This window comes from Xiphophorus couchianus, chromosome 17 (assembly GCF_001444195.1).
Source record: "Xiphophorus couchianus chromosome 17, X_couchianus-1.0, whole genome shotgun sequence".
Classification (NCBI taxonomy): domain Eukaryota; kingdom Metazoa; phylum Chordata; class Actinopteri; order Cyprinodontiformes; family Poeciliidae; genus Xiphophorus; species Xiphophorus couchianus.
In genome coordinates this window covers 15,353,653-15,414,600 of record NC_040244.1, presented here as the reverse complement: position 1 = coordinate 15,414,600, position 60,948 = coordinate 15,353,653, and the positions used below count along the sequence as shown (strand labels likewise).

Below are 60,948 nucleotides of genomic sequence, written 5' to 3'. Positions count from 1 at the left end.
GTATTTTTAGCTTAACAGCTAGCATCTAGTTCTTTTGGCTAGCTAGCCGCTAACCATCTATAGCTAAGTGTTAGACTTCAGCATTCCAACTATTAGATGTACGCCTGGTATATCACACCTGAAATTAATAGTTGGATTGCCTCGTCAGAATCGTAAGAGACCGACCCGGGAGGACTGGAGTTGGACCCCTGCGGTGGATGCCATAATAACGAGAAGTAAATATTTTGTTGTTTATTAAATTCATCTCATTCTGAATACGTGGGTCAGTTAATTTCACAAATACATGACAGTCTAAAAAGTATAAACAACAAACATATCAAAATGATTGCCAGCTTCCTGACATTTCATGAATGTTTAGGTCAAGCAATAGATAAGAATATGTACAGGGTCACAAAAAATGGAAGTGTTCTAAAGAGTGCATTCCACTGATACATTACAACACAGTAGTTTTGAGGCATCATATAAGATTAAGGCTACAGAATGAAATAGTGCATGTCTACTAAAGCACACCATTGATATTAGTGATTTGATTGCAAAGAATAAAAATAGAGAAATCAGAAAATACTTTAAACATTATAAAATATACATCGACTGAGCATCGTGTGCTGGTCATAGAGGCGGCCTAAGGCACAAGGGGGCTGAGCTGCTGCTTGGACCTCCAGGCCAGCAGAGGGCCCCCAAGAATATCAGTGTTACGTTTTTTTCAAAAAATTAAATTTTTCTAAATAAATCCCTACCAGTTGTAATCACACAGAGGAAATGATAATAATCTGATTGCTAAATTCATAGTTGTTAGAAAATCCACTTTACTTTTACATAGCCAATGTCAGAACATTTACACTGAAACCTTGAGGCCTCAATATAGCAAAAATGTCTATTCCAACTCTTGAATAGGTGTTTGTTCAACAAAAACACAATTTTGTCACACAGCAGCAGTCTTCAGTCAGAGGCCTGTTCAGAGTCACTGCAGGACTGACTGCTACTGGAGACCCTTCCTTACCCTCTGCATCACCATCCACTATGACTCTTTGAAGATACTTGGATGATATGAGTATCGAGAACATTTCGTTTCACTTTGGGAATTGAATTTGGCACAGATGATTTAAAGGGCCAGTGATTTTTAAAAAATTCAATCATGTTGTTTGCGTTCATCTTTCTCCATGCACACTTGAACTTACGTGTTTAGCGCACATTAATAACAAAACCAGACTAAAACAGAAGTTTATTTTTCTAAAATTGTGGTGAAACAAGGCAGTGGAGGCATCATGCTGTGGGGAAGCTCGTAACTGCTGCTTTTATGCAGGAGTTACATTTCATGCACACTGTACCTGCAGGTCAGTGAGATAACAGCTTACTTCCTCTTTTCAATGCAATAAATATGACGTGAAAAACTTGAGAGCTGAGAAAATAATTTTGTTCCCTTCATAAAAAAAACTAACAACAACAAAAAAAATCCATGAAATTTATTTATTAGAGGGGGTCCAAATCAAATTCTGCTCAGGGCCCCATATGATCTTGGGCTGTCTCTGGCTGGCCGGACGGCTTAGCAGCATCAAAGTTTCTTTTATATCACTAATATCATACAGTTCGAGATCCTAAGTTTGAGCATTGCATAAAACTGTCTACTATTTGTCACACACAAACAATCAAACTTAAAATATTTTCCTATAAGAAGATAATACAGTTCTAATCGGTAGTTATGGTTTTGATTTGAGTATTTTGTTGAGACTGGGGGAAGAAGAGACATTTTTCATGTTTAGCTAATACATCAGGGCAGGTATATTAGCTTTAACCTATATATTTACATATATTTAAGGATGTTATCCATCTTTAATCGAAACAAGTGTAAACTATTTAGATATTGTTAAAGTTCTCATGGCTCAACTTACCCCGTATGTGAGGTAAACCGGTAAAACAAGCATTGGTGCGGGGTAAGTAAAGCCGTAGTTGTTGTACACAATTCAACGGATACAACAGATAACGTGCTGTTTAGTGAAAAAAAAAAAAAGAAGAAAAGAAAAGAAAGAAAAAAAGATTTAAAAAAAGAAGACAGCGTGCTTTCTTGGGGACTGAACATTAAATTTTGGAGCAAAAAAAAAAAAAGGCAGTTTGAATCCTTGTTTCAAATTTGCGGTTGGGTTGTAGCATCTCAACAAGCAACAAGCAAGTTCAAAAGCTGGCACTTGAACTTGGACTGAAATTATCTTTGATTTATGACCTTATATTGTTGCTCAACTGATGTATAAAACAAAATTAAAAATATTTGTTTTAGCATAAACACATTTTTTTTATGAAACTTATGATAGACTAAATTCACTTTCAGGTGGGAGAAACGGTTTTTGTTCCCGCTCATTACGGCGCTGCGGCTCCACTCTGGAGAGATTCGAGTCATTTTAACGTTGCAAGGTAAAGGGAAATAAAGATGTAATCACTTTCCCCTTGAGGGAAAGTCATAAACGATGAATTCCTCCTATTTGGTCACATGATCAATGTTTTTTTATTTTTTTATTTTTTTACAGTTTCCTAGAAACAACTGGTAATTCAACTTACCCTTTGGCTCAAATTACCCCAGTCTCCTCTATTGCTTTTAGAGATTTAACATCCATCAGAATATGCTGAATAAATCTTAGCTGAAGATAACATATTTACAGACAATTTGTCCTGTTTGTTTAAATAAAGTAGACAAGATGGCAGATTCCAGGCTTCAAAACAGCATTTGACAAGCGTGAGGGTGATATCACAGTTCATTTTTAAATACAGGCTGCTCGTTCTTCCTTCCTCTTTTTTCCTACAAATTCTACATCACGGCTCAAGAGGGGTTGTTCATTGGCTGCATCTCCTCTGTTTCCTGAGGGGGAATCGGCCTTTTTCTCCTAAGGCAGGAAAACAAAAAAAGGGACATTTTGTCAGCATGAATCCTTGAGGTCTCTGTTTAATACCAGTGCTTACTTTCCAGCTTACCTTCGATGTAGTACGAAGATGATGCCACTCATGGAAACCAATAGGATCACCACAGATAAAGTGGCGGCAATTGTTCTGGTGTCTGCTGCTAATGGGAAACGGAGAGAAACAAGCATACTCAGCTAAAACACTCGTTCTGTCATCCTTACTGTCAGAAATGTTTGTAGTGGAAAAATTATCATGTTGATTTTCGCAACATAATGGATTCCGAAGTATAGAATTCTTTACATTAAAAACATTTATTTAAACCATGCCCCCCGATAAAGATGTGGAACAAGCCTTAAAGTAAACTGCAGCACCATAAAGTTGCAGGCAATTTTTCAGAAATCGTCAAACGCGTTTGCGTGCATTTATTCTGTGTGAAGAAAAGCTTCTGTTTTGAGTTGATCAAAGTTTGTGGGAGTTCCTGTTGAGCAATCTCCAGTCGTTTGTTTCCAATAGTGATCAACAATGACCTAACGTTAAGTGTTATGTCAGACACAGGCCACCCAGCTGGATTAGAGCTCATCCTGCCACCACACATGGCTCGCTGTTCGGGAATCAAGACAAGACGCAGCAACCACGTCTCCACAGCAATTAGATGAAAGGTTTGAGAAAGCACAGTGAACATTTGAAAGAGAGCAGAAGTTTTTAGTTCAAGCATTACAAGTTTTGAGAAGAACGACATGAAGTCCTGCTTTCAAACGGAAAATGCAAACACAAGTATTAAAAGTTTTGAGCACAAAAGACATGAAGCCCTGCCACTTGGTTCTGAGGAATGTGGAAATCCCATTAGATTTTAACTCAATTATTCCACTCTGATGTAGGCGTCTCCAGTTTGTACTTTGCACAGATGTTTCTGTACAATATAGCATCTACTTCAGTTCCTTCTCCATTGTTAAGTCTCCCTCTAGTCGATTAATATCTGGTCTGTGGTGGACGCTCTGATGATGTCATTTTAGGTGAGTACTCTTGGGCAGTTAGTTTCTCCGACATCTCAGTATTTGTTTGTTGTTGGTTGCCCCCTCCAATTGATGCTGTATGGTTTCTTCCACCACAATTGGTAAAAAGTTTGTATCTAAAGGTTTGACTGTGGAACTATCAAGCTTACCGTCTCACCAACTTGTCTTGTTCGTGGATTGAAAATGGTGGTTTGCGGGGGTGCTGTGGTGGCACAGGGGTTAAGCACAACCCACATATGGAGGCCTTAGTCCTTGACCCGACTGTTACAAGTTCAATTCCTGACCTGGCGACCTTTACCGCATGTCTTTCCCCTCTCTCTTTCCTTTCAATTCACTATCAAATAAAGGCCACTAGAGCCAATAAAACCTTTTAAAAAAGAAAATGGTGGTTTGCAAATACACAGGGAGGATCCACACAGGATCTGCAAATGGAAACAAATCTGGCCTGAACTGGTGAAATCCACGCCTGTGAAGAACAGGCGTAGGCAATGGCATTCCATGTAGTCCTTTCCTGCTGGTATCTTACACCTGGTAAGGGAGTGAGATGATGTATTATTTCTGATGCCTCTTTGCACAGCCTGCAACTGGGATCTTGCCTGTTATGGTAAATTTAAGTTTCTATTGCTCTGGTGCTCAAGATCTGCTCATGTCTTCTGTCCAACCCTCTCCAGCCATTGGTAGGATTTGGTCATATTGGCCACTTCAGCTGTCTGTTGGGGGTACGTCCCATGAAGGGGTTTATCCTCCCGTGATGGTTCTTTCATCTCCTTCTCTTCCAGTTTCTATCGTCAGACTGCTTCATCCCTTGGAGCCATCTTCCTGATGTACTCTTGACGCTTGGATGTTTAATCTCTGATGCTCATGAGACCTCTGCCTCCTTCTGTGTGCTTACAGCTTGAGGATACTGGATTTGGGGTGAAATCCACCATGAATGGTAAGAAGCTTGTGTGCTTGATCAATTTATTACCCTAGCAGGGTATCTGATTAGGCACAGCTGTTGACTTCCCAGACTTTCTTCTTGCCATTGAGCAGAATCCCCAAAACGTGCCTTACTCATTGCAGGTATTTGGCTGTTACTGCTTTCCTTGTGGTTGCCTTTTGCCTGTGGTATTCCAAGGCATAATTTTCCTCAACATTTACTATTCTCCTTTCTGGGGGTGCAATACTCTCTCTGTGGATTATCTGACCCTCTTTTTTAGTCACCATGTGGCCACATTTCTCCAGCCCAAATAATATCCTGATGTCCCTGCTGTATGCAGGTGGTGTGAACCAGTGAATCAATGTCTCGCTCACTCTTAGAATACAGCGCAACTCAATCCATGTCGGGGAGGTGCCTGAAAGTTGGCCTATTTCTGAGTTGGTATCCATAGCCAGTCTTGCTGATTATTTAGCTGATGGGGTTCAGGTCTATGTACACCACCGGTGGGAGACAGACCTTCTCCTTGGTATTTTCCACATTTGATGGAGATATGGACAAATGACCCAGATTCATTTATTTTAAGGCTGTTTACACATCTTTACTAAAGGTGTCAATAACTGTAGCCAGCATCGAGCTAGATTCTTCCAGGAAGTTAGGATATAAAATTACCTGTGAAAGTTTCTGTGTGGGTTTCTTTCATAGAGCTGTTTCCGTTGCTATGGTTACTTGGTGAGTATGTGGACCTCCGAGTTTTATAGGAAACCACTGTGGTTGTGCTTTTAGTTTCTACACACAAAAAGATTATTTTGCCACATTAATTATGAAAAAATGTCACATCTGAAAATAAAAGAAACCATGAAACCAACATATTCTTTCATGCAGAGTTGTATTCTAAACCTACACATCTTTGTCAGGACTCAGAATTCATACTTTTAATAAACTTTAAATGTAAGTCGTACGGCATCATATAAAGCCGTTTGTTAGGGCTTGGGACTCTAGAAATCCAGACCTTCTCGATTATACATATCCATGCCATTTACGAATCGGGAGAGAAAGGAAACAAAACAAAAAAAAATCTTTTTCGTCCTCACTTTGAACATTTTCAATTTATATACAACAGTAAGGAACACTGTACAAAAAGAAATGCTCAGGTCTATCAAAATGACTCTAAAAATGGAAACCAAGAATCTTAAATAGAGTGGATATGCGATTGTGGCATGACAACCTAACTAACCAGAAGATAAGAACTAACACCAACTAATACTAACCTAAATGTACAGAACAGGATGACTACTGAGAATACACTCATACTGAGATGTCAAGACTTTAATTTTGTCTGTTTTTTATTTTTAAACAGTCAGACGCCTCATTATCTAATAGAGTTTGGAACGAAACATCAACGGTGTATTAGGGCCACAATACAGATGTTGGCCCTAATTAGTCAAGAAACTAATAAAGATCGGGGATCGACCAGCAAACTGCTACCGGTGGCTAACTGTTTTATTGTAGGTGTTTGTGTCTTATGGTTCATGTTTTCATTTATAATGGTAAAAATAATACATAAAATTCTTATGCCGCTTTTTGGTCCATGCTTATGTATCTGAACAGCCCTTTGGTCACTTTGGGTGCTCTTCAAATAAAGATTGATTGATTGATTGATTGATTGATTGATTGATTGATTGATTGGATAAAAGCAGCTGTTAGGATTCCATGCTTCTTACCTGATGTACTTTGCTCCTCCATGTTAGCTGAGCTTGTAGTTTCAGTAGTAGAGCTTCTTCCAGTCGGATGGCTGGTGGAAGTTCCTGCAAAATAGAAAAAGAAGCTACCATCTTTTTTTCTTTTTTTTTTAGCAAAACCAACTCTCTTCCTGCTGTCATTTAAGTATTTCTGTTTGCGTCTTTTAACACCAACAGTAAAAAATAAAAATAAAAAAAATTGCAAAAACGAATCACAATGAGACCTGGAGCATCTTCAGACGATGGTTTTACTCACTCATCAACTGTTTTTTTTTTTTTACAACCAGTTACGTAATTTCTAAGAATTTGATGAGTAGGACATAGTGTGGCTGAGTATTTCCTCTTTTCAGACCCATTTGAGGGTTTCTAACATGAACGGGATGCTTCAGATCACACCACAGATTTTCTCTGCAGCTGATCCCAGACTGGTAGATGTCGGTGGCTTTGCTTCTCATATCTTTTGGAACCTTCAGATCAAATATGCTGTCTTGGTGTTGTTGGGGACTCAGATTCAGAGATGATACGGGAAAAGCAAAGTGGGAAAAACACAGTTAAATGAGCAGACTGCATCCGGAAATCTAAATGAAAGATAACAGAGGATCTGACAAGGAATAACTGAACTGGCGTGTATTTATACCGGGGACGATGATTATAGGACGACACACGGGTGAATGAATGAGCGAATGGGAAACAGTTATTGAAGACCAGGAAAATGAGGCACTGAGGTAAAAGTAACACTAACCTAAAACACAGGAATAAAATAAAATATGAAATGAAATGAAAAAAAGTAAAAACAAAGTAAAGTCAACTATGATGATTTGAAGGCTCTCATGTTGTCAGACTGGTTCTCGTTCTGTGATGTTTTTGATGCTACAGGTTTGTCAGTTATGATGCCTGGAGAAAAATGAATCAAAAACACCAAAAATTGTTTCTCTTACCCATAATTCATGACTTGACAATGGGATTAATTATGTTTCCATATAGGACCAGGTAGATTCTTCTTCCACATAACAAATGAAAAAGTCGGTGGAAATTGAATTTTGAATTTACACATTTACTCATCTCTTCTTTATTGTACATTTTGTTTCATAATCTGGAATATTTAAGTCTAACAAATTGAAGAAAAAAAAAAGAAACTAGAAAAAATGTGTAAAGGGAAAAATGCTTCTTTTTTTTTTGCTGGCACTGGACGTTGGTTATATTGGTTGGAGTAAATGTAGATTCAACAGGCCCAGTTACAGAACTCGCAAGATTTTATGCTAAGTCTGTGCACAGTTAATGGAAATTCATAGTTACGTTTACCAGTTCCTCAGTTTTAGAAGAACATGCGCAAATTACATAACAGTCACAGCAACTCAAGCTAACAAGCACTGATCAACTGGAACCTTCACCACATGAACACGGTTTCATCTGAACAACTTCATCAGACTCACTGAAACCAGCTCTGTCAAAAATGTGTTTCATTTTTAATCAAGAGGAGCTCAGGAAAACACTTCAAAGGTGTTTTCCTGATGGAACATGAGACATGAAAACTTGTTAACAAGGTTAATCTTGTTAAGTTTTCATGTTCCTGAAAACATCAGGAAAACATGTTTTGTTAACTTGTTAACCTTAACAAGTTAAGGTTAACTTGTTAAGGTTAACACTTGTTAAAGTTAACAAGTGTTAACCTTAACAAAACTTGTTAAGGTCAGTGCTGCAGGCTGAAATTACAACATTTAGAAACTTTATTTGCGTGATGGTATGTTGCCCACATACCAACCTGTTTCAGCCTGTCACCTAAAAACATGTAGTACTGCCCTCTAGGTGAAATAACAAATATGTGTTTATGCACATACTTGAACCTACATATCGATAAAAGTACCACAGCAGAACACGTGGTGGTATGAAAACGTTTCGCTCTCTTTAGCAGGCTCGTGTCTTGTTATGTCTGCTGCTTTATCAGAACAAGCAGCAGCAAAAAGTCATAAGACTTGTCACAACTGAAAAAATATTCAACTTTTGACTTAATTCAATTCAGTTCAAAAGTACTTTTTACCAAAGGAAAACTAAATGTTGTAACTAATGCAGTCATGCCTAGAGATACTGTTACAATCTAAAATTTCTTTCATGTGTTAATTTCAAGCGAGGAATTTAGGCAAATATAAAACTTGAGAACTGTAGAAGTAAAGCCTGAGCAATATTGATCCTACACTGGCTGTAAAACATTTGGTTTATAGAAGCCTAAAAAAACCTACTTTATGTTTAAAGTTATGGAATAGTAATGTGATCAAGGATATGGGTTTAGAGGTTGATATATAATCAAAATGTACTTGTAAAGCAATTCTCCTCGGATTTGCAGCAAAAACCAAAAATAATGTTCATGTTCTTTCAGTTGCACACATTGATCCTACCTGGCCGGTTTGTTGCCGCAGTCGTGATGCTTGAACCGTCTGAAACAGAATAAATGAATAGTTCGTCCATCAACTTCGGAGCTTATTAGTTAATGCAGCAGGGCATAAAAATAATAATAATTTTTAAAAAAGCAAGAGGAAGAAAAAGCAAGATGAAACCCAAACACTAAATGTCACTGTATGCAGATGATAAACAAATATTCCTACAAACGTCCAAATTTTAACATTATTATTATTATAATACAGAAAACTAATCCAACAGCAATCTAACAGATGCAAGCTAAACAAAATATAGAAAACACAACCCATTCATATTTTAGGTAAAAGTCTAAATGTAACTTTCCAACTTCAGAGCTTCTTTTGCTTCCTTTAAATGCTTCAAGTCCTCTGAATCAACACTCTTTAATATGTCTGTCATGGTGTGTGGCTGTTTTATTAGCTTCTTTTATGGCATATTTAAGAAATGACTTGCGTTTTAACCACGTTAATGAAATGTGTGGTCTCTAATCCTTACTGAAGAGGTAGATTAAACACACCACTTGCCTGGTGATTCAATCTAACTCATTATACGAAGGCAATAAAACAGATTCTCATAGAACATCCGACATGTTTTTCCATTCAGAGCTTCATACTTCCAGACTAAAACGTCTAGATTTGTTCATCAGCATTCTGAACATCTGAGTAGAAAACACAAAACCTTGTTTTGTTTATTTATTCATTTTTTTCCTATGTTCAGCAACTTATGAAATAACACAAGGTCAAGTTGTCTTCTGACTCGGCAGCGTGGCGAAGGAGTCGTCCACTGATGTTTTGGTCATCTCAACAAACACAGATCAGCCCTTTCTCAAAATTCTACAACAGACTTTTCCAATCTAGATTCTTTAAAAGACTTTGAGAAAAACAGGAAGTTCAACAACTTGTTTGGTATTCAACCAGGTCCTGTTTAAGAACCACAGATCCGGTCTAAGAAACTGCTACAAGGAGGAATAGAAGGTTTAAAAGCTCTGAAGTAACTCTAAATGAGTATGCCTTTATCTGGGGGTGTTCAGTTCTTTTTTGAGAATCTTTTTATCTTCTAATAATATCCAAACTTAGAAAATAAACGCTAAACTTCATCATTCTTTTCGACCCTGTTCTAACACACCGTTTACCCTCTGGTATTAACGTTACTGTATAATTCAAGCTGGTGCAGGCAACAGAATGATGAACATTCTGCAATGACAGTCTTTTCGATGACAGTGTGAGAGAGCAATAAATCAATATCAATATATTAAACTGCTTTGGTAGCACAGTGCACCTACATTTACAATGATTTAGCAAACAGAAATAGTCTGCTTGAGGGAATCCGCAACACGTGTTGCAATGAGCTTACATTTAAAATGCATAAAAAGAACCTTTCATTTTTAACTAAAATAAAATAAAACAGCATTTTTCCAGAAAAAAAAAAAAAGTTTCATACCTGGAATGTGTGGCGGCGTTGGAGTTGAGTCTGGATGAGCTGAAACAATGAAAGTGAGTTAATTAATGTCCAGGTCCAAAGGGAAGAGGTCAGGGGGCTGGAAGAGGGATTCTGTTGAGCATTTATTAGCAGTTAATGTCTTACCTGTAGATTGATTCGTTTGATTCAACATAAGTTTCGATCATGTGAAGCAAACGGCTAGTCCAAGAGGGTCCTAGACAAAGGCCGGCTAACGGGGTCCGATCTCAGAAACATCCCAGTTTTTTGTTTTTATGAACCTTTAAAACAGTAAATCAATAACTTGATGCCATCTGCTGGGTTTCCTTAAATAGAACACGTTTTAAACTAATTTGCATAATGAACTAAAATTAACACACTGTTTGCTAACAAGGATCAATTGGAATGCATGCCTGACGTCTTTCAGCTAAATGCTTTCTTGTTTATGTCTAAATAAAGTATTATTCCATAAAGCGTGAATTAAATGTCTTGTCCTTATAACAAGACAATAAGTGGGCATAAATATATTTTTCTTTTGTGTGGCTCGAAATAAAGCAATAACTAATTGTAACGACCTTTTTGTTGTTGTAAAAAATCAATTCACAACATTAAGATTTGTTGTGAATTGGTGCTATAAAAATCTAAATCATTTCAACTGAATTGTCATGTTTGCATATTCACAAAGCAATCGGCTATTACTGAAGCAGGAAACGTAGGTAGAGAGAAAGTGGTGCGCCGACTATAACCTTCCTGTGTGAAACATACAGAAAAGAGACATCATGTCAAGTGTTCCTATAGAGAATAGCTGTTAGATCTGACACTAGAGTGAAAAGAGACAATGTTAAGTGAACGTTATTTTATTTCCTTTACACTCCAACATGGTTCCTACTCAGTGCGTGTTTCGCAGAGGACGATAATTTATGGCGCACCACCTCCAACCTCCATTGTCTTCCATTATGTAGCTCCTCTATAATTCTGTGTAAATAACTACCGAAGGCAAACGTGTCGACACTTTAAAGGTTCACAAAGTAGCATTTAGATGAAGTAGAAAGTGAATCATCTGTTTGAAGACAATAGAACTTCACTGGCCTCGACCCGTTTCTTGGACTGGCTGTTCGCTTTTGGGAGCGACTCACTTGGATTTATAATAAATGAGGAGCTATGTTTGGTAGGTGAGATGTAACTGCTTAGAATTGTGCATGTGCGAAATAAGATACTCTTGATATGGGGAAGCATTCAGTTTTTATGCTCCACTAATCTGGAACAAACTTCCAGAAAACTGCACAGTTGCCAAAACACTGAGTTCCTTTGAATCAAGGGTGAAAACCCGTCTGCTTAGAGCTGCCTTAGAACCGTGACGACTAGAACATTTCTCAATATATCTGACCTTTATTTGCTTGATGATTTTGATGACGGCATTTGACAAAATGTAATGTTTCATAATTGGTTGTTGAAATATGTTCTTATGCTGTAAAACGAGTTGAACTGACTTGTTGCTGAAACGTGCTAAACAAGTAAACTTGACTTGATAAACTGGAGTGAACCGCTAATAATGCACAGATATGACAAAAAAAAAAACACTACAGTACAATATAATTAGTTTTATTTCATACAGAAAAGCAACATGTATTCCTGCCGCAGCACAAACTGCACCATGAATGTTTTTCCTAACCAGAAAAACGTGTTTAAAAAAGCAAAATCATTCTTTGATGTACCGATGGGAAAAGTTAAGAGCTCTTTCAGCCGTTTGTGTTGCAATGGACATGAAAGTGTTGTAATTACAACTGAAACAGCGCAACTGTTTCCTGGCGGTCGGATCTTTTACTATCGGCAGGGGATGTTGTAAATTCCTGCTCACGGTGTGTGTAAAACTAATGTTAACAGAAGTTATTTCAAGATGTCAGAAATGCTGATGCAAGCCTTTGGAACGACCCTCAAAAGTCTTGGACCGTGACTGATAAACACTCTGCTGTGTTGACTGGTTTCTCTGGGTCGGTGTTTATTTCCAGCACACACCAGCAGCTGGTCCTGTCCTGGTTTACAGGCTGAGTGAGAGTTTTGTGTTTGTTTCATTTCACTTCCTGACGTTTTTATTGGTACCATATTGGCTTTTGTTTACCGTAGGCAACTTCGTTTAACATGGTTTGGATTTCATTTCTTGTTGCTTTTTTTTCTCCTCCTCAGTCGTTTTGGTTTCTGCAACGGCGTCGCAGGTAGGACAACAAGGAGCACGTTTCCGCTAAAACCAATGAAATTTGGAGATTTATCTCAGAAATATTCCAGAAAAAAAAACGTAGGTGTTCATGTTTTTTTCCTGATATTAATGTCAGAAATTCTCTAGGAAAAACATGGACATTTTTGAGTTTCAAATGTTGAACATTTTCAGCTTTTGAAACTCGGAAACGGTCACAATTTTTCTAGGAAATTTGTGAGATTCATTTCAAAATTCCACAGTTTTCTCCCTCAATTTTTTGACTTTTCAAACTCAGGCACTTTCAAGTTGTGTTTTTAAAAAATATATATATCTACAAAGGCACCTAACACACCGTGGCAGGTTTCTGCTTCCCACACAGGATGATTTAGACCCAATTACTTCCCGTCTCCTTTGGCTTCCTATAAATTCTTGTATTAGACAGTAATTTTACTTCATTTTGAGGCGTGTAAAGCATCTTTTTCATGTCGTCTTCAGTTCTGATGTGTCAGCAGGAGTAGCCACCCATGCAGGAGTTCAAGCTGCAGGCCAGAATCTCTTCCCACCAGTTCCATGTGTGGACATGCATGTGCTGCGTTCTCCGGGGTTCAGACTAGTTTCTCCAGTTTCAGAAATGGCTCCTCAGCTAAAGCGTGCCACCTCACAAAAATACTCTGATTTAGTTTTCCTGGATCGGAGGGCACCAACCCATAAAACGTGTCCTAGTCGAGTTTCTATTCCTGAAACTCTACGAAACCCGACGCCTCATGACGGTAACTTGATAAAGTTCCATTGTTAAACGTCGGAAGAGAAAGAAAAAGAACCTTACGTATACACTCCAGTGGAAATTTGGTAGTGGTCCACTGCGAATGATTGTTGCACTTGATGAGATTCGACGTTCCGGCCTTCCTCACGTAGCCGGGAATGCACGTGTAGCGATATTTGTCGCTAACGTTGAAGCAGTTTTTTCCTTCTGGTGGCAAAGTAAGACTTCTTCTGGGAATTTCTGGACATGCGCACTGGCCTGAAAGAGAAATGCAGACAATGGAAAACGACATGAAGGCTAATGTCACGCCATGGCTTGATTTTCACATCCTCTTTCTCTAGTAAGGGTGAAATGAAACTCGGTGCTCTTTTCAGTTCCGTAAAAGTCATTCAGGTCTCAAGCCGGTTCTACAGTCATTGAAATCTACCCAGATGCTGTTCATTCATAGATCATTAAGATGATCTATGAATGATGATCTCCCCTCTACGGGAGCCATTTTGATAGTTTGTGGCTCTGGAGCTAACATGCACGTCAAGGAGAGAAGATATCAGCAATGATGTTGGAGAAGCAGTAGTTGCAGTTGAACCATCTGGAAAGAGCTACAAGAGTGAGGAGTGAGCGTCCAACGGTCAAAGAAATGACAAAATAACACAAGAGCCGCACCTTAAAACTCGGCGAACTTCAGTTAGTTTGTTAAAAGTTAGCGTTCAAGACATCAAGTAGCATGGAAGACCACAGAATGCAAAAATTCATTAAAAAAAAACAAAACAACTACATGTCAAACCGGACAGGTTACAGTTAGCATGCTGAATGCTAAAGTCCGTGACCAGACGCTTGCTACGCGTATCACATTTTTGGAAGGGATGCAAAGACAAATGATTTAGATTTACAGAGCTGAGTCTGAATGAAACATGATGACTTCTTTAAAAAGCTGAGACCAGACGTTGAGATGTTCACACCAACTGCTAGGCGTGGTGGGCGGATGGGTGATGATTTAGGCTTATTTACCAAAGGAATACATTGGACACAGTTAAGATTTGTTTTTTCTATTGTCAGATTTAGCAATATTAAGAGAAATAATTAAAAACAATAAACCAAAACAAACACAAAAAACCTCAGAACTTTTAGCACGTTAGCATGCTTCATGTTGAAGTCACAGTAGAACAATTACAGTTTGTAAGAAAGCCTCATATTCACAAAGCTACGTTTGGTGAAAACCAAGCAGCTAATGCAGCAATAATACAGGCACGTCATTAAGTTAACCACAAGCATACTTTAGATTTTACTGTGATGCTATTTGATGCGTCTGACAGCTCAAATCAGAAATGAAAATCTGAAATCCACTGAAACCACTTTATAATTAAGCGTTGACCAAAATTCCATAATAATAGAGATTGATGACTGTAGACAGAAAACAGTTTCTTTTGAAGTTACTGCTGCCGCATGTGTTTCCACAATCAATGTTTTACACAACTGGCTTCATAAAAAAAAAAAAAAAAAAAAAAAGGACAGCTGGCAATGCTGTGGATTGTGTTTTTTTGTAAATAAGCTTACAATTATATAACTTTAGAGCTTGACAGAAAGAAGAAGAAGAAGAAGAAAAACCGCATTACATCCTGAAACATAAGAACGTTATAACTATGACCTAGGGGCAGCTTTAGATAAGATAAGATAAGATAAGATAAGATAAGATAAGATAAGATAAGATAAGATAAGATAAGATAAGATTTATTTGTCATCAACAGATTAAAACGAGATTGAGATTGATATTGGATACATTGGCAAACGCCCAGGGAGCCAATGAGCGCCAGTTAAAACAACAAAACATTCTCTCTCCGTTGAATTTTTTTGCATGTACAGTCAGGAATTGTCTCCAGTTGTGTCGAGGGTTTTCAGAGGTTTGACTCTGTGTTGCTAGGCGGCGTCAGTCAACCTGAGGCCAGATGGGGTGGAATTAAGGTCACCTTCCACCTCCCGTCTGCCTCGGCGCCACTTCAGGCGAGGTGCAACCGGGAAATTTGGAGAAATTACAGCGTGGCAAACTGATTTACATGAACTTATTTATTGTGTAATTCTTCTAATATCTAAGACAATCTGAACTTGGGTGCACCAATATGACAATTTGCACCGATGTCAACATCCGACATCTCTGATATCTTTTCTCCTTGACGTTCATGTTATATATTTCCAGGCTGAAACAAACATTGTTTATTAATATCGGCTAATACCAATGTTAATGCAAATTTCTCATGCATAACCTCAATAGTTAATGACGATTTGGCCCGGAAGGTCAGAACAGGATGGATCATAAGCTAAATTGCCTTAAGCACAAGTCCACATGAACCGCAAAGAGGAAGTAGCTTGTTCATCAGATAAACAGAACACTAACAGAGCAATATGTTTTCTTAATATAAATATACATTTCTAGATTTAGTGATTCATAGATGTTCCGAAAAACCACTTAAAATGCTGTCTTTTCTATAAAATATAATTTTATGTTACATTTTGGATCAAATTCTATTCATTTCAGAATACTTTGTTTGCTGCAAAACCTTAAAATGAGTCAATTTATTCATTAAAACCTGCTTAATAACCAAATACATTTGTTATCATCTCAATTTAGGAGACATTTAGTTGTTGGTCTATTTTTTTTTTTTTTGGTTTTTCCAAAAACACCAACTGTTACAACGTGAAGAACTTGAGCTGCGCTATTTGTTTTGCAATTTTACACTGACGCTTGAAACCATGGCTCCACCTTGCATAGAGAAAGTAAATAACAAAACAATATTTAACCACGCAACAAAAAAAATAATTAAAAATTAAAACATGTATTTCAAATGTATTTGAGTCTGGATTTAACTATTCAGTGTAGGCACGAGATTTGAATTTGACAAATAATACTACTTAAACAGAGCACAGCGTAAATATAGACGGAGATCGTTCTGTCCCTACCGACGCTGGAGAGCCGCGTCGTCCCGAGAAGACACACCATCAGGACGCAGACAGAAGTGGAGAACCGACCTGGATCCATCTGCCAGCTCGGCGCGGCTCTACAACATTTTCTCCCTGGAAGTCCACATCGTCAGGGAGTGATCTCCTGCCACCACCGCGGGGCTCGCTGCCGTCACGCTCACCGTTTCACTTTCAAAATCGCCGACTTTCAGTTGCGCATCGCCAATAAAGTCGGTTCTTGGCTCGACTCAATCGACGCCATATTTGTAGTTTTTGTTGTTGTTGTCGGCAAACGGTACGTTCGGGCCAAGTTTGCAGTTGTAACTCAATGAATAATCAAAACGTCATTTTATTTTAGTGAGTTCATTGCAAAACTGAAACTAGTGTATGATTTAGATTCATGACACACATGCAATAAGGATGTGTGTCATTTCAAACATTTCATTTCGGTTAGTTTTGCATGTTTTGGTGTACACGGACGAACGTAACAGTGTCTTTTGACAGAAAAGAAAGTTGAGTGGACGGAAAAAGTGCAATTAAAAGAGATGTACAAGCAGAAGCCATAGCGGTCTGTGCTGTAAAAAGCCACTCTAGATGTCTCCTGGACATGCACTACAATTATTGCATTTATTGTGCTGAGAGAAAAAAAAAAAAAAGAAAAGAAAGACTGTACTGTAGCTCAGTGGTTCAAAGTCAAGTTGAAAGTAAATGCAGCTTTTGACGGTCAAAGTCCAAGAAGTGAGGCCACATTTCTCACCCCATGAGAATTCTCTAGAGTTAGAACCACCGTCTTTTTGGTAGGTGATGCCACCTGCTGGTGTTTTCGAGTCAAGTCAACCACTGTTATTGCAGAATTAAAAAGAAGCGGATACATTTTTGCAATAATAATAATAATAATAATAATAATAATAATAATATGCTTACGTCGAAATATAAAGCAAAAATAAATCTACTAAATCCTCCCATCGCTAGGCGGCGCGTTTATTGTTACGCAACTTCTTTTTTTGTCTTGTTGTTTTTCCGCTGCTTCCGTCGCGCAAGCTACAGCGAGGGGTGGAGGTAAAGCAAATGTGCTAAAGCCTTTCATGTCTAATTTAGATATCCGTATGGTTGTATTATAAGAACTTTGAAAGCGAATTCTTATAATTATATATTTTTGCCCGTATTTTCTCCAAGAGAATACAGGCCGGCAGTGATGTTAGCTTCAGCTTATGCTAACAATCATTCAGTGAACTTTGCTAGCATATCAGGCAATTTAAACTGCTATTGATTTTGATGTGAGCTAGCTATGCTACCTGTGTACTAGCTTTACTCATTAGTTGGTGCTTCTAACGTAGCAATTGAAGGGCAAACGGAAGCCGCTGAGTCTGAATTAAAGCCCAGTCCTATGTGTGTGATTTGTGTGTTTGCAGGAAGCTGCAGCACTGACCGTGTCAGCATGTCGCTGTACGATGACCTCGGTGTCGGTGCAAGTGACACCAAGACCGAAGGCTGGTCCAAGAACTTCAAGCTGCTCCAGTCTCAGCTGAAAGTGAAGAAAGCGGCCCTGACCCAGGCTAAGGTAGCTCACCATGCTGCCAGGAATGGTGCAGAGCGGGGACTAGTGCGCAACAGCTCGGGTTTTTTATTAGCAACTAGGATAAGCGCATACATTTCCCACAATGCATGCTTTACAACATGGACACAACGGCTCAAGCAAACACAAGATCTGTCTAATCTGAGAACTGGACCTGGGACTTTATACAGACTAGAGACTAAATTCTTTCTTTATCAGCTACTGAGGTCTCAACCTATTAGGATCCGTTATGAAAGCACATATTTGGAAATCAGGTGTGGCCTGATAGTTTAGTTTTAAACCGTGTTGGAAATGCGACCGAATGAATTGTCCAAAAGGTTCTGAAAAGAAATCGCTGACTTTCAAAAAAAAAAACAAGAGATCGAGTTGGGAGCATAATGCACAAGGTTACATAAAAAGAAACTGAAGAAAATAATAACAAGTAGGGCTGAAAGGATTAATCGAATTAATTGCGATCTATGGATTACAGAAACACTTGTCAGCTAGTTTTTATTTTCTTATTTAAAAAGTAATTAAATGATTTACTTATTTGCATCTTTTAACATGTTTCTAATATTGTGTAAAAAGGCTTAACTGGTTAAGAAAAAAAATCAGCTGAATGTCTCAAATTTTTTTATCCAATTAATTGTCAGAATAATTGATTAGTGAAGTAATCCGTCAGCTGCAGCTCTAATAATAACAGGCAACCCTGAGAACCATCATCATGAGAATGTTGCACAACAACAAGGCGTCTTCAGTCAGAGGCCTACTTAGAACCGCTGCAATACAGACTGCTGCAGGAGATCATTCCTGCCCACAGCCATCAGCAGCATTTAACTTCGAGGGCAGGACAGAGTGAAAACTGTCCTGCTCAGTTTCAATTAAATGTGTAGAAGAATCACACAAGTCTGAATAATGCCAAAAATACTAAAAATAATTAGATGTTTTATAAAGGTTATGTTTGTGTTCCAGACTCAGCGGATGAAGCAGACCACCGTTCTGGCTCCCGTCATCGATCTGAAGAGAGGAGGTTCCAGCGACGACCGGCTCAACACAGACACTCCTCCACACGCCGCCGTTGGACTCAAGGTCTGCCTCACGCTCCATCACCGTCCCCTAGAATGTATTTTTTATTTTTTTTAACTGGATTTGGCTCCGTCAGGATGCGGTTCCCAGCGGATTCTCCTCCGGGGACGTTCTGATCCCGCTGGCCGACGAGTACGACCCCATGTTCCCCAACGACTACGAGAAGGTGATGAAACGCCACCGGGAAGAGATGCAGCGCAAGAGGGAGCAGGAGCGACAGAAGGAGATCGAAGAGAGGGAAAAGTGAATGAAGTTTTTTGTTTTGTTTTTCACTTTTTAAAACTTTAAAGTGTAATCTGAACATCCGGAAACCAAATCCTGGAACTTGGTGTGTTTCAGGAGGAGGAAAGAGAGACACGAAGGCAGCGCTCCCAGCGGATTCTCTCGTTTCCCGGCAACAGAAGAAGACTCGGATGAAGAGGAAGAGTACGAGAAAGAGTGGAGGAAACGAAGTGAGTACTTGTTGCCATGGGGATATGTAGTTTATCGACCAATAAGGAGCAAGAAGCTCCCCTTAAAGGGGCAGTATTATGTAAAATTGACCTTCTTGAGCTTTACATCATGTTATAATCTTATTCCCTCATCATGCATGTTAGAGAAATTGGTTATACTCCATGGCAACCTGGTGTGCAAAACACCTGAGTGGACCTAGCTTGGAGACGCAGCCCTGCCTCAGAGCTGCAGTTTCTGAGCCTCAGTGTTAGAGAGCAGCCCTCCCCCTCCATTCCCCGTCTCAGCTCCTTGAGACTAGCCAGCAGCAATTAGCAAACACCTGGTGGAACTGCACATCAACAGCTGAGCTTATAATACAAGCTACATATAAGTAGAGTTATATGTTTCAAGCATTTAATTTTGCTTATTGTCATAGGGATCTTCTTTAAATAAAAAGCTAAGTGGTAAGAAAACATTTGGTAGAAAAAGAAAATGCCAGCAGAGAGAAATGCGTTCTTGAGACAATTGTGAAGCAAAGTTAAGTTTAGAGTTTAGGGCAGATTAATGTGTTTACTGAACCTAAAAATGACTGCAGCCTAGACAATGATTAGTAAAGTCATCCTGAGTGTGTTTGATGTGAGAACAGGAAGTGACGGGTTGTTTCCGTGGTTTCCAGGTATGGGCGGAGCAGCCATTGCCCCTCCTTCGTCGCTCGTGGACAGAGAGGGTAAATGTGACGACTACATTTCCCTAATGTAACATGGACAGTTTAATGTATCAAATGAATGCGTTAGAATTTAAATGGTGAATCATTTAAAATGTGGAAAAGGAGACTTTAAATCAATTAGCATCCAGCAGAGGGCAGTATCGTACAGTCCCTACTTCCAGCAGCAGCGTTTGCGTTCTGCCCCGCAGGCTTGTCTCCGTACGAAGACGAAGGTCGTCCCGGCAGAGGCGCCAAGGCCGCCATCCCTCCTCCCATGTACGAGGACTCAGACCGGCCGCGCTCGCCGCCCGCCCCCACCAGTTCATTCCTAGCCAACATGGGGTCAGTCCTCCAGCCTCTTCCTCTTAGTCTGGTAGCTTCAGGACAAGAAGCACCTGTGTGACGAGTGTTCTCCCCAACAGTGGTACGGTGGCCCATAAGATCATGCAGAAGTACGGCTTCAAAGAAGGCCAGGGCCTCGGCAAGCATGAGCAGGGCCTGAGCACGGCGCTGTCTGTGGAGAAGACCAGCAAGAGGGGGGGGAAGATCATCATCGGGGACGCCGCGGAAAAACGTACGTCTCTAATTCTCACCGTTTACGTGTTTCCACTGTTAGCTTGGTGTCATTTTTATCCGTCAGCAGCATGAACAGCTAAATCTGCTTCGTCAGAGCTTCTCTGTCTCCATCTGCTTTTTGATGTGAAAGTCTTCATCATTGACGTTTTAGCCGCAGCAGCGAGTAAGACGGTGTCATTCTGCAGCAGGTGGATGTTTTACAGTGACTCTGTGTGCATGTGTTTTATTTTGTGTGTGTGTGTGTGTGTGTTGGTGCGACTGAGCAGCAGGGTCGAGCCAGTCAGGGGCGGCTGATCCTTCCAGCGGAGGCTCTGCAGGTTGGCCTCCATCCTATTCTCCTATTCTTGTGTGGGGAACACTCTGTCTGGTTTTATGTCTAGCTTTTTAAAAAGTGTGTCTGCATGTGTGTTAGTGCTTCCAGTTCCACTAACATGAACTGATTTTTTTTGGTTTAGTTTTTTAGAATGTTGTTTTGCTAAATTTTGAAGTTAAATGCAGAACAAGATCTGTTTTAGTAATGCATGTTTTCTAAAAACATCTTTCAAAACCTCATTCTTATTCTTATTTTTCATGTATTTTAGTTTGCTAACCACACAATTACACCTCTAACCTGTAAAGCATGTTATGTTTCGCCATTCTACCCAGAGTGTGTCTTTTGTCCTTTTTAACTAGTTTCGTGCCAGATTGTCATGTCGCATGGTAGGTGTGTACTGATTAACTGGCAGGCTGACAACAGAGTCTCTAGACATCCTTAAAAAGACTTGAATTTATGTACCTAAACTTAAGGTCTTATATGTCTTAAAATCCTATTTTTTTAAGTGTGCCTGAAATATGTTAATCACAAGTAGGCCTGTCACGACAACACATTTTGCTAGCCAATAAATTGTCTCAAAAATGATTGCAACAAACGATAATACTGTAGTTTTGAGATCATTCTCAAGTAACATATTGATAATAATAATGGCACAATCATGCAAGTTGACGCTCTCATAGTCTAAGAAATGTTTTTCAATTAATGCGTGAAACGACTTAAACACGTGTGATTCTAATTCCGTTTTTTATCTAATGGATACACTGCATACACTTTTATTTTCCGACATTAGCGGAATATTGACAAAGTTTTGCACACATTTGTCATGGAAACGCAGCTGACGTCCCCTTCTACTGTACTTTACCATGACAAGACCCGCCCACCGGGTGGCTAACAACAGCAACTCCTGTGGCCATCTTAGCAATTTTGTTAGAAGGCCAGGAGGATCAATTAGAAACACTGCTATGCCTTCTAACAAGTTATCAAGAGTCTAAAGTATAAATAGTCCTGCTGATTATTCCGACAGGCTTTTCTCATCTGGCATCAGTGTTAAGAAACAGGAGCTACTCACACAGTTTCAAGCAGGATTTCTAAAGCTGAGTCAGAAATAGTCGTTGCAGAAGATGAAGCTGTGAGACCTTCCAGCACATACCGTTCCTACCAATTAAAATCCCTTCATGAGATGCCAGGATAAAAATCCTGGAGTTCCCCATGGTGGTGTTCATCGTAGGACCTCTGGGTGAAAGAAAACTGCTACTCTGTTATTATCTATTCATGGATAATAATAATAATAATAATAATAAATGTACACCTTTGGAAATATTTGCAGTTGCCAAAATAAAAAAAATTATTAAATTTTATTTTTTTTTACCTTAATCAGACTAGTCAAGTAAATAGCTTGACTAGTTAACCCACTAACATCTAAGAACAGATTGGTAAAAAAGGAATAATATTCTTCTAAATAAGCAATTTTAAACTAGTATTAAATTTAGCTTGTCATGGTCAGGAATCAGACTCAAAATAATACAAATGTTTCAGTTGTAAAACAAAAATCTGTTTTATTATTTTAGCAACAGTATAAATAATTTTTTTTTACCTACTTTAAATGTGGCTAACTGTGTAACAATGAAGAGAAGCAATACTTGAAACAAAAGCCTCATTCATTCATTTAATATGTCTAAAAGCAGCTCTATGTTCTGATTGGACAGCACATGTCACATGTGGCTGCATGCCAGGTTATTCCTTTATTTCTAGTTGCTCCACAACAGAGGTTGCTTAGCCATAAAACCATTAGCCATGCTTTGAGGCACAACAGTAAAGAGCGTTGTGGTCAGCCGGTCAGTCTTGGGTATGATTAGTTCATTGATCAGGAAAAAAGATTGGATTTTTCCAGTTTGATATCGGCTTCCATTTCCCATTTCTTTGCATTTTCTCCTGTAGTTGCTATCTGTTAATAAAAACAACAAACTCTTAAAAGACGCATAAACCTGAAACTGGAGAAATGTTCTGAAACCGAGTGAACCTTTGCCGTCTCCCGACAGATCAAATGTTCGGCTCCGTTTAATGTTTTAGTCAGACATTTATCTCCTTCCTGGGTTTCGTTGACACTTTTCCTGGAACGCCAACCGCAGCGCGGCTGAGTGACCCAGTCAGTCGTTCCTCAGCCGTGCTGCGAGACAATAAAACCGGGCTCTGTTGTTCCAGCCGCCGTATCGGAAAAGTACACCCGACGTCAGCTCTGCCACCACTGAGCATCGGCTCGAATAGTTTCACGTCTTGAGTAAACATCTTTATCACGTCTGTAAATGTTGTCTTGTTATGCGTTTCCGGCCAATCAGCGGACTCTTCCAAGAAGTCGGAGGCCAATCCCTTGACGGAGATCCTGAAAAACCCGACCAAAGTGGTTCTGCTCAGGGTATGTTTGTTTTGTTTCCCACAAGATGTACTTTATAAAAAATAAAATAAAAAAAGCAGACACCTAAAATGTGTTGCGGTTTCGCAGAACATGGTGGGTCGAGGAGAAGTGGACGAAGACTTGGAGGGGGAGACGAAAGAAGAGTGCGAGAAATACGGCAAAGTTGTGAAATGTGTCATTTTTGAGGTGCGGAGAATAAACCTCGACAGAGTTCGTCCAAAGTGATTGAAAAAAAAAAAAAAGCAATAAACAAGGTTACTCTCCTTCACAGATCGCCGAAGTTACGGATGATGAAGCCGTCAGGATCTTCCTAGAGTTTGAGCGGGTGGAGTCGGCCATCAAAGGTCAGCGTTCACCCGCCGTTTTCTCCTCGTTTGTTTAACCCAAGGCCAACTTTTTTTTCTGTTTTTTTTTTTTTTAACGTAATGGCCTCGCTTTCCTTTCGCCGTTGTGTAACCGCTCCGATAACTCGGGCCGAAAAGTGTGTCTTACTCTTAATTGGGTCGGCCCAGATCGGAATCAAGGTGAGACTCGACTCCCTGCGGTGTTATGTCATAACTCCCTACGGCACCGGCAGAACCGCGCTTACATCACAGCTCCCAGAAAGCGGGGCGCGCTCTCAAAGAACAGGTTATACTGAGAAGATGGGTGGAGAAAAAAAAATCTTCTCATTGGATGTTTTTATCTAGGGTCAGTTTTGAGTTCAGTTTGTGCTTTTTATGTTGCATCAATTTACAACAACTTTCATTTTTACAAGACAAGCAGTTAATAGTATTCCAGTCCATAGAGTCTAAAGTTTTCACACATGATGGTCCGGTGGACTCGGCTAGATTTGGGACCAGAACTGCGACGTTGGTTCCATTGTCAGCTGCTGTGGTTCTTTTTCACACTGCACTGTGTAAAATAAATCAAACCATTTGAAACACCTGTACCCTCCTCGCCTGTGGGGGCGCAGCAACAACAACCACTGAAGGAAACAACACAAAAACCTCTGAAGAAGACACTGAGCGCAACTTCCTTCTTCAGGAAACAAAAATAGAGTGGCGTCAGATTTTAGGGGTTGTAAGATTCCTCTTCTGTTTCTGGTAAAAGGCCACAAGACATTCGTCTCATTAATGCTAATCTTGTTTTGGTTGTATTTACCCAGAATGCCCTGCGCTGTAGTCTGCTTCCTGCTTTTGTTGCAGTCTCCTAACAAGCTTCTTGTTTTGTTCACTTTAGAGAATCCTCATATTTCTGTGCTCTGGGTAAGCAATTGCAAATCTATCAAATCTACCATTGATAGCTTAAAACATTTAATCTATCAACAATCTATCAGATGTTTTAATGACTTCAGCCGCCTTCTTGCTTACGTGTCTTATCCAGAGGTCAGAAATAATTCCAGATTCTCATCATCATTAGACTTATGTTGTTCTTTGTCTTTTTGTAAATTTCTTCTAATTTTTTGAGGAAAATTTGTCCTGCTTTTTTTAAGTATAAACTTATGGAGCTAATTTTAAAGTAAATTGAAGTTGCTATTTTAGTCCATTTATTCAGCTTTTGTCTTATAGTTAATTTATTCTACTTTTTTAAAAGTAAGTTCATGGAGCTAATTTTTAAGTAAAATTGTGCTGCTTTGTTTAGCTGATTTATTCAGCTTTTCTTTCTTTAAAGTAAATTTATTGTGTTTTTTTAAGTATTTTTTATATATATATTTTTTAAACCCTTCAAGGGGGTCTTTTGTGGGCTCTAGTGTCCCTTATATGAAGGTAGGCTGACAGGAAGGGGGAGGGGGAAGGGGGAAAGACATGCGGCAAATATTGCCGGGTCCGGGAGTTGAACCCGCGACAGCCGCGTCGAAGACTCAAGGCCTCCAAACATGGGTCACGCTAACCACTACGCCACCACGGCACGCCCCTTGTTCTCTTTTTTATAGTAAAAAAGACTGCTTAAACACTGCTTTAAAAAAAAGTAAGTTCATGCAAATATGTTTTAAAGTAGATTTATGCTGCTTTTTAAAAAAAAAATTATTCAGCTTTTTCCAAAAGTCAATTTATGAAGCTATTTTTTATTGAAAAAAAATTTTTTGTGCATTTTTTCAGCTTTCCTAAAATTAATTTTAGTCTGCTTTAAGTAAATTTCTGCTTCACTGTGTTCTGCTTTTGTGCTTCTAAACAAGTCAGGATGTGACAACATTTATCATTAAACTCAGCCTGCTGTCTCACAGGAAGTCTTAGTGTGCGTCTGGTTGTCTTTACGCTGCAGTGGCTGTGAAGTGCAGGTTCTGTACCAGGCGGTTCTGCTGAATGTCTTTCCAAGTAAATGGACGGGACCCGTTTCTGTGTGTGGACTCTCAGAAATGGCTGCTGTCCTTATTGAAGGAGTGCCACCCTGTCACTCCTTCTTGCATGACACGCGCCGTCACATCGGTTCTGTTTTTTACTAGATTCTTCAAACGGGTTAAAGTGTGACATATTGTTCTAAATAGTTCTGCGTTTAAACCTTGTGTGTCGACGGGCTTTTAGATAACAGGGACTATACAATCAATCCACAACCACAGAAACTTCCTGGTATTTTAGTGCGATTTTATGTACGCTCTCACAAAACTAGTGCAGAATTGGCAGTGGCAGGAAAACGACATGTGCTTTTCAATATTTTTTGAGAAACTAAAATCTAAAAAGTGTGATGTTTCTATTTGTATCATGCTTTGGGGACGTTTTTCTTTAGCAGAGACAAGAAATCTGGGGGGAAACTACAAACCACCTGAGACTGGATATTCTGCATCAACCCCAAGCATAAAGTCAACAAAGCCTCCAATGGAATTATTTGGATAAAAATAAGTTGTTGTAATGTGTTAGAATGGCCTAGTCAAAATTTGAAACTTAATCTAGCAGAAAATATGTGGCAGGACTTGAAAAACTGAACCCAATCTGAGCTGTTGATGTGCAAAGCTGGTAGGAACCTTTTAGAAGTGGGGGCGCAGTGATAAACATGTCCCAATTTCGTTCATTTTGTGTGATTGGTAATCGGCCGATCTTTTTCCTATTGCTATTTTAAAGAATTTATTCTCCGTACACTTATGTACTACATTGTACTGCGGCATTTCATCAAATCGTAATAGAATACGCTGAAGTTTGTGGCCATGACATGTAAATGCTAATGCAAGGCCCTGTAGTGATGTAGCGTTGAAGGAGGGCAGAAGTTTAAACGCATGCTGATTCTAAAAAAATATTGATGATCCCGTTTGACCTTTGACCTTCTCTTCCTCCGCAGCCGTTGTGGATCTAAATGGACGTTATTTCGGGGGTCGAGTCGTCAAGGCCTGCTTCTACAATCTAGACAAGTTTCGTCTTTTGGATCTCGGGGAGCAGGTGTGATGTCTGCCAGCTGACCCTGTGAGGCTGCAGCAACCTCCCCGCCTGTACATAGGTTTTTCATTTATAAACAGCAGTGTATATGTAGTAATAATGATTCTGTCATCTGGTGTTTTTGTTGTTGTTGTGATTATTAAATACCTTTATGCCAATACAGAATAAAAGGTATAAACCAATCTTTTGGGTGTGGATTTCTTTCTCAGTGTTTTCATCCTGTAAGCGCCACGGAGGCCTAGTTTCTGACATAATACTCCTTTCCTGTGTTTTTAGCGTCCCTCTGGGGTCCAGGAGTCCTAACTTAGCCTCGCTAGATTATAGGAGGGGGACTAGGACAGTGAACGCAGCCTCAGCCTCGTTCAGAGCTTATGTAAGTGAGCCAGAGAAGACGTCCCAGAGGTTTGGATGATGAAACAGAAATGGGAAGGAGGACCCATTTAAAGGATTTCATCTTTTTGTTTATATGGCATGGTTCAAAGGTCAAGGAAATATGGGTGACAAGGAAATGATTGCATATTAACACAAAAGGGTACAGTGCCCTTTCTGATTTCTTCTATTTTTGCTGTGTCACATGTTTGTGATGGTGCTTTTTAAAATGGGGTGGGGGCTGTCTAAATCAGCCTTGGGTGAAAGCAATCCCCCCTGACCTTGTTAAATCATGAACTGAGATTAAAGCTTTTTAATATGTTGCAGTTCACGAACAACATCCATACTTGATTACTACCAGACTTGTGGGATCATAAGTTCTCTTCAATAAAACCTTTCTGACAGCACTGTGTAGGCTGAAATCAGAATCAACTCTATCAAGTTTGTGGACATTTTATTTCTTCAAAATATGCAGCTGTACAGTGTTTTTATAGAAGAGGAAAATAAGGTTGAATTAGTGCAAATATGCACCCTAACGATCTTGGTACTCTGTAAAGTGTTCAGCCTCGGGGAAGAAACTGTTTTCTGTGGGAGCTGGTTGTTGCAAATGGCACTCCATAGAACCGATCTGAAGGTAAAAGTCCTGGACACAGTTTGTGTCCAGGATGTGTGGGTTCAGCAGAGATGTTCGCTGCCCTTTTCCCGACTCTAGACTTGTACAAGTCAGGGATGGAGGGAAAGTCGATCCTGATGATCTAGTTGTTCATTACAGTTTGGACTGGTCCTGTTTTGTGGATGAGTCAAACCACACAGTGATTGGACAAACACAGAACAGACTAAAAACATTGTTATGTATGAGTTAAGACCTTCTTCTGAACTGTATGTGTGAAGCATGAGAGATCCCAAGAAAGGGTGGTTCCTGGGAACCTGAAGTGATTCACAGTAGACACTTTGTTATTGAGGATGGCAACAGGAGAGAGTGAGTTCTCTCAAAGTCCACCATTATCTCCACTGTCATGAGCAGGTTAAGTAACAGGTGGTTCTGGACCAGTTGACCCACTTCCTGTTCATATGCAAATTTATCTCTGTCTTGGTTGAGACCAATGACAACAGTGTCGTCTTCATCTCACAGTCCATTGACGAGCAGCTGTTTTGTTTAGAGAGAAGAGAAGTGGGAAGAGAATACCCCCCAGGGCAGCACAGACACTCCTGTGGGAAGCCAGTGCTGATGATTCTTGTCAGAAGATTATTCCCACCCTCATCTTGTACTGCTGGTAGATCAGGAAGCTGGTGATCTAATGGCACCATGAACTGGTTGAGCTTCTGGTGGAGGATGTCTGGGCTGATGGTGTTGCAGACCAAGCTGAAGTCCACAAACGGGCTCTTGGTGCACATCCCTGGGTGGTGGAGGTGGAGGAGGATGAAGTGTAGTCCCAAGTTGACTGCATCATCTGCCAACATGTTTGCACACGAAGCAAACTGCAAGGGCCATCCGATATCCTTCAAATTCTCCAGTTGAGTCTCTTGAAGCACTTTATGATAGAAGTGAGGACGACATACCAGTGATTACTTAAACCCCGGGAAATGTGTTTCTTGGGGACCAGGATGATGATGATGGAACGCTTGAAGAAAGAGGGCACTTGTTGAAGATCTGAATAAAGATAGGGGTCAGTGTGTCAACAAAGGTACTCAGGCATGAGGGGGAATCAGTCTTCCGATGCTGAAAGAGACTGCTGATGTCTTCCTCTAGTGCAGGCAGGGGGTCTAAGAAAAGAAGAACGGTTGGTGAATAGGGATCTTTTGTCTCAGAGTGAGGTGTGGACAAGTTGTTGGAAGGTGTGAACGGCTGCCTTTCCAGACCTGCAGCAGAAGCTGTTATGCTAGATGAGGATCCTGCTGAAGGTGGAGGATGGGCTCCTTTATCTGCTGACATTTTGCAGATCATTCCGAACTGATTTCAGGTCTTCTGCTGAGAAATTGTCGGCTTCTTTTCTCCCCCTTGGTCTTCTTGGTGAGTTGTCCTGGCCCATTTAGACACTAAGGTCAATAATCCTAGGATCTTTAATCACTATGTTTCAGATTCCAACAGAGGAACTCCAACATTTGCTTTTCTAACAGACACTTGAACTGTAAAAAGTTCTGACTTTTTAACCATGTTGGTTAACTTGAAGATCTTCTTACCTTCCGATCAGCCAGTGATGTAGTCTGCAGACCTCCAGGTCTCTTTATGTTGCAGAGTTTACTGTCTACATACGCCTGCAAGAAAGAATTCTAGAAAATGGGACCTGACCTACATACTGGCAAATATGACTTACACTTAGCTAGAAGGATGGCAATGGAATTAGTCGGCATATCTCGTTGAGCAGAAGGTGTATTTGCTTCTTTTTGTAATGCTTGGGAAACTGCTTACTGGAACATCTCATTAATGGATTGTTCTTTTTGTGGGCTTTGACTTGAACTCATTCTTTTTTTTAAATAAATGTGAACTTATTTTGTTGAAGCAAGGGTTCCTACAAGAGCAAAACATGACTTTGCCACTGCCATGATTTATGGTTTGCATGGGATTTAGTGAAACTGGACACAGTGTGTCCATAATCCTTTACTTATTGTATAAATTGTAAAAACAAGTTTATACAACAGGTGCAGCACCGGCTAAGGAGGTAGCAATTAATCCTGTAACCGGTGGGTTGCCAGTTTGCACCCCCACTTCATCCATCTCAGTTCTTGGGCATGGCACTTCCCCCGCCTTACCTGCTGATGGTGGTCAGAGGGCCCACAGATGCTGATCGGACGGCAGGCTCGCTGCTGTCGGTATGGGGGATAATAATGATCAACTGGTCTTTTATTGACATTGAAGTAATAGCAACCATACCATCTTTTCAGCATGCTACTGGAGCTCCTAGGCAGATTTGGCAGAGTGTTTAAGCTACAAACTGCAATATAAAACTGTCAAATCTGAAGACATCTGCCAGAACATAGGTCAAACTGGGTCATTCCTCAGACAGAAGATCCCAAAAGCAACATAACAGAACCGTAACAGAAGTCTCCCGATCACAGTTCAGACACATCCTGTAACAACACTTGGCAATCCCTAAATGGAACATGCATAAATAGGTGAAATCAAAACTTAATAGAACAAATAAAAGTAGAAAGGTTGTCCAGAAATGCTTCAAAGTTCACATGGAAGACATCAATCAAAGTAAAATCCATCACAGACCAAAACCTTAATCAAGTGTTTTCCTGTCTAAAACTTTAATTACTTCCTCTCTACTGCAGCCCCACATGAGTTAGCAGCTAATTTTGTGAAAACTTGTTTAAAGACAAGCAGTTTATCCCCTTGAGGTAGCCTCCATCACTGTCACTTCCTCCTGTGTGCTAGCGCCCAGGTTTTAAGGAGATCAGAGGCTGCTACAACAGGAAGGATCTGTTTTAGTGGGGTAAACTTTCTCCTTCTCAAGCAGCCCCCCATGGTAGACTCTATAAATGCCTGCCCTCTTCATCTTGCATTGATTTATTTATGACTCAGAAGGTGCAGGAAAGCTCTCCGAATTTCTAGCGGATTGCTAAAGCGTCTGCGTCTTTTTCATGTTTTGTAATGATGTAGCTACAAACTATGTGCGTTTTATTCGGGTTTTATATGACAGCGCACCACGCAATTGTGAAGAGAGAAAATAACGGGAAATTCAGTTTCCAAAATCTTTAAAAGAAAATTCTTTTCATGTCCTCTGAAACTGAAACAGCACCAATAACATAAACCACACAAGTGTGCCAGATTATCAGCGCAGAGTGAACAGCACCCGAAAGAACTGATTTGATTGGCCCCTACTGCCTGAATTGATGCATCATTAAATTAAAATTATATAAATAAAGATACATAAAAAAGTCTATTTTCACGCCGGATTGTAAATGAAGAAGCTGCTACTTCTAGTGCAGCAAATACATTACAGCGGAAAATCCACAAATACAGAACCCCTAATATATTTGACTGTAGAATTTCAATTTTAGAATCTAATATGAAAATTTTGGCATAACTCTGACCTGGTTGATGGCAAAGTGAATCAGATTTGATCCTAGGTTTGTTTGAAATATCAACAGGGCTTTGTGGTAAACTACATGAACCACATGCGGCAGGCGGTCTGAGGCAAATTCAGTCTGCAAGGGGACATCAGAAGTTCAATGTTTTTTACCTGTTTATATTAAGAAATAAAGACTTTTCACTATAAACAATAGCTATACAAAAAACTTTTACCTATATGAGACGCTGCCTACCAAAAGATGCCTCGAAATAAATGAGTGATAAGTTAGTATTACTTCTGGTAATGCACGAGTTGTGGATCTTTCGGTTCTGGACGATAACATGCATTTCTCCAATTTCTGTTTATGGTAATTATCCACTCAACAGATTTAATATCTCGTCCACTTCAGATTGCGTGAACAGTGTTTTGCATTTTTGTTTCACATGCCTGACTTACTCAGTCTGTGCAGCACTGACTTTCTCCGAGTCGCCCAGCTTCCTGTTTGTTCAGATGGTCGAAGGGAAACAGAGTGTCATCTGCACACAGAGTGGACAGGAAATGAATGTGGCTCACATCATGACTCAGTTTTTAGAGAGGAGTCCAAGAGAGTTCAAAGTCCAGGTTAAGGCAATGGTGGAAATTTGGTAAACTTTTAAAGATTGACAAACTACAGAAAGGCATACATTTCTGACTTATGACAAGAGTAACAATATGAACAGTAGCAGTAATAAGATATTGTACAAGATTATAACATAAGACACTCTGTGGGTGCTGGTGTAGAAATATCGTACACACAATCCGAGGGATATGCAACCGAGTAGGATGACTTTTTTTTTTTTTTTTTTTAAATGCACATAATGTGCTTATTTAAATTCAAATAAAGAAAAAATAAGAATACTTTATTGATCCCAAAGGGAAATGAAATCTGGTTGTAACTCAAATTCTTCAGAGACATGGTGGATAGTGATGGCTGTTGGCAGGAAAAATGCATTAAACATAAAAAAAAAAAAAAAAGACAGCTGACTATTTATAACAAAATATTTCAGTGATTTGAAATTTATATTTGAAATATTAAACAATGGTTTTTACATACTTTTGACTGTACTTGATAACTTGTAGTTTAAAAACTGACACGTGCAGACTGACCGCACATGAACTGGATTATAAAGTACACACATTGTCCAGAGAGGGTGGAGTTCAATAGACACTTATTTTGTTCATAAAAACATTCCGTATTTATTCGTGTGGTTTTTTTTTTTGGCATGACAATATTAGATACTACGAAGCATCAAAACAACAATGTATAGTTTTTTGACAACTTTAATGCGTGTTATTCTTGTGCCGCACTTATTTCATGCAAGAACAACCTCGTTTTATAAAAGAGAAAGGAAAGAAATATATGCATAAAATAAAGTCACGATAAAAAAACCAATAAAGCGGAGACTGAATGCATTCAGAGAGCCGCTGCATGAGAGCGTCTCCATTGCGGACCAGTGCAGCGGCACGCAGCACGTCACCTTATTTGACCTTTTCTCATTTGCAGCTGAATCCCTGCCTGGATGCTGAGGGGGGGATGCATGCAAGAAAAAAACCCATCCTGGCAGGATTGGTACAAAGCACAGACCATTTCACACCTGCTAGAGCTTAAAAACTATTTTAAGCAACAGATCATAAATCAATTTCTGAGTCATGACTTATTATTTTCAAAGTCTAATGTTTTTTTTGTTTGTTTTTTTTTTTATGTTGAGAAACCCTAGCATTAATCCTAACATTTAAACGTAGCGATCTCTCCAATTAAAGCACATTTCATCCAAATGCAGAGTTAAACTCGCAGCCGATTGTTGTATGTGTAATTATGCCCAACCTGAGTCACGCAGGCCAGCCCAGTGGAAGCGCGATGGGTCGACGTGCGGCTCTGCACGTCTACCAAAGGGCTGACAATAAAACTGAAACGTGAAAAAGGGGGGTTTCCTGTGAAGGCGGGCAATTCCTGCACTAATAATAACGTTTTAATTGTTAAATAAATAAATAAAATAAACGCAACTTATGTACAACGTAAAAATGAAAATGAATGTTGTGAACTTTTTTTTCCCAGTCAAATTATTTAACAACTGTTAATTGTCAGACCTAATGCGTCAAAAAGAAAAGCAAAAATGTTTTTATTTGGTCAAATTATGCATTTTTTTTTTTAAAAAAGTAATCAACAATTATCTGTGAAATAGTGTAAAAGGTGCGAAGTGGGGGGGAAAACTGATTTCAAACTGTTTACCGCGTGAGACAAAAACGCAATTGTTGTGTTGAAATGTTTAAACTCAAAAGAAATAAAAAAAAGACAGCTAAATGAATCCATCCATTATCTACACACTTAACCGAATAAAATATGATACAGTCTAATTATATAATAATTAAAGTGTTTGTTCTTATAAAACGCAATAAAGTAACGCAAAAAATGTCTTTAGGAGGGATTATCAGCCAAGCTGAACCTGTAAAAACGTTTAAACAAAATATAACAATTCGTCGTTCGTTTTTAGACGTGCAGATGAAGAAAATAAATTCGCCACCGGGTGGCGCTGTGATGGCCTATATGCGTTTGTGTGTATCACAGACCGGAGACTCCTCGTGTGTGTCTGTGCGCGAGCGTTTTACGGCTGCTTTCGTCACAGGAGTCACGTTGCTTCGCCGGCCGGCCGGCCAGGCGTGGTTAAATAGAGGCTGTGCGCCGCAGACCGGCAGATTAGCTCAGCACAACCCGCCCCGAGGACACGGTGAACGGAGCTCCGGCTCAGAATACTATCCGGCTCTCTTTAAGCGTTTTTATTCGAAGCTCGGGATTTAAGCGACTCGCTTCCGTCGTAGCTGCGTGCTTTTTATCCAGCCCTTAAAGGAATGCCAAGAGAGCTCACCCAGAACAGGATCCAAAAGATTTGGGTTCCCACCAAGGATGACAAGCGAAGAGGTAAGACTCGTTTATCGTCCTCGCGCAAATATGTGTTTGTTTTTTCCCCCCTCTGTCATTTCTCTACATAATTTCAACTCTATACCAAACCCTGCCCTTTTTTTTTTTTCACCATAATGGCGGACTTCATGTCGGTTCCGTTTTACCGCATTAGTTGTGTCTCCACGTTACAACCTATTCTCCTACCGTAATACCTTCAGCGCACCTGCTGCGCAGACACCGGCATTTTTAAATTTCGAACCAAATGATTGGTGGTCTTTATCGGCACATGTTCTACGTCACCATGCCCCTATTGAACCGGGACGTAGCGAGACTCCTGTAACCATGGCTACGGTAAACCTCCCCCCCTTTCTGCCCCAGATTCCTGGACATGATGCGTGACGACGTGACTTTGCCGTATTTTCATGTCGAACACCACCGTTTCAGAATGACAAGAGTTAAATTTGGTAAACTATGTCTTTTTATTGAAGACATATTTATTGAAGGAAAATACGTTGTAGACACAATATAAATTTTTATGTTGGAATTGTCTTTGCAGCTCTGACATACTAGGAAGCCCTTTGGAGGTAAATTAATGAACAAAAAAGCAAGCTGGATGGAATTAAAACAATGAATGTTTTTACTTTGTTTAAGTGCTTTTGTTTTGAAATTTTTGTGCAGTTTTTTTTTTAGACTATTGCCTTGTTCTTATAAATAAGAGCTATTCATGCTGCATGTAAATCCCGCTTGATAAAATTCCAGAAATGGGTTTTCCCATTTCTTAATCGGGATTGTATAGGGTTCTCATACACTTAGAAAAAAAATTTGTATTTAGATTTTTCTTAACTAATATTTTGTTTACTAAACGACTTTATTTTTATTAAATAAAATGCAAAAAACTATTTCCAAGAAGATTGACTGTGCATAGATTTTTGTGAACTTACTTGAATTGCATGAGCACTTGGCTTTTTATACAGTTTTATTGTCATCTTTTATTATTATTTTTTGTTAAGAAGAAGTAAAGAAAAAAAACGTATTGGGGAAACAAATGACTTCTGGATCCCTTTAAATCAAAAATGATTAAGAATAAAGGCTTTAGGTTGCAGTAAAAATGGCAGAAGTACATTGAGTCTTTTCTAAAAAAAAACAAGTATTACAGATGACAAATGATCCTGTCAAGAATTCCTTTTTTTATTATTAGTAGTTGATATTTGACAAGTGAAGGTTTTGAATTTTTAAAGCTGCTGACCTAAATTTGATTCAGCAGCCAAGAAAAAATAAAAAAACAAAAATGTCAAAATGGACCTTTTAGAACACAGCCAAATAAAAGAGGTCAAACGGCAAGGAAGATCTGGAATATCAAACTGGAATATTTGTCGTGCCCTTGATTTAAAAAAACAAACAAACAAAAAAAAACTCCATTGTAAACGTATAAGGTGGGTGTGATGAATCAGTTGGTTCGCAAATGGAGTTAAGAGCTTGATCCGTTTTTCCGTTTAGGCATCGTAGCTCTGATGTTGTGGAAACAAGATTAAGCGACGCAATGACGAAGTGTAAATTGGCTTTCTCAGGAGGTTACCAGGGAATTAATGGCCTGTGTTCATGAACCTAGTGGCTGTGACGACAAAGAACTCACCAAAAGACCGGATTTCTTTTAATTTAAAAAGCTTTGAACTCATCAGCCCCTCAGACAAATGAAAACAAGCCATTGCGGCTTCAGTCGGACAGTGCATATCCCGAAGTAGGTCAAATGCACAGTGAGGTGGAAGTAAAAGGTAATTCTGGCAGCAAGCAGCCATGTGTTGGCTGATAGGACGTAAAGAAATATGAAGATCATATCTTGGTGGTGAATTCCAACAGGTTCAGTTTCTGTTTTTTCTAGTGTCAATCACTTCCAAGAAGTCTGAAGCAGAAAGCAGTCTGCCATGCTGAGTGCAGCTTTTAGCTCAGTAAGCGATCGTTTTTCATGACCCGTTTTTTCCCTGCAGGCACCGGAGCCCCACACTTCGCCAACCCCCCAACCGTCATCGTGATGGTGGGATTGCCCGCTCGAGGAAAGACGTACATTTCCAAGAAACTGACCCGCTACCTCAACTGGATCGGCATACCCACCAAAGGTTGGTAGTGCTTCAACTCAGCAACTTCTCTGTTACACAGCGAGATGCGGTGCCCCCTTAATTAGCTTACCAGACAGCACAGAATCATGTTTCTCTCTTGGGGACATGGTGTTCATATTTGCTTCTCTGCAGTCTTCAATGTTGGAGAGTACCGCAGGGAGGCCGTCAAAAATTACAGTTCCTATGACTTCTTCAAGCCTGATAACGAGTCTGCCCTGAAAATCAGGCAGTAAGTCTCCCCTCAGCTCACAGTCTTGGTTCCTGTGGTGTTTGGCTTGACTAACATTTGAATTTTCTCTTCAGGCAATGTGCCTTAGCAGCTTTGAGAGATGTCAAGTCCTACCTGAAGGATGAGGGAGGCCAAGTGGCGGTGAGTTTGCTTGGTTATTTATGTTGTAAAGAAGGTCCAGTTATGGTCCAAACCATAACTGGACCTTCTTGCCGTTTCCTTCAGGTGTTTGACGCCACGAACACAACGAGAGATAGACGGGATCTGATCCTAAAGTTTGGCACCGAGAACGAGTTTAAGGTATGTTGCCTTGGTAGCAGATGCTACAATGTGTCAAGTCTAGAGCTGTTCATTGAATCTGGTCACTTTTTCATTCTGTCCAGATCTTCTTCATCGAGTCTGTCTGTGAGGATCCCAGTGTTATTGCGTCAAACATAATGGTGAGTTTCAGACCAGGACACTTCATGATGAAGGTCCACATCTTTGATCGCACACTGGATATAAAAATACATAAATGGTCACATCCCCTTTGGCATCAGGCATGTGGTTTGCCGTCTAACCGTTTTCCTTCCCATACAGGAAGTCAAGGTTTCCTGTCCGGACTACAAGGACTGTAACAAAACCGAAGCCATGATGGACTTCCAGAAACGAATCGAATGTTACAGAACCAGCTACCAGCCTCTGGATCCGGACCAGTACGACAGGTAGGCTGGGGTTCTCGATGCCTTTTCTCCATGGCGACTGCGTCCTTTCGAGCAGAGCACTCATCCTGTCATCCTGCAGGGATCACTCCTTCATCAAGGTGATCGACGTGGGCCGCCGTTTCCTCGTCAACCGCATCCAAGATCACATTCAGAGCAAAATCGTCTACTATCTGATGAACATCCACGTCCAGCCGCGCACCATCTACCTGTGTCGACACGGAGAGAGCAAAGACAACTTGGAGGGCAGACTGGGAGGCGACTCGGGCCTGTCGCAGCGGGGCCGACAGGTACAACCAGTCGCCAAGTCATTAAAGAGGGAAAAACCCAGGCTAAATGATGAAACAAGATGCTAATCGACTGGTTGTTTGTAGTTTTCAGCCGCCTTGGCTCGGTTTGTTGATGAGCAGCAGCTGAAGGACCTGAAGGTGTGGACCAGCCAGCTGTGCCGCAGCATCCAGACCGCCGAACACCTGGGGGTCCCCTACGAGCAATGGAAGGCGCTCAACGAGATCGACGCTGTGAGTGTTGCCTAGAGGAACGCCGTAGTATCCCATGAAGCAACTTTAACTGTCCTTCCCTGATCTGATTGGCATCTTTTGTTGTCTTCTAGGGTTTGTGTGAGGAAATGACATATGATGAAGTGAAGGAGAAATTCCCTGAAGAGTTTGCACTGAGAGATGAAGACAAGTACTACTACCGCTACCCAGCCGGAGAGGTACATCCATCATGCCCCATCATGGTCATACACAGGTGGAGCAGTTTGTGGAGTTTAGATCAATGCTTCAACCTGTCAATTGTTCTGATTCCAGTCATACCAGGACCTGGTGCAGCGGGTGGAGCCGGTCATCATGGAGCTGGAGAGGCAGGAGAACGTGCTGGTGGTCTGCCATCAGGCTGTGATGCGATGTCTGCTTGCCTACTTCCTTGATAAGAGTGCAGGTAGGAACTAATGCACATTAGAGGACTTGAGGGGATTAGATTCTTCCGTTTGTATTTTCAGTTAGTATAAATCCACATTGGTTGATTCCCAGAGGCTAAAGCTAACGGCTGACAGGAGAGGAACAGTGACTGAAACAGACTTCTACTAGCTGAACGGATTCAAACATCAAATTGGTTTTGGTCAATAAAACTACATGATATAAAACCACTCATCATTTTCACTTAGCAGAAGTCCAATGAGTCAACACAGGCGTTGCCTCAAACCCCCACTTCCTGTGTAAATCATCCTCTAGTTCCTTGAACCGCCACCTAATACTAGTATGGCTCTGGGTTTAAAGTTTCAGGAAATGGTGTTTTGCAGAAACTAATTGTTCTAGTTTGTCGTAGTTGACTTCAGTGGTCCAATTGATTGATTTTACGCTTAAACGAAAACCACCCTGTACAATCTTTAAAAATCTCAATCTCTGCCATTTAGAATTTTCTAAAATGTGAACTTTTCCGTGTTGCTCCAGATGAGATGCCGTACCTGAAGTGTCCCCTCCACACGGTCCTGAAGCTGACCCCGGTGGCCTATGGCTGTAAGGTGGAGTCCATCTCCCTGAACGTGGAGGCGGTGAACACGCACAGAGACAGACCCGAGGTCAGCCGCCACCCCACCCGCCCGCCTGCTGAAGGCCGCTGCTGCCGAGGCGTTCTTCAGTCTGACGGCTCGTCTTTGTCGTCCCACAGGAAGTGAAGCGGGGTCCCGGCACCCTGATCAGGAGGAACAGCGTGACCCCCCTGACCAGCCCGGAGTCCCACATCAAGAAGCCTCGCATCGAGGACCTGGACGAGGCCCCCATCCAGGAGCTGCCCGGCTCCGTAGCATCGCTGGCCCTCTGCACCTCTGCTCACATTCCCCTGGCTCTGGCCGGACAGGTACTACAGCCCACCTGCCCTCATGTAGGGCTTCTTCCTGCGTCTGCTTCCTCACTCTCAGCCTTTTGCATGTCTGCTCACTCATTCGTTTGTTCCCTCCTCTCCTTCTCTGTTCCTCACAGCACTGGCTTGGCAAAGTTTGCCTGTAAGTATTTGACAAGGATCGTTTTTTTGCTTTGCATCCATTTATTTTCCATAACACTCATACAGTGAGGGAAGTAGATTTCCTAACAAGTATTTATTTACATTTCCTCTTACTCCTGTACTACTCGGAGTTGAATCATGGGAAATGATGTAATCTACTGCTCTGGAAGTGAGAAATGTACATATTTGTTCATGTGAAACTCGGACTTCCCAGCATCACATTCTTGTGATTCTTCAGCGTTGTCTCAGCCAGTTTTTTTCCTCTACCCCCCACTTCCCATTTTAACTGCGTCATGCTGACTCTGTCTCTCTGGTTTATTTTTGGCCTGTGTTTTGCTCCTTAAAGACGCACCATCCTCCACTACCTAAAGGTGGTTTTCCATCTTAGCTTTCAAAGGTAAACACTTTGCAAAATCTGTGCACCTGCTCCATGCAGTCCCATGTCAAAATATTCACACCCCTCTATTTTTTATGTTTTTTGTTTTTTTTTAACAGAATCTTGTGTGTTTTTAAACAAAGAAATTTAGACAAAATAATTCTTAAAATTGTAGGACAAATTTATATTCTGCCTATTTAATTCTTTCTTTTCAGTCTTTCATAAAGACCAGCTTAGTACACACTTTAGTTTCTGCACAATCTGAAATTCAAAAATATTTGGTTGTAATATTTAAAAACTAGTTTTGTTTTTTTGTTTGTTTGTATTTTTGCTATTGTTTTTACATTCCATAGTATATTATATTTCTTATAATAGGCCAATTGCAAAATTAAGCTTAAATTCTGAGTCAATGTGGTTGGTTGCAATAACAATACATTTTATTTGTAAGTGCCTTTCTTGACAGTAAAGGTCACCTTACATAATTTAACAAAGTTTTATTTGGAGGTAGCAGTAAAGTTAAACACTTTTGAGTTTATTTTATTTTCTTTGGCAATACTTCCAATTCTTCCCGTTTTAAATGAAATCCATTTTAATTGCATAGCAAAATGTGAAACTGGATGGGTGTGAATACTCATGGTACTGTAGCTGCTGCCATGTTATTCTGCTAGCTAGCTAAGTCAGCAGCCATTTGCTTTAGCAGCAATATTAAGTCTTCAACATAGAATTCAGATTCTACTAAAAGGTTTCCATTAAGTTTCCTCAACCTGCAGCACCACTGAACTTTGACATGAGTGCGGCTGACCACTTTGAGCTAGTTTGGGTGTCGCATTAGGAAAATGTGAACCACGCTGTTTTTTTTTTTTTTTTTTTTTTACTTTTCTAAAGATATTGGTTACAATAGAGAACCTGCTCACACACCTGCTAGCTAACCTCTCATTTCCTCTAAAAATACCAGATGTCACTGCGTGAACTTTCTCAGGCCTGAGGCCATTGTGCTTGCTGGAACAGCTCTAGTCAGTATCTCGGTGTATACCTGCAGGCTGGTGCTATCCGAGAAGAATCTAAGCTTTTCTTTGTTGTGTGTGTTTGCTTGCAGAACCTGAGAAGTTCCTCCGTCTGCCATGACATCCTGCTGCCCTGCTAGTGGACGGCGTTGGCGAGTCACAGCGGCACAATCCGCTACATCTTTATCACTTCAAATGGAATTTCTTTTTTGAATTTTTCACGAGAATTTTGGAAAAATGGAGTGTCTTTTTGGCTCACCAGTCTGGATATCGGTTCATTTAAGAGACCAAAGACTAAAATCACTAACAGGAGTTTTTAATATTATCCCCCACCCTTTTCCTGACGACATGGTAACGATGTGTCCTCTGTATACTGACATGTTTCAAACAAAGCAACATTTTGCACAGCGGTGACTTTTTAAGAAACATTTTATTCTTTGGTTTTGCCGTAGAGTGCCTGTAGCGCTTGCTTTCTGCAAGCCCCAAGCAGCTTCTCTTGTTTCTCCAGACTCAACTGCTCAGAGAGGGAGAACATTTCACCTAATAACTCTACATATCATTTCAATGCGCTACTGTGTCTAGTATCGAGTATTTTTCTATTTTCCTTTGTGTAGTTTCATCACCACATTGCATATCGTTTATGGAAAATTATTTAATATTTTTGTTTTGGTGTCATTGACTGCTATGCACAAAATGAAGCCCCTATTTTGTTACACTGCCTGCTGTTCATAATATCTGTAAATGTTTGTACATATGGAGAAACTGGACTGGGATGTGACTGGAGTTGTGGGGGTCAGTGGGTCATTTTTTTGTACCAATATGTTTGACTGAGAGGAAAGAAGCTGATCATTTTCACAGTTAATATTTTGTTAACATGTCTGCTTGGGAAACTTGAATTTTCTTTTTGTAATATTCTGTATATTTATGTCGTTTTTGAACGACTGAAGCAAGACGTTTCTTGTGCACATGGGTTTATGTTGTACAGATTTTTTTCTTTCTTTTGCATCTGGAACAATAAATTCACTTGACGAAAATGTTGAGTGTATTTTCCTTATTCCTCTGTTAAATGAAATTCCTCGCCGTATAAGGACTCACTCTGCAACGGACATTGTGGCAGTTTTCCAAATGTTATCTCACTCGGATGAATCATGCAGTGAGTTACAAGCTGCATATCTGTCAGGAAGTTGGTCTCATAGAAACTGGGGAGGCGGGAAATGTACTGAGTTAACATGTAATTGTGCTTGAGTAGCATTATTTCATAATTTTACTCGGAAGTAACCAAAGAAATTAAGAGCAACTGTGACTTGAATACAGAGGAACTCATCTTAACACCTTTTTTAATATTAGTCATTCAATGGGACAAAAACAGTTGTGTGCAAATTGTATTTAAAAAAAAACTAATTGGAGGAGGGAGGTGGTTGCAAAATAACATTCAGAAACACTTTCCCCAATCCATTTATTCCTAATATTAAACTTATGCAACAAATGCGTTTAGAGAAAGAACACAAGTCAAGACTGTAGAAGTCTGCTTTTACACCTGCAGAAAGAGAGAAAACTAAACTGAGAAATCACAGCAACAAACATGAATAACAACTGTAACATCACTGAAAAGTACACGCTACAAGTTACTACAAGATGTATTTAGTGGCAACCGCAGCCCATTGTAGCGTTTGCCTGAGAGACACCAAAATCTAAACAACCATTTGTCATTTTTCCTTGACACAATCAACCACTGCTCAGCCACAGGAGTCTCCAACTCTAGTCCTTGAGATCTACTGTCTTGAAGGTTTTATATGCAACCCTGCTCCAAAACAACTGAATCAAATGAATGTCCAAGTTTATTGGCATCCTGCAGAGGTAATTTAATCATTTGATTCAGCTGTTGGCGCAGGGTTGCAGGACGGTAGATCTGGAGGGTTAGGGTTGCAGACCCCTGGTCTATTATATAGGCTTTTTTAAAAATACATTGACATTAGCGGTTTTAACTGGATGGATCGCTTGAACACCTTTACAAGGTACTCTGACTGTGCAAGCATACTGTATGTGCATACTGCGTATGACACCAGATTATTTCGTGTCCTGGACAGGCTTGGTAAGTAGAAGACAAGCCTCTGAGTCACAGGGAAGCAGGGACATGACACCTTGTCTGCTCCAGACAAATCAGTCTGGGAAAGAAATTAAGCAAATAACCTTTTCTTCTTCTGCAAGTCTCTAGGTATTAGATGGAACAAGTGATCCAGTTGGTGTGCAGCTTTTAGTAACCTGACTGATGGGGATCAATCACAGTCCTTCGTCACTGCAGAATTAAACGACTATTTGTGTCTTAGCCAAGCCTGTAAACACTGAGGCCATGTACCATTGAGAAGCCTGACACAGCAGCTCCTCTCCTCCCCATACACACACACACACACATTCTCAAATGCAAGCCACATGCAAGTCTGGAACAGGCTGTAGTTGCCCAGGCAACATGTCGTTAGCACGCAGAACCTCATAAAGTTCACCTCACAGAATATAGGAGCAGTAAAAATGGAGAGAAGAGAAAAGCAAAGTCACGAAGGAAATTGGATGCAAAATGATAGATGCTCACTTGCATACAGGGAAAGTGGCTGACAATATGCAAAGTCTGCATGCAAAGTGTGTTTGACCATAATGTGTGTGTGCACTTGTTTACATAACCTCTTTTGGACCTTTCCAGGAGCAATCTCAAACCTTCTCAACAATGATTGATACTGGGGAATAATGGTATCAGTGTAGCAGAGCATTATTAGGGTTCCGGGTTAGGGTGAAGGCTGAGGTTAACAACGGGGCCTGCTGCAGTATCACAGACCACAGAATGAAAACCAGATGAACGCATCATACTTACGTGGAAACATCAATGTTTCACGATGCCCTCTCCCAGTAGGTAGTAGATTTTCTCAAAATTCAGACAATGTTTCTGTCACCTCCCCTCTAAGATAAAAGAAAAATATTGTATTTAAAATACCTAATTGTTAATATCCTACAAGTGAATTTGGATAGTTTTGACAGTTTTGTAAGATCAGTTAGACGTTTGTAACGTTCTCTTATTTTTTAATGCTTGTCAGTGAGTTTTGGAATGACTATAATACTGGTCTTATTGGTATAAATGTAGTGTTTAAACACTACACTAGTTAGAAAAGCATTTTTATATTCATGTTCAAACTGATACTTTATGTTCTACATAATTTTAAAATACACTTTTTTTTTCTTAATCGGTTAAGACTCAGAGGTTCCTCTTGTTGGCTTTTGGCTCTTTTGTCATGGTTTTCTGCGTAAATCGACATTGTAATGCAATTATTTAGTTCATATTTTGTATCATGGCTTTCTTTTATTTATTTCATTTTGTGTCTATAATTTTGCAACAGATTTATACTACCCTCTTTTTTCCATTGGCTGTGGGCGACATACATGATTCTGTTCCCATCACATACCTGCAGACTTTAGTGCCAACTTACTCTACTGACTGTCTCCAAAAAGTGCAAACTGATGCAGACTTAGTGAATAAAATTGGGTAAAGAAACTGATTAGTGTCTCCAGCTTTAAGTTGAAGTAAAGGCTGGGTTTGTATGTTGATAGTTAGGGTTAGGCATAAGTCTGGTTACCCCCCAAAATGGGGGATGGTGGGACAGTTTCCCTACAAGTATAGAAAGACAAATAGGTGTGTGTGTGTGTGTGTGTGTGTGTTAAATTGTGGAGTTTCAAGGAGGAGGAGCGCTGAAGTGGTGTACCTGACAGCAGTCACATAGACTCCCTGACCACAGTGTGACCAGATGGAGCAAAAGCACTTGGTCTGGTCATGATTAAGACTGAAGGAAAAACCACAGTCAAGTGGAAGACATCAAGTGTGCTTGTGCTCTGGTAAACGTATGAAGTGAGGACCAGTATGAGTCCATACATCACTGCTTTGAGGACATTTTAGAAAAGTGGGGACTTTTGGTCAATCACATTTCACATTCACAAGGACTGTGAAGCATTTCAACTAGGATTAGAATAGTTTCAGAATCGCAAAAAATTTGGCAGCATCGAACCCCAAATCCACTTCTTGAAGTGGAAGATTTTATTTGTGTCAGTTTGCTCTGTGAGCATTTAAACCAAACATTTCCACCTTTTGGAAACCTAATGGGTAACCATGAAGCAATAAAACTATTAGGTTGTTGACAGATGCAAAGTGGTGGAAACAGCACAAAGACAGGCCTTAAGCCTGTGTGGAGGTTCCTCCATCTTTTCCGCAGTGACTGGCTGGGAGAGATGACTGGTTGAAAGGCAAACCAGGAAGTGGAACAATCCACCAGGCTGCTGGAAGCAGGGGATTTGATGTTGAAGAATCTGCCTCTTTCTATTAATAGCATAACTGCTAAAACATTTTTGGTGTTAGGTTGTTTTGTTTTTTAGTTTTTTGTGTTGTAGTTCAAATGTGTTTGTTTGAATTAGTTATTTATGTTTATGCATTGTTTGGTCTTTGTCTTCTCTCCCACCCGTCCTCGTTTGTGTAGGCTAGCCTTTGTGTATAAATTCCCGTGTGTTCATTGTGTGAAGATCAGTTTTGGTTTGTTATCCTGCGTTAGGTCTGCCTTAGTTGATGATTTCATTTGGGCCCATTTTGCTATATTTTTGAGATGTTGTTGAAAGCCTTTTGTTAAGATTTTTTTGAAAAATAAATAGAAGATATTTTTATATATGCCTTTGTCCTTGTGCCTTACTGGTCGGACCTTAACACCTGATGCTTGAACTGAACAACCAGTGGAGTTTCAAAGTTTAATTATTGAGAATTACGTGTTTTAAAGTTAGGATACCAGCTGTGAAAAAGTATTTTCCACCTTACCGATTTTGGTTTTGCATTTTTATAAAAATAGAAAAAAAAATTACTCAAACATATGAGACAAAGGCGACACAAATGAATGCAAAAATCAGTTTAAAAAAAAAACAAGATAATTGCACTTATGTGGTACCAAAAAAAGTTATTAAAACCTACTTGGCCTAATGGGAAAAAAAAATTATTTCCCCCTGGACTTTCTAATTGTTTATCTAATTATTTTGATCAGATCTCCAGACTTTGACTAGTCCACAGCTGCAATTGTAGCTGTAGGTTTTCGGGGCATTAGTCCCAGAGTACTACTCTTGGTGTGCCATTTGTAAAGTTACACAGTCAAAAATTATTTAACCTGTTATAGGAGATTAAAAAAAGTAGGGTTTTATTTTTCAAAGTTATACTTTTACCTTGTTACTCATTCATTTATATAATGTCACAGCTTCGAACGAATTATTCCCCATAGCATGACGCTGCCTCTAGCATGCATCAACAATGATAACTTAACCATGCTTTATTTTTCATGACAGCTTGTTCTGGTCCATCACACAAAGTGTTAAAAAAGCTTAAGTAGTATGAATACTTTTTTCAATATTTGTTTCTTTTATCCCTTTTCAATGCTCACATTTTTACAGATTAAAGATGATTTCCTGTTTTCTTTCTCTTTTGTCCTTCGAAGAATGTGCTACCTGAATTACTGCTGCAGCGGAGTGAAAACCCATCCCTCTCTCTTTGTGCCGCAGCCATTCAGGAAGAGATTTTGCGCTGAATGGAGAGGATAAGTCTTTCAGTGAGCCTTGAATGGAGCAGAGCCGATTAAAATAGACTACATGTGATCCCTGTGTATACACACGGCGAAATGAAAGCCTTCTTACAGGATTCTCTGCATAGTTTCATCGCGCTCAGAAAAATGTCTTACTGTACGGAGTCATCTGGTTTTTGGCGACTGAATACATTGTAGAGATAGATTTTAGATTTCGTTTTTTAAATCTATTTAATACAGAAGGTTTTAGTTCCAGTCAGAGAAGGATTTAAAGAAGTGAAGAGTTTTGTTTTGCGTCAAGTGTGTGACTGATCTTTAGCTTCCTCGTGTCATGCTGTCTGTAGATCCTGTTTATTTTAAGAAGAAAGAAATTCTTATAATTCCTTAAAATTCTGACATGATTTGAGTCTCATGATTAACTTTTTTGAAAAAAATATGAAAAGAAAGTCACTTTACCAACATGGTCACTACTAATATGAAAAAATATGTTAAAGCAGAGGCCAGAATTAATTGATATGAGTTAACGCATTAAAAACCCCATAAAGTCATTAGTGGGGTGATTTCCAGTGATTGTCTGGAAAAAATTTTTTTCTTTAACTCTGGCCAATAAAGCCTCCCTGCAAACAGCAATCTTCTAAATTTTAACTTTTATTTTTGTTTAAGCATTTAGCATAATGCTTAAAGTACATTAAGCAGAACACATACATAGAGAAATATTAAATTTCCTATTCATTTTTATATTTCTTTTTTTAACCTACATTGAACATCAATGTGTCAATTTACTACTGTTTCCATGTTGCCTCCCAACAATAAAGGACTTTGGAAAAAGGCTCAAAGGTTATGGAAAACTCATCCATAACGTTACTGACTTATGAGATTTTTCAAATAATAAATTCTAAAACTGATTACATGCCTTTTACAGGCAATTGTTTAAATTTATAACTGACAATATTGGTAAATAACAAGTTAATATGAATTTTGTTACACCTCAGCCAACTCTTACCTTTCAAGAATAGAATGTTTGTAAAGGATGCTGATGCAGGTGGTAAAACACCAGTTAAAATAGAAACTAACAAGCAGCTTCTAAGTACAGGTTGGTGAAGCCTCCCTGACTCTACCTTGGTTTGTGAGCCTGGATGTCCTTGAAGATTACAGAGCTGTTGGTGAAGTTGGCAATTACAATGCCTTATAAAAAAGTATGTATAGCTCCTGAACTATTTTTCACATTTCGTCTTGTTATAGCCACAAATGTCAGTGCATTTTATTGGAGTTTCTATGTGATAAATAAAGTGGTGTATCCTTGTGAAGTGGAAGGAAAACTAAATATGGTTTTCATATTTCTTACTTCAAATAAAAAAAGCTACCAATTGGAAGATATATTTGTTTAAAGCAGCCAGTTGCCAGGGTGTGGAATGAAAGGCGAAAGTGGAAACAGCTGAAGAGGAAATGTAGATTAAAGAGTGAAAGGTCACGGCACTAGTTTGGTTGTATTTTGGATATTTAAAACAAAAGCTACTCAATAATTATCAATATTGACGGATGTGTCAATGTCAGTGGTGTGCTGTCAGGGCCAGCAGGACCTTCTCTGTTAGCCTTAGAAAATGTAAAAGAAAAAGTGTAAAATATTTAAGTCATATTTAATTTGACCTATAATTACATTTTTATTCCACAAACGAGTTGCTTATTGGTATTGTGGTGTATTATTGAGGTTTAAACACACAGCATGCCACTGTGAAATGCTTGTATTGTGATTTTTAGTCCTATCACTCAGCTCTACTTCTACCAAGTCTAGACTCTGAGGGATTGATTACAGATGTGGGTGTTGGCGCGTCACATAAAATGCCCTTGAAATCCATTGAAGTCTGTCGTTATAATGACATTTTTTTTTTTTTTTAAATAAGGTTGAAGGTTAGTTATTTATGTTGCAAAGCACCATCAATTGCAACTTTAGCAGAAGGTAAATAGTTGGCAAATATGTTTGCAGAGGAGAGCAACTTTAACCCTGCGGCTCATGTTTACTTCCTGGATCGACGGTGTGGCATCGCCTCAAAATAAAAACATGTCGCTGTGCAGCGTTGGCACAAAGTGTGTCACAGCCACTTGCTTCCTGTTATATCAGCCTCCTGCCTGGTTCTAAATCCCCTGCATGACCAGGGGATTACAAATAGCTGACTAATGGGATGACCATGGCAACATTAACATCTACAGGAGAAACGAGGAGGAAAAGGAGCGAAGTGATGGGGCTGAGTTTTCCATGTGAGCGCAGTCACGTCCACCTGAACACGCCCTGCTCACTCACAGCTTCCTCCTTCTCCTTCTTGCCTTCTTCTCTACACAATGTTTTCTGCTCAGACAGTGATGTGCGGAGGCTCACGTAGTCTCAGCCAGGCGGCAGAGAGAGGAGGGTGGTCGGGGTGGAGGGGGAAGCGGGGCAGAGTGGTGTAAAAGCGGAGTTTGGGGCTGTGAATTTGTTTCTGCAGTTCTTCCCAAACCATTTATGGGGTCAGTGAGTTGGAGAAGTTGATGAAAACATGCACTTTTATATAAAACCCTTCAGTTGCATTTCCAGGCAGCACAACTATTGACTTGGCAACGATTTATTGATGGCGGTGCCAAAATGTTGCAGCTATTTAACAGACATCTTGATTTAATTTTCACCACCTTCTTTACAAGAGCAGCTGCCTCATTTGCTTGCTGTTCGAGAGTTCATGAGCTTTCCATGTATTAGTTATGAGGAAATTGACTGTGAATGTTTATTAAGAGGGATCTCAGTTTAACATAAGCTGCGTTCCCATTACAAATGTGTGCAAATCTCTGTTGATGTTCAGCTAATGTAAAAAGAAACATGATTTTGCAATTGCAACGTTTCCATTAAATAAGAAATAAAATGAGAATCACACGGGATTAAGCTTGTTCGTGCGATAAGTTATTAAAAGTCATGGCAGTGACGACTATCTAACCTGAGATACACTGATATTTCAGTGATGAATGCATGTTTGGACAATTATTCCCTCTAGTTTTGGAGGCTGTGCAGCTGGAAGGATTTCCTCTGTACAATTTTAACTTTCTGATTTTGCGACATGAGCGGCTCGATTATAGAGCATACAGCAACAGTCTTCAGTCAGAGGCTTCTACAGATTTGTTGCAAGTCTGACTGCTATTGGATGTCCTTCTGACCCGCAGCATCACCTTCCACAGTGACTATTTGAAGATATGTGGATGATATGAGTCACAACATTTAATTTCTATCTAGGATAAATAAAGCATTTTTGAATTGAACTGAATTTGAATTAAATTAATTACCATTTCCGGTGCAGGAGCCTTTGCAGTTTTCTGGGGTACTTGTTTTCCTTTAACACATGACTTTTTGTAAGAACCATGAATTAAAAGTAGAATGCCAACAACACTATTTATTTCTCATACAGCTAGAATTGTATTTTGGTCATAAACTAGTTTGTATTAATCCACAGATCATGTCTTCAGTTAGCTTTAAATTGCACAACAGAAATTCTGCATTTTGTTTCCAAACAGAAGATTTAAGTATTTTGTTAGCTATGTTACCTTCAGTTGTTAGGAAAATGCTGTATGCATCAAATGTGATTTTGCATGATAGCTGTATCTGACGCCTTGAAATTGGGCCTCTGTCTCTTTAAGAACCTCCTACTCTTTTTGACACTCCCCCTTCAGCAGGTTATCACAGTAATTCTTTTTTTGAATGGGGCAAATACACTGCATCACAAATTAGGCTCTTTGTGCCCTAACAAGGCTTCTTAAATAATTTAAATAATAAAATTTAGGTCAATAGAAAGATACAGTTGGCGCCTCATCGGATGAATAGATGGATGGATGGATAGAAGGAGGGATGGATAGATGGAGGGATGGATGGGTGGACTGCCAGTCATTTGATTGGGAAGAAATAAACATAAATATTTATGGCATAAACGTAACAGTAGTATTCCAGAGCAACTGACAGGCTGAATCTCAAAGATGTCAACAGTTTTTTTCGTGTTTGATGGCATTCCAGTCCCTTCTGAAAAACTTTTACCAGGAGAAAACAGAAACTGTTTTCAAATGACCGCAGTCTAACAAACTCTGTTAGACTTTGTTTACACCAAATTAACTATTACATTATTTGTTGAATAAAGCCCGGTTTACAAATTGAATTCACATGCGACTCTCTCACAATTGTGTGATCTTGACCTTATTAACAACATGTTGACAGCCAACAACACCTAGAAAAAGGATTGTCAGGCTTGTTTTGCACATTCTTTCCACAACTTCAGTCCTCTAAACTTAAACCATGTGGCGGCATCTTGCCATTTGTCGTCTGAGTGCTCATTAGGCGCACTTATTTATTCCTATCTTGTGTAACGTTTAAAGTTGTTTTTTTTTCTTCAGTACGCCGTGTTCTCTTTCAAACTTTATGGCGTAATTGTTATTTGGGTAACCACTAAGGCTGGTTCAGCAACATATCAGGAGGAATGTAATATATGAGCTTTTGTTGGTAACACCAAACCCTTAAGAAAAATTCCAAGCATGGAATTTATAGTTCAAGAACTTTATAGTTTCTGCAAAGAAACTATAAAACAGTTTTAAGGACAGAAAGTAGTACTCTTGAACTCCCCTCCAGTTGCCCTTGGGTAATACTGAAGTTTCCCAATAGTTACAACCCAAGAAGATGGGTCAATGTGTGGTTAGATTTTGCCCAGATAAGGTGAAGACCAGTTACAATCTGTCGCTTTGGTGACACTTTGTGTGTGACACCCAAATGCTTTAGATCATCAAACAAGTTGTAAAATCAGTCGAATATAAACCAAGTAATGCAGTTTTAAAATGAGGGTTTTACCTAGTCTATAAGTAATTACTCCATTGTTAGGTCATTAATTAAGTTATGAATACGCTGAACAGAGATGGTCATCACACATCAAGCAGATGAATACATCTTAATCTTTGTCTTTTGTATCCTTAGGTGTTAAATTTAGCTATATATAGGTGTTAATGTATTTAGTGTAACACAATGGACATTTATAACCAGAATAAGACTGAAAGTTTGGCTGGACCATTCCTTCATCCTGCCTTTTTTCCCCCCCCAAATAGTCATTAGACAAATAGGGATAATCCTGGCTTTGGTTTCATTATTAGCCAATATCACTGTGGAAGTTTACAAAAATTCCTGTCCAGATATTAGCTTAACACAGGTTAAACCAGGAAGCAGGCGCTTCCCCACAGTGTCATGACCAATCACCTGACCCAAAAGAACAGACTTGATATTCACTTTAGAATCAAATTGCACATTAAAGAAGTGAAACAATCATTTTTGTTTTCAAAACCCTAAAGTAACATCAGCAAGTATTATTCTACTGTATGTCTTCTTTTAAGTGAAATATATTAGAATAAAAATGATCTTGTTTCCCTATAGAAGCGTTGAGAGTTACATTTCTGCGCCTGGAGCAACTTAACCGCTTAAACTCACATCGAGGTGGTTGACTGTTCACACAGATGTAGCAGAGTGAATAACAAAAGTCATTTCAGCTTATATTAGCCTGCTCTGTGTGGTTCGATCCAGCTGATGAACAACTGTAGATTAAAATGGTGAAGAAGTCTATAGTATATCACTGGCTGCATTTCCATTATAAATGTGCACAAAACATTGTCAGTAATCTGCTAATGACACAAGACACAATATTGCATTTGCGGCGTTTCCATTAAATAAGAAACGCAATTAAAATCACACGTGAATAAGTTTGGTCATGCTGTAAGTCATTAGAAAACATGCTTTGCCATCATCCTACAACTACTTCCTGTCGCCTTCTTTTTTGTAGTTTGTGCCAGTGGTAATATCCAGTTGGTGATCATGTGACTCGTGTGATGCAAAGAAAAGTTATTCCATTGTGGTTTTGCAAAGTACACAAGTGACCCACAGATTCACTGTGGTTGAGGAACCGCAGTGAAATTGTGTCAAAACCTGGTGTCAAAACTTAGCAAAAAAATAGTTGTTTTTAAAAAAATATGTTTCCATTAAGCAGATTTATTTTCTAAATGTCATGTTGTGCAATTATATGGTCAATGGAAACGCAGCTACAGTTTTTTGCATATGAGGGTAATTGCGACAGGCCAGTCAGAATCCATGCTGATCCCTGTTCATCACAGAGTCATAAATGGTCATCAGAACCAGACTAAAAAGCAGTGAGAGAAGATGGTGAATAACTTGAGTTAGTTCTTTTTTTTGCCAAACAGAGGAAGATCTGGTCCAAAGGTGGATTAAAGTTGCATTGTGGCATTGTGGGCAATATTCTGCTGGAAAATCCTTATCTCTGACCATCCACATAGATATTTGGACACTTACAACCTATTTATAAACTGGTGGGTTGCTGATTCAAAAATCTGCTCCAGCTACCTCAGTCATTGTGTGGGACACTTCTATTTGCATGCTGGTGGCAACTTGTGGCTCACCATCCTCTGTGTGTGAGTGTATGGATCAGTGGGTGAAATATAGTGTGAACTGCTTTAGGGTACTCTGGACTTGATTAAGCCTTATGCAAGAAGAGGTCATTTAGTTTGGACCATTGGTAGGTGTTGGTTTGACTTTCAGTTTCCCAACATCTTAGTCCAATCCAGGATCTGTGGAATGCGCAAGACAAACAAGTCCATGCAGACTTCACCTTAAAAGACTTACAGGATCTGCTGTTAACATCGTGGTCCCAGATACCATACCCCACTTTCAGGGGAGCTAATGGAGTTGATGCCTTGAGAAATCCAGGTTGTCTCAACAGTAAAAGGGAACCAATTATATCTGAAGGCAAATGATCATAAAATCTACAAGTGTTGTAGATTTCCATAGTAATTGATGGTGGTTGTCATGGCGTATCATCAACTATCTCATGCTACTCTTAGTTCTTTGCCTACCTCTGACTGGACCAATTTGTTGCAACTAAGCCATTTATTTGAAGAGCCACCGTTTGCTCCCTTTGCTTACACATTCTTGAGTATTTGCCTTCTCTGTGCTTGTTCCTGAACTCTTGTGTTGACTCGTTCCGCCCTTCAGTTTCTTAGTGCGAGTTATCTGGGCTTGTTGCAATAATCCTGAGCTATCTGAATTGCAAATGTGAAAATGCTTCACGCATATTATTTACTTACCTAAATTATCCCCAGTAAAAGAAAGTAGCTGCAACATTAAGTCGTTAAGAGCATTACATACAGCACATTTTGCTTGGAAATCTTGACTTCTAGACCAGTGATTCCCAACCCTGGTCCTCAAGGCACACTGTCCTACACGTTTTAGAGGTTTCCCTGCTTTAATTCAACTGATTGCAGTTCAACAAACGCCTGTTAATCAATCATCAACTGAAATCAGCTGGACTGAAGCAAGAAAATACCTAAAACATGCAGGGCAGTGTGCCTTGAGGACCAGGGTTGGGAAACACAGTTAAATCTAGACAGTGTTAGAGACCAAGGGCCCACTCTTTTCCCCATCTCCCTGCTAGTGGCGCCTTCTAAACCAGATAATTCTCCTCCTTCACACAACAAAGAAAAGCACAAAGAAAAGAGACTAAGGCTTTCACCCGACATCTAAAGCCCAAATTCCACTCCGATTAAGCATCTCCACGATGAGCAGGAACTCGTCCAATTCTCAGAGGCTTCGCACAGAAACCCAATTTAACAACTCGTTTCAAGCACTATAGGAAACCTTCAGAGCTGCTATGTTTAAGATCTGTTCTTTAGTGCTGTGCAGGCAGCACAATGACGCACTGCAAGAAACAAGGCCAGAGTTCCTTATTTCTTTGTTTGCTTAAAATGTCATAAATATAATAAAGAAAAATAAGGCATGGGCAATTGGATATAACAACGTCATCAATAGCTCTGTGGCATTTTGTTTGTGAAAGCAACTAATGCGGGCATCTGTTTTGTTTTAAAGCAAAAGTCAATGAAATTAAGTTTATCTAGTGGTAAGTTGCATGCCAACACAAAACACTTTACAAGACAAACAAATGCAATTATTATGTAACTGTAGAGATTTATAATCAAATTATACCAATCTAGTCCAATCATATATCTGGATTGCACTAAGTTCCATGTCACGTATCATGTAATGATAAAACAAACACAGGCTCTGAATTGGCTAACCTGATGGCCAAATAGTTGCCCTGCTTTGAATTGGTTCTCAATTGGAGTGTCAGAATTTTAAGTTGGAGGAAATTCACTCACGTTGGAAGTTTCTCACAAATCATGACATCAACATGGCTGGGAAAAATAATATGCAACCCTGAAATTATTCCCACTTACGAAAATATCAGCATTGCTCAACGTACGGATGCTGGCTGAGTGGCGTGCAGCACGTTCCGTTGTTGGACACTAAATATTTGATTGCGGTTTTCACCGGATGATCTTTCACACAAAGCCTTGCCTTGACCTTAGAAACTCGGCACAATCTAAATACGTTTTTAATTGATCCTGTTTACTCCATTTAATAAGGTCACATGTGTTTGGACGTGGAAACGGGAGACAATGCAGCCTCAGTTAGCCATGTTAGTTAGTCATTCAATTACACAAGAGAGGCTGTGGAAAAATACCACTTTTCCACATTGGATAATTGGATTGCCCTCTGTGAGTTCAGTAGCTAGTGTTGGGACAGACGATAGAGTGTGCTAGGTGAGAGGAAAAACACTGGCATGTCCTTCTGTCTGAGACCCAGACAGACAAGGTGACACATTCTCAATAAGCCAAGAGCCCATTATCTGAGTGACGTCTAGCTATTGTGTTTGTAGGTGGACAAAACAATTGCAAAGTGCAGGACTTGGAATGAATAGAATAGAATAGAATAGAATAGAATAGAATTTATTGCCATTTGAACAGGTACATTAAGCACATTGAAATTCTTGTGCAGGTATTAAAGGAAAAATCTACAAAAAATAAAAGTCTCATTTCTGTATTGATTAGATTGACAGGCATTAGGTTTTATGCTATAATATAATCATACAAACATCACAAGCACAACAAGCCTTCATAGATACAGACAAAAGAGAGTTAGTTGCCCTTGAAATGAGGTCTATTAAGACAGAGACGCCTTATGTCAGAGGTTTAGCTCACCTTTGGAGCCAAATGTGTCACCCTGCGTACAAGCAACAGCTCCCTGCCGACCTTTGACTTCAAGATCTTATGCAAGTACACAAGCAAGGGATGTGCTTTGAATAGAGTGCCGCTTCACTCAGACAGCACTGTAGCTTGGTTATGCCTCAGATGCTGTTTTGCTTCTGTCATTCTTAATGCCAGACTATTTTCACAACTTACCTGGCAGCTATGAAATTATTTCACGAGATAAAAGATTGTCTAGCTATGTTTGAAATATTTCTTGTTTTCTCGACACCCTACCTGTGAAACTGTGAAAGTCAACGAAATTAAAATGTTAAACTAGAGCTCACAATATTTAAAAAGAAAGTCTTATGGTTAGGGGTGCACCAATTGCAGTTGTTTGGCCGATCGCTGATTACCGATCTTTAAAAAGGCTGACTTGCCGATTCAGATTTTGGCCGATAGCAGTCGTTTTTGTCTGAAATGTTGCTAGCTATGGCAAGAAAGTCACTAAGTTGCTAACAATGAGGTGACTACTGTTAACTGCAAATGTGACCAGGTGGGCGGGGCTAACAGTCAAGGACACCAGAAGAGGACAGTGGCTGATTTTAAGACCTTTGCTTTGGTAGATAAGTTCTGGGGATAAGATCGATTTCAAGTCCAAGTATCGGCCAATTACCAATCTCCTAAAGTTAAGGATATCGATACATCCCTACTGGATCTGTTTCAAACTCTCTGGATTAGGGAGCTCATGTCTTTATCCAGGGCTAATGGTGACCACCAGTCTGTGGGTAGGCCCCCAATGTTTCATTACCTCATTAATTTATTTGTAAAATATTCAGAATATGTTGGCAAAATTGAAGAAGATACTATTCAGTATTCTAGACTCACAGTTAGCATCTCAGGTGGAGTGTGTGCTAGAAGTGCAACAGGCATTTATGTTCATCTTAATTTCTTTCAAATGATTGTGAAGGTGTTGATTAAGTAAGATTAACACTTTAAAAAAAAAAAAAAATTCTTATCCAACTACAGCATTTGTGGGACAATATGACCTTTATGGCATGACATCCTGTAACAGTTCATATGAATTAATGTTTCACAGTGACACCACAAAGCCTGATCCCCAGTCTGACCTCTGACCTCTGGTCTGTTCAAGCTGCCTGCGTCAGGCAGCATTTAAACCCCTTAATCAATCTGGTTCATTGCAAAAGACTCATTGTTCCGAACTACAGGGTGGTGCTACCTTTGAGGAAGTTCTTTAAGGCAAGCTGTGGGAAACACAAAAGTTTTGAAGTATCCTGTAACATGATATTTCTGCCGCTTTTGTAATGTTCTGAACCTTCCCTGTTGCGCAGCCGAGTTCCCTGTGTTGCAACATTTCTCCTCTGTACATAGAAATCCTTTTGAAATCGTCGATTGTACACCCTACGTGACTTTATTGAGTTTTCAGCAACTTATCACCACAATTTCATGAGAAAAACAATCAAGAATCAAATGTGGGTTCATATTTTATTATTTCTGCTTATTTTGTAGTCATGAGGTGGGAGAACGTGTATTTTTCCCATATTTCTTTTCCCCTTTTAAGGATAGCAGCACCATTCTCATTGTGGCCTCACACCACTGGTTCTGTCAGGCTCTTTTTATAAGTTGACACTTTATTTCAAGGTCACAAGAAAGCTTTGTGAAATACTTTGGTCAGAACAACCCAACATGACCATACCAGGGCACCTATCTCAACCATCTATTGACCAGAATCAGTTTAGAGATGTGGTGAACCTTTTCTACAACCTTGCTATTTTCCAGATTTGGCCATTTTGACTTTTTTTTTTTAATTTTATGATGTTTACTCAGTTTCCTGCATGTGAATGAACATTTTGTTTCTGTTGATTCTTTATGATATTTTCTCTAAACTGCAACCAACAAAAGAGGATTACTAGGGCTGACCGTCCCTCCATTTAGGACTTTTACAGGTCTAGGGTCAGGAAATGGCAGACAGCGCACATCCTGGACACAAACTGTTGGAAAAAAAAAAAAAAAGCTACTACACTGATAGTTTCTTATTCTGATGGACATTTAGCAGTTTTCGCTTAATGATGCTGTTTAAAATCATAAATGACAAAAATGTTTACTTATGACCTGTAGATTAAAATGATTAAAATGTTTAACTGTCCTCAGGTGTTGAACTTCACTCTGACACCGTTATTAGTACATACAGGAAGCGAAGGGTGAAGTCAGTGTCAACAACTGAACAACATTTCTCTAAAGTCACGACTTAAAAAAAAATCCTTTCTTTCAACATCAACCAGAAGAACACAATCAGCTGTAAATCTGTATATGTGAAACTCTGGTTTGATGCGTTTCCACTGTGTTTTGGTCAGGCATCCTGACTGGTCTCCTACAGTAACTGCATTGCCTTGCTAAGATATTCAGACTCCTTTGGTGACACTTTTTGTGTCACATTCCAACCAGAACCTTCAGTATGTGTTATTAGAATTTCATATGATAAACCGGTATGAAGTTGGGGATGACATGAAAATAAGCATCTGGTGGACCTTGAACCAAAATACACTTGTTCTGCCTTCCAATGACTGCACATATCAATGATATTCAGTTTATATGTAGAGTCAATTCCAATTTATTATTACAGATGGTAAGGGGTTTTCTCTCTGAGCATGCGCAGCTGATTGCATTGAGTTACCTATTTCACTTCTTACCAGAAAAAGAATTATTAATTGAACAAAAATCATTTTAAAGCTATATAATGTATACCAGCGGTATAAATCATTTTGACCGTGACTGTTTCATTTGTGGATCTAAGAACTGTTTCTGGACAAATCTCTCCACTTTTCCAAAGAAGATTCCATCAGTTGGTGTTTTGGTGACTAAGACATGAGTCCAAGTTCTCAAAATAATAGTTAAAGAAAGCTCAGCTGAATTTACATTTAGTAACCGTGAACCATGTACCTAACCATTATTCATATGTTTACTTAACCACTGAGTGAGTCTGTGATTGTCAGACCTTAGGCTGACAAAGCTTACAACTTGGAGATGGAAATGACATCATACCCAAGCTCAATTGAAAAAAAAACCCCAGCAGGATTTGCTTCTTGGCAAGGTCAGTTATTATTGCCAATGAAATTGGCTAACAATGTTTTTCAGGGTATCATTTTTAGAAAAACACCATGGTATAATAACCATTGACACATAATTGATATACCAACAGTGGAACTTATTTAGGGAGTCTCAAACTGGCTAGAATACGTCTCACTAATGCAGGTATGACCCATGTGAACCTTTCAATTTGAACATGGGTCTGGAGAGGGCTTTCAGACTTTTGAAGCAGAAATTCAACTTTACTAGTATTCCTGTTGATTCTATGGACTTCTGGACATTACAACCACAAGCTTCAATGTATTATATTGGAATTTAATATAACAGACCAACACAAAGTCTATGTCCTGCTGGAAGCTGAAACTCCACCCCAGTCTCAAGTTCATTGCAGCTTCCACAATGTCCTGTATTTATCTGCCTTCATCAATCATTTAATTCTGGCCAGGTTCCCTGGTCGGTGGTAGAAGCACGGTGCTATTATCATTATTTTATCAAGGAAGAGGTGCAGTGTGTGGGTTCTGCTGCATATAGCCCTTTGTACCTTAAAACTGAACTTTTGGGGGTGCTGTGGTGGCGCAGGGGTTAAGCAGAACCCACATGTGGAAGTCTTACTCCGTGACACGAATGTTACAGGTTTGAGTCCCAGCCTGATGACCTCAAATAAAGGCTACCAGAGCCAATAAAACTATAAAAAAACATCAAAAACACAACTTAACTTTTGGTCACATCTTACTCTTACACATCAAGACCTCTTACTTTAGGTTTGCTATGTACTCTAAATGGTTTGAAGCAAACAATTCTTCCTTTGACTTCCTCTATAACAATCTTCTTCCTTTGTCATCCTTCTGCAAAGGCCAGATGTGTGACTAATATTTCTCCAGTCATCTAAGTCTCCCAATTGATGGTATGTATCTCTGTAGCTGCTTTATATTTACCACAGGCCTCTTGGCTGCACCTGTGAGTAATGGTCACAAAACCACTATGATGTCTCACAGTCTGACACCAATTCCAGCACCTGGATAAATAATTTTTTTTTACATTTGGTTCATAATACAATATAAGATGAATTATCAATGCAGTTTGTGATTTTGGTTAGGTTGGGGTTAGAGTAGCGTAAGGGGTAAGAGTAAGGTAGAGTTGGGGTTACAGCAAGGGCAGCTGCTTTTTGGGGATGATGAGGACCTAAGAGTGGAGGCGGCCCGAGAACGTAGAGTCCACATGAACAGAGCCTGCTGTGCGGTGCTTAATGTACATCCCAGTGAGCATTCAAATCTTAGACTGTGCCATCCTATATATTCCATTGTTCAAATCCAACGTATTGTCGAAGGGACCAGCTAGAATAAAGTAAGGTTATAGTAGTTTAGTGTTTTCTCAGATGAATGTTCTCTGACACAGCACAGTGACGCCGGCAAATACAGGTAGCCATCAGACAGCCAGCTGTACAATCCATCAGCAGATTAAACTCCATGTAGGTTCAAGGAGCATGTGCTCTCTGTGACCCTTTCACCGTCTGTGTGGGAACGTCCGTCCATCTGACCGTCTCACTGCGAGTCAGCATCGAGATCGCTGTGTCCTGTTAAATTCATAATGCTGTCTAATCTGCACTGAAAGTCTTTGCTCACTTTGGCTGTGCTCCAGTGGACAGAGATTAATATCACGACACACACACCCCCGTATCCCCTTCACCACACACACAAATACAAACAATGACAGATTATTTCAGCCATGATTCACTTTCACTGACCAACCTCAAAGTGAGTCAGCTTTCATGTGACAGGAAGGAAAACCCAAGTATTCTACTTGAATCTGGAGCTGTTGTGTGTGCATGTATGAAAGGGGTGTGCGCCCTCTTGAGGATGAATGCGGGAAAATCATCTTTAAAAAGTTCCTTATGTGGACAATAGAAATCCAACAGTTACAAGTCCAACAAACATTCAAGTAAAGAGATTACATTCCCTGCATATAGTAACCAAAGCTTATACCCTTTGCAACCTGTCTGGGTTGTTGAATTAGGCATCTTTTAATAAGTTGATCACATTGTTATGATTGAATGGGATCATTGAGAAAAAAAAATAGCCCAAGATCACCTGAATTAAAAACATCCAGTATTCAAAAAATATTAATGGAGTAAAGCTAAAGCTACCGATAATCCTCTATAGTCTAGAGGATTATCCACAGTTTTTGAAAGCTGAGTCATATTTCACTAATTCCACATCCAGTTCTGATCACTGTCCGACCTGTAGAATCAAGAGACTGCTTTGAGAGAACCTGTATGACAACATGTAGCAGGGTTGACAATTACACAAAGCAACACATCATGTCCCAATTTAAGAACAGATGAGAACCACAGTTAGTATCTATTAGTCTGGAAATTAGTGCATTTATTGCCTACTTATGCAATTCTGATAGATTCTCATGACGATTCAGTGGGTCGCCTGGGATTTCTCCCATTCACCTGGATTTCTGCTGTAGAATTTCAACCGGGCCAATCAGCGAACAGAAGGAGAAATTGTGAACAATGACATTAATTTTCTGTGCTGTTATAGAATTGTAGTCCGCCCATGGTTGTGGTTTGGCAATGGAAGTAGAGGATGTGTCGTTTGGTGAAAGTTGGGTACAGGCTGGCCGAGTTGCACGACCTACCAAAAATATTAAAAGGAATCATCCAGGAGGCCACAAAATG

General features: G+C 39.6%; 3 protein-coding genes across 10 annotated transcripts; 2 read left to right on the top strand and 1 right to left on the bottom strand.

The window, feature by feature from the left end:
* Window positions 1-216: 216 nt before the first annotated feature.
* On the bottom strand, window positions 217-16,539 carry il15ra (interleukin 15 receptor subunit alpha). 4 transcript variants are annotated; one of them, XM_028044122.1, is made up of 8 exons: window positions 16,319-16,538; window positions 13,430-13,624; window positions 10,413-10,451; window positions 8,954-8,992; window positions 6,543-6,626; window positions 5,491-5,607; window positions 2,962-3,046; window positions 1,865-2,873 (listed from the first exon to the last, which is right to left on the bottom strand). In XM_028044122.1, exons 1-8 carry the CDS (start codon window positions 16,395-16,397, stop codon window positions 2,810-2,812), a joined length of 702 nt encoding a protein of 233 aa, XP_027899923.1. In that variant the 5' UTR covers window positions 16,398-16,538; the 3' UTR covers window positions 1,865-2,809. The 4 variants fall into 4 exon arrangements, with proteins under 4 accessions (XP_027899924.1, XP_027899925.1, XP_027899923.1 ...); XM_028044121.1 differs by having other exon boundaries at window positions 2,962-3,049; window positions 16,319-16,536; XM_028044123.1 differs by lacking the exon at window positions 5,491-5,607 and having other exon boundaries at window positions 217-2,873; window positions 2,962-3,049; window positions 16,319-16,539.
* Window positions 16,336-26,929, top strand: rbm17 (RNA binding motif protein 17). Of its 3 annotated transcripts, XM_028044100.1 has the most exons (14): window positions 16,336-16,447; window positions 16,885-16,886; window positions 17,731-17,879; window positions 18,846-18,962; window positions 19,036-19,202; window positions 19,299-19,411; window positions 20,068-20,118; window positions 20,307-20,439; window positions 20,520-20,671; window positions 20,940-20,990; window positions 23,323-23,399; window positions 23,487-23,585; window positions 23,671-23,743; window positions 26,652-26,929. In XM_028044100.1, exons 3-14 carry the CDS (start codon window positions 17,757-17,759, stop codon window positions 26,753-26,755), a joined length of 1,260 nt encoding a protein of 419 aa, XP_027899901.1. In that variant the 5' UTR covers window positions 16,336-16,447; window positions 16,885-16,886; window positions 17,731-17,756; the 3' UTR covers window positions 26,756-26,929. The 3 variants fall into 3 exon arrangements, with proteins under 3 accessions (XP_027899901.1, XP_027899903.1, XP_027899902.1); XM_028044102.1 differs by lacking the exon at window positions 20,940-20,990; XM_028044101.1 differs by lacking the exons at window positions 16,336-16,447; window positions 16,885-16,886 and adding an exon at window positions 17,281-17,377.
* A 6,888-nt stretch (window positions 26,930-33,817) lies between these two features.
* On the top strand, window positions 33,818-41,531 carry pfkfb3 (6-phosphofructo-2-kinase/fructose-2,6-biphosphatase 3). 3 transcript variants are annotated; one of them, XM_028044084.1, is made up of 15 exons: window positions 33,818-34,087; window positions 36,055-36,183; window positions 36,316-36,412; window positions 36,487-36,553; window positions 36,638-36,712; window positions 36,796-36,852; window positions 36,992-37,116; window positions 37,196-37,403; window positions 37,488-37,634; window positions 37,727-37,831; window positions 37,926-38,055; window positions 38,568-38,695; window positions 38,785-38,973; window positions 39,096-39,118; window positions 39,464-39,595. In XM_028044084.1, the coding sequence occupies exons 1-15, from the start codon at window positions 34,018-34,020 to the stop codon at window positions 39,516-39,518; spliced, it is 1,605 nt and encodes a 534-aa protein (XP_027899885.1). In that variant the 5' UTR covers window positions 33,818-34,017; the 3' UTR covers window positions 39,519-39,595. The 3 variants fall into 3 exon arrangements, with proteins under 3 accessions (XP_027899885.1, XP_027899888.1, XP_027899886.1); XM_028044087.1 differs by lacking the exon at window positions 39,464-39,595 and adding an exon at window positions 40,590-41,531 and having other exon boundaries at window positions 33,819-34,087; XM_028044085.1 differs by lacking the exons at window positions 39,096-39,118; window positions 39,464-39,595 and adding an exon at window positions 40,590-41,531 and having other exon boundaries at window positions 33,821-34,087.
* Window positions 41,532-60,948: the final 19,417 nt, after the last annotated feature.

Bases quoted from the DNA above. Each gene is read 5' to 3' on its own strand.
- il15ra (XM_028044121.1), bottom strand. From the start codon at position 16,397: ATGGATCCAGGTCGGTTCTCCACTTCTGTCTGCGTCCTGATGGTGTGT. The intron at 10,452-13,429 runs GTAAGGTTCTTT...TCATTGTTTCAG, and splicing joins ATTTCCACTGGAGTGTATAC to CTCATCCAGACTCAACTCCA. The intron at 2,874-2,961 runs GTAAGCTGGAAA...TTCCTGCCTTAG, and splicing joins ATCTTCGTACTACATCGAAG to GAGAAAAAGGCCGATTCCCC.
- rbm17 (XM_028044100.1), top strand. From the start codon at position 17,757: ATGTCGCTGTACGATGACCTCGGTGTCGGTGCAAGTGACACCAAGACC. The intron at 20,119-20,306 runs GTAAATGTGACG...TCTGCCCCGCAG, and splicing joins GTCGCTCGTGGACAGAGAGG to GCTTGTCTCCGTACGAAGAC. The intron at 20,672-20,939 runs GTACGTCTCTAA...GCGACTGAGCAG, and splicing joins CGGGGACGCCGCGGAAAAAC to CAGGGTCGAGCCAGTCAGGG.
- pfkfb3 (XM_028044084.1), top strand. From the start codon at position 34,018: ATGCCAAGAGAGCTCACCCAGAACAGGATCCAAAAGATTTGGGTTCCC. The intron at 36,184-36,315 runs GTTGGTAGTGCT...GCTTCTCTGCAG, and splicing joins GATCGGCATACCCACCAAAG to TCTTCAATGTTGGAGAGTAC. The intron at 37,404-37,487 runs GTACAACCAGTC...GGTTGTTTGTAG, and splicing joins TGTCGCAGCGGGGCCGACAG to TTTTCAGCCGCCTTGGCTCG.